General features: G+C 46.9%; 2 protein-coding genes across 3 annotated transcripts; both read right to left on the bottom strand.

The window, feature by feature from the left end:
- Nucleotides 1-25,595: 25,595 nt before the first annotated feature.
- On the bottom strand, nt 25,596-36,514 carry LOC102453290 (beta-1,3-galactosyltransferase 5-like). 2 transcript variants are annotated; one of them, XR_012898124.1, is made up of 3 exons: nt 36,170-36,514; nt 33,210-34,232; nt 25,596-31,388 (listed from the first exon to the last, which is right to left on the bottom strand). XR_012898124.1 is itself a non-coding variant. In XM_006111793.4 (2 exons), exon 2 carries the CDS (start codon nt 34,230-34,232, stop codon nt 33,276-33,278), a length of 957 nt encoding a protein of 318 aa, XP_006111855.2. In that variant the 5' UTR covers nt 36,170-36,514; the 3' UTR covers nt 32,140-33,275. The 2 variants fall into 2 exon arrangements, 1 of the variants encoding a protein (XP_006111855.2); XM_006111793.4 differs by lacking the exon at nt 25,596-31,388 and having other exon boundaries at nt 32,140-34,232.
- Nucleotides 36,515-45,941: 9,427 nt separating this feature from the next.
- On the bottom strand, nt 45,942-48,204 carry LOC102453545 (beta-1,3-galactosyltransferase 5-like). The gene has a single exon (XM_075920247.1). It carries the CDS (start codon nt 48,176-48,178, stop codon nt 47,258-47,260), a length of 921 nt encoding a protein of 306 aa, XP_075776362.1. The 5' UTR covers nt 48,179-48,204; the 3' UTR covers nt 45,942-47,257.
- Between the last annotated feature and the right edge of the window lie 14,627 nt (nt 48,205-62,831).

Below are 62,831 nucleotides of genomic sequence, written 5' to 3'. Positions count from 1 at the left end.
ATTGAAGTCTGCTTATATTAAGAAAGAGTTTCATCCAAAGTCCCCTATTTCCTCTTCAAATGTTATGACTACAGAATAACAAGATGGCTAGCAATAAGACCACTACCTGCTTATGAAATGGCACAGAAGCTCAGAAATTTCAAGTGTGGTATGTATTAGAATATTTTTCTTATTGTGTCATGTCTTTATTTCATGTTAATCACATATAGGATTTATATTCCCCTATACAGGAACATCTTGACTGTTTGCTGCTGCAAAATCATTTTCCCAAAGAGGAAAGCATGATGCTCCTATATGATCACTAATTATGTGTAAATTGTGCTCTGTGACATCGTTTTTTTTCCTCTTCTGATTTACAACATGTAACTATGGAAACTGTGGGTGGATGGTTCAGTAGCTCTAGAAATGAGTAGGGAGAAGAGTTTAATCATTTTATTAAGACCTCAGGACAGATCTCTTTTGCTTAGTCAGTAATTAGAAGCAATTTAAATTAGACGAAATCTTATTAAAACCAGTAAAATGACCTTTTTGAATTGCATTTCAAAATAGATACTCCTGAGAAACTTGGTAACAATGGCTCACACTTAAAGTAAAAGGCCCAATCAGCCTGCCTATTTATCAAGGTTTTTATACCACACCCACCACTGTAATTTAGTATCTGAATGCCTTGGATTCATCATATTAGGGCCACGCATTTCAGAACATGGAATGGGCCATATTTATCCCATAATACTCCAAGGGCCTTCGTACCACAATTTTAGAACACGTCAAGGATCCCATATCACGTAACACTCTGAGGGTAGTCAAAGAGCTGTTTGATGAAGCATGGCAACTCCTGAGTTGGGGTAAGGCTTGGGAAAGTGCATGTGATCCCACAGTGCTATAACAGCAATGGCAGAACAGCTCCATGCCTGTGGTATAACTTTATGAGGAGCACAGTCTATGGTGCACACTTGTTTTCTTTAGGTTGTGTGTAGTGGGTGAAATCCTAACTCTGGTGAAGTGAGTGGCCAAATTTTCACTACATTCAATAGAGCCAGGATTATACTTTAGAATTTAGCCCTGAGCAAACAAGACATAGCATTAACATAAGATGTTAATGTGACTGACAGACCGAAATCTATTGTTATTTTACAGCCTGAGTAAATTTTGTCAATGCCTAAATTCATAGAGTGAGATCTTACAAAAGGCAGAAAATCCAATTTTGTATGCAATGAACCCCTGAACAAGCATGTGGGACAGTTTTGTTTCTCTCATGCTGCTCCAAATAAAGAGAATTTTCTGAATTTAACCCTACAAGAATATCACATTGTAGTTTCTTCTGTTTACTCCATTTTGATTCTGTTACATTTGCAGGTATCATATTCCTTAAGCTGGAATAAAAGATTTTCAAAATAAAACAAAAAGTCAGAGTACTGTATAAAGAATGTGCACTTACCTGCAAGGAAGTCTTGCACAATAAGGGTATGTCTACACTACAGCACTAATTCGAACTAACTTATTTCGAATTAGTTAATTCGAACTAAGCTAATTCAAATTAGTGCATCTAGACCTAAAAACTAATTCGAATTAGCATTTTGCTAATTCGAACTAGCGCGTCCACATTAAGTGGACCCTGAAGCGGGGTTAAGGATGGCTGGAAGCAGTGCCGGCAGGGCATCAGGTTAGGACTTGGAGCGTGGAGATGCTGTCTCAGGCTAGCCAAGGGCTGTGCTTAAAGGGACCCGACCCCCATCCTGGACAGACAGTTCTCAGGGGTTCCCCGCTTGCAAAGCAGTCCTGACTTGGAGTGCCCTGAATGCCCACACTCAGCACATCACAGAACTCGACCATCAGCCCGGCCGCACTTGCCGCAGGCTGCCATCCGGGGGGGGAGGGGCGGGGTGGTTAATCGGGGGGCTGCAGGAGAGCTTCCACCCTAAGGAGTCCGCAGAGCCACCCCAGTCCTCCCCATCGGGGGCTCATGCCCCATTCCTCCCTCACCTCCTTCCACTTACCCCTCCCTAGCCCCTCTTCCTGATGTACAAAATAAAGGAAACGTGTGTTCAAAAATAGAATCTCTCTTTATTGAACAAAACTCGGGGAGCCTGGGAAAAGGAGATGGGAGAAGGGAAAAGAGAGGATGGGAGAGGGGAGGGCAACTACAATGATCAGGGGTTTGGAACAGGTCCCATATGAAGAGAGGATAAAGAGACTGGGACTTTTCAGCTTAGAAAAGAGGAGACTGAGGGGGGATATGATAGAGGTCTCTAAAAGCATGAGTGGTGTGGATAGGGTGCATAAAGACAAGTTCTTCATTAGTTCCCATAATAGAAGGACTAGAGGACACCAAATGAAATGAATGGGTAGCAGGCTTCAAACTAATAACAGAAAGTTCTTCTTCACAAAGCAAATAGTCGATCTGTGGAACTCCTTGCTGCAGGAGGCTGTGAAGGCTAGAACTAGAACAGAGTTTAAAGAGAAGTGAGATAAAGTCATGGAGGTTGGGTCCATGAGTGGTATTAGCCAGGGGGTAGAAATGGTGTCCCTGGCCTCTGTTTGTGGAAGGCTGGAGATGGATGGCATGAGACAAATGGCTTGGTTATTGTCTTCGATCCATCCCCTCCAGGGTACCTAGTGTGGGCCGCTGTCGGCAGACAGGCTACTGGGCTAGATGGACCTTTGGTCTGAGCCAGTACGGCCGTTCTTATGTTTTTATGTTCTAAGCTCAGGGCTCAGGGTCGGGGGTCTCACTGGACCACCCTGATTTTCATGCAAACCTGCTCCTGGGTGGCAGCTATCCTGCCCTAGACGGCCACTTTCCTGTGCCTAGTGTGGGAGGCCGCCTGGTCTAGTGCGGAGATCGTGGACATTGGAGGCTTCCCCCCAAACCTGGATGAGGTCTACGATCTCCGCACTAGACCAGGTGGCCTCCCGCCTCTTGCGGCCCCGGGCAGGCTCCTGGGAGCCGCCAGTCTGTTCCCGGGAAGAGGCGGAGGGCTCGGTGGCAACGGGTGGCTGCCTCATGCCGTGCCAGGTGCAGGGTCTGCTGGCTGGGTTCTGGCAGGCTTGCAGCTGGCACGGGCACCGTAGCCAGACCGTGCCCCTTTAAGGGCTCCAGGGCCGGGAGGGGTGCAGACAAGTTTCCCTGGTGGTGCCCAGAGTGGCCACCAGGGCAAGCTGGAGAGGGCTAGCCTCCCACTAGTTCGAATTAAGTGGCTACTTAATTCGAACTAGGCGTTAGTCCTCGTAGGATGAGGTTTACCTAGTTCGAATTAAGCACTCAGCTAGTTCGAATTAAGTTCGAACTAGCGGTTTGTATGTGTAGCGCCTATCAAAGTTAATTCGAATTAACTTTGTAGTGTAGACATACCCTAAGAGTCACAGTTGCATTCTGGAGCTCAGGAAGTGCCTCTATGTCAGCTAAACAAGTCAGCATCTCATTGGCCATTGGAGTCAAAGTTAAAGTGTTCACTTCATTGTGAAGATCATTAGAACCTTGACTGTGGTTAGTAACATACCTGGACTTATCTACAGAAGAGTTATTTATCATCCAGGTCATGTTTGGAGCTGGAACCCATCCTAAGGCTTAACAAACAATGTCAATTGTTTCATTCTTTCTTACTGTCAAGTTGTGGTCTTTAATGAACAAAGATCCATTAACTGTGGGGAAAAAAGTTGATTTCTTCCTTCAGAATATTAAATTGTAATAGTGTCTTATTTGTGGATGATAAATCATCTTTTTCTACCAAAAATCAATCATCTTTTGAAACTTCAAAACCGAACACCTGGCAACCCTATTCATTATACCTTAGAATGCCAATCTGTATGTGAAATTACTAATCCATCTTTCAAGATGAGAAATATAGCAGGCATGGGGCCATTAAATGAAAGTTGGTACAAATGCAAAGTGATCATTTTGGCCATGTGCCAAAGGATTTCTTTTCAGTACAATTCAATAAAAATCCTGTGACAACAATTAGAATGCATACACACCTTGCACAGGAAGAAAAGCATAGCGGTTGGAGTCAGTCGTTTGGATGCTGTATTCTATTTTTCCAGAATCATTCTCTTGGACATTGTGTATGAATCCAGCACTGGAGAAGGATGGCAGGAGACAAATCACTTGATCATTGTCTTTGGTCCACCCTCTCTGGGACATCTGGTGTTGGCCACTGTCGGCAGACAGGATACTGGGCTAGATGGATCTTTGGTCTGACCCAGTACGGCCGTTCTTATGTTCTTATGATCAGCTTTGAAGTAAAATCATCACCACTGGTATAATTTTGCTGAGTGAAGAGATCTACTGTTGTAACAGCTCCTCCAGCTTTAGTTGCTGAGGCTGTGTCTAGACTGCATCCCTCTGCCGACAGTGGGATGCAAATCAAGCACTTTGGAAGTGCAAATGAGCTGTCAAACAGTCTGACCCATAGTTTTTCCTGTGATCTTATGACAGCACTAATCTGCTTGGGAATGTCTACACTAGGAAATTATTTCAAAATAATAATTCACCACGCATTTGTTTTGAAATAAGCTTATTCCCCAAGGGTATGTCTACACTACAGCATAAGGTCGAATTAAGAAACACAACTTCAGCTGTGTTCATTTCCTGGCTGAAATCAAAGTATCTTGACTCAACCTTTGACACTGTCCACACTTCAGGAAGTTGACAGGAGAACACTCTCCCTTCAACTTCCCTTACTCTTTGGGGAAGCATGACTACTGGTATCAGGGCCAGCCCAAGCCATTTGTGCGCCCCGGGCCCCAGAAGCATAGCGCCATCCCCGGGAATGCGACGCATTCACGGCCCCACCCCTGGGCGCCCAGCGCCTGTGCGGCCCCACCTAGGGCATGCGGCACATGTGTGGTACCGCGGCAGGCATGCGGAGCATGTGCGGTGCCACCCCTGCCCGGCCTGGCAGCCCCGAGCGGTGCTCCCTACAATGGGGCACCCCAGGAGGTAGCCCAATCAGTCCGTAGCTTCGGCTGGCTCTGACCAGTATCCTGGAGAAGCATCACTGCATCCAAGGAAGCTGTGTGATGACAGCTAGGGAGGAGAAGTTTCAGATCTACCTGATTTGGACCTGGACCTGCCCCACGGAGTGAGCGAGCAGGGACCATAGGAAGGAGTAGGAATGCCTGGAGGCCAGGTGGTGGGAGGGATGAGGTGTGTAGGGGGTCAAAGTAGAGGAGTCAGGACAACAGATGGCAGGGACTGTACGCGGTGGACTGGGGGTAAGCCCTGCCCCCGGGGGCTGGTGCCTTCTCGGCCTCACACTGGCCTGGTCGAGGAGGGGGGATGGGCACTGGCTCACAGGGGGGGATTAATTACCTGCGGAGTGGAGAGCCTAGGAGGGGGACCGGCCACATCCCACTGGGAGCTCACAACCCCTCTCTCAGTCTCTGTTTTGTGTGTTCCTGTCTCTCCTTCTCCAGGTCGCCCTGGCCATCAACTCTTTGCTGCTGTGCAGAGTCATCCGGCTCCAGGACCTGGAAGCCACTATGGGCAGCTTTGCTGTCCTAGGGTTCCCAGCACGGGAGCAATCGATGACACGCACATCCCCATCCTGGTCCCAGAACATCTAGCAGCCCAGTTTGTCAACAGAAAGGGCTACTTTTCTGTAGTCCTGCAGGCCCTGGTGGACCACTGGGGCCACTTCACAAACATTTATGTGTGTTGGTCGGGCAGGGATCACAATACCCAAGTATTTTGGAACTCCAGCCTGTGTGCCCAGCTGGAGGCAGGCACCTTTTCCCCCCAACAGGAGTTTCCGGTGGGTGACCAGACTATGCCAGTGTGAATAGTGGGGGACGTGGCATACCCACTCATGCCCTGGCTAATGCTCCCCTACGCCGGCCACCTGAATTGCACCACGGACATTTTCAGTGTCCGTCTGAACAGAGCCCGCCTGCAAGCGGAGTGAACCTTTGGGCGTCTGAAGGGACGGTTCCGCTACCTCCTCACCCTGGACGTCGGGGAGCAGAATATCTTCCAGGTGGGGGTGGCCTGCTGTGTGCTCCACAACTTGCTGGAGCGCAAGGGGGAGTCCTTCCTCCCAGGGTGGGTGGCAGAGGCCACCCATAAGGGCCGAGGCTTTGAGAAGCTCCAGGCTGCTATGACCCGCCAGGCCCATCAGGCCGGGGTGCGCATCCGGGGGGCCCTGAGGGAGAAGTTCTCACAGGAACCACTGTAAATCTACCCAGGGCCTCCACAACAGGATCTTCGCCCTTCCTTCCCCCTCTTACCTCCTCCCCTTACCCCTACTCTGATCTATGAATAAACACACTGCTTGGTTTTCAAAAAAAAGATGCTTTTTTTATTTAACTGAAAGGACGGTGGGCCAGGGGAAGGGAGCTGTCTGAACTGGGGGGTAGGGGCGATCAGTGAACTGGGAGGGGATATTAGGGCTGGGAGGAGTGATCAGGACTGGGAGGAATCATGGGGCAGCTTGCTGAGCACCTTCAGGTGCAGAGACATCGTCGGGGTTGGGTGGCTCTGGGGGCCCCAATGGGGTGGCTGGATCAGGGGCAGGAGGAAGGGCCATAGGAGGGGGCATAGGCATGACTGGGGGTGGAGGCATGGCCATGGGGAAGGGAGGGAACAGAGGCATGGCATGGAGAGGGAGGCGAGGCATGGCAGGGTGGGCAGACGGGTGGAACGTGGGTATAGGAGGGGGGGCAGGCGGATGGAAGGCGGAAGCAGCGGCAACAGGCGGCTGATTCCCCCAGGTGGGACAGGATGCCACACATGGTGATGCTGTGCACCATGAGATTGCTCCAGGCCTGCTGTGATCAGGGTCAGCACTCTAGGTCAGCATTCAGCCGGAGCGACAGGGTGGCGTGGATGTCATGCATCACCCTTTTGTACTGGCACATCAGCTCCTCTCCAGGCCTGGCTTGTCTGTGGCTTCCCCAGACTCTGGCAGGTGGCTGTGGTGCTGTGGCTGGGCCCTCTGTCCCGGCTGGTCTATCTGTGGAGAAGACAGAAGAGGGAGGGGCAGTCAGTCCTCCCTGCATGCGCGTTTCCTGAGGCTGTGCCCTCTTCAGTGAGTGGTGACCGCACCAATCCATGGCCTGCAGGAAGGGGATGTCCCATGTGCAAGTCCATGTGTAGCCTGCATAGCACGCCCTGTCTCACTGGGGCTCTGAGGGTATGTCTACACTACCACCCCAGTTCGCACTAGGGAGGTTAATGTAGTCATACGGAGTTGCTAATGAAGCCCGGGATTTGAATTTCCCGGGCTTCATTAGCATATTGCCGGGCGCCGCCATTTTTAAATGTCCGCTAGTGCGGACTCTGTGCCCGCGGCTACACACGGCACGGACTAGATAGTTCGGACTAGGAGTGCTTTTCCGAACTATCGTTACACCTCGTTCCACTCCTAGTCCGAACTATCTAGTTCGTGCCGCATGTAGCCCTGAGATGGCCAGAGGCCCGGGGTGCCCCCTTTTCTTCTCTCCCCACAAAAAACACACCCAGGCACGCAAGGTAAGTGTATAGCCATTGTGGGATTCTCTCATGGGCGACTGAGGAGCTGTGAGCAGACTGCCCCTCCCTGGGGGTTGCACACAAAACTGCGGCTCGCTCTGCTGTGTGTGTCAGCAGCTGCTTCCTCTCACATGCAGCCATGCCCATGGGCTGTGTGCTCCAGCCATGTGTGGGGTCATGCCTCCGCCCTTGTGGCTAGCCTGCTTGCAGCTGGCTGCGCCCCCTCCCCCCTGGGGGCAGGACTCGTGTGGCCATGCATGAGGCTGGCAGCAGGCTCCCGGGCATGTTGAGGGACAGGCTGCTGCAGCTGTGTGCTGCATCCTACAGCTGCACGTGGTTGCTCATGCCTAGACTGCAGCAGCATGTTCTGGCCTTGCAGCCCGCATGACACTGTGCCCCCTGGCTCCTGTGCAGCCACATCCCCCACCCTGTGTGTGCGTGTGATGACGCAGTCAGTGTTCCCCCAATCCTGCACCCCCGTAGCAGCAAGAACAGAATCCGCCAGCAGTAGAATAGCGAGCTTGTATTGCTCCTCCAGGATACAGCACAGCATAGACGTGGTGTGTTTACAGGTTTCGGGGCCAGGGTGTTTCAGACCCCTTGGCTTAGGGTTCCATCACCCCTAACCCTCAGCCCCAGCAACCTCAGTCTGCCTCCCTCATGGTTCCAGCCCCATACTGACCCTTCCCCCAGCACACACTTCCTTTGTCCCATCTCTTCCCTTAACCAGTAGAACCAGTTTGGCCACTGTCCTGAGGCCCCTCTTTCTGGGCCGTGCTTACAGACAATCACCAGTGAGGGTCCTCAACAGCCCACTGCCCAAGCATAGCAACTAACAAAGTACTGACACTGCACCACATCTCTCCTCCCCCACTCTGGGTATGTCTACACTACCCTCCTATTTCGAAGTAGGAGGGTAATGTAGGCATACCGCACTTGCAAATGAAGCCCGGGATTTGAATTTCCTGAGCTTCATTTGCATAAGCCGGGCGCCACCATTTTTAAATTCCGGCTAGTTCGAACCCCGTGCCGCGCGGCTACACGCGGCACCGAGTAGCTAGTTCGGATTAGGCTTCCTAATCCGAACTAGCTACTCCGTGCCGCGTGTAGCCGTGCGGCACGGGGTTCGAACTAGCTGGGATTTAAAAATGGTGGCACCCGGCTTATGCAAATGAAGCCCGGGAAATTCAAATCCCAGGCTTCATTTGCAAGTGCGGTATGCCTACATTACCCTCCTACTTCGAAATAGGAGGGTAGTGTAGACATACCCTCTGAGAGCAAACTGAGCGGGTCACTCCACCTGTGGCCAGGGGAAGTTCGGGCCCCCTCTACGGGACAGCACGTCAGCGATGATGTTTGCATTCCCCTTGACATGGATCACTTCCATGTCATAGAACTGCAGAAGCAGGCTCCACCTCAGCAGCTTGGTGTTGGTCCCCTTCATCTTGTGCAGCCAGGTCAGGGAGCAGTGGTCAATGTACACTGTGAAATGACAGCCAAACAGGTATGACTGCAGCTTTTGAAGGGCCCACACCATTGCCAGGCATTCCTTCTCTATGGCCACATAGCTCCACTCCCGAGGCAGCAGCTTCCTGCTCAGGTACATGATGGAGTGTCACTCCCCCTTCTTGTCCACCTGCATGAGCACGGCCCCCCAGCCCAATGTCTGAGGCATCGGTAAACATGAGAAAGCGCTTGTCAAAGTCTGCGTCTACTAACACTGGGACCTTGACCAGGGCCTCCTTCAATGCTCAGAGAGCCCCCGGCACTGCTCTATCCAGACCACCCTGTCTGGCCTGCCCTTCCGGCACAGCTCCGTGATCAGGGCAGCGATGGAACTGAAGTTGGGCACAAACCTCCGGTAGTAGCCTGCCAACCCAATGAAGGCCTGAACCTGCTTCTTGGACTGAGGTACCGGCCAATCTCGGATGGCCTCCACCTTGGCCGGCTCTGGCTTCAAGCAGCCTCTCCCCACCTTATGGCCCAGGTAGGACACCTCAGCCATTCTGACCTTGCACTTCCCAGCTTTTACAGTCAGGCCAGCCTCCCGCAGCTGGTCCAGCACCTGGCTGACCTGAGACATGTGTTCCTCCCAAGACTGGCTGAAGTCACAAATATCACCAATGTACTTTAGGGCAAAACTCTCCATCCTCTGCAGCAGCTGGTCCACTAGGTGCTGGAAGGTGGCCAGTGCCCCCTTGAGGCTGAAGGGCAGGATCAGGAACTCATAGAGCCCCACTGGGGTGATAAACATTGATTTCAGCCTGGCCTATGAGTCTAGAGGCACCTGCCAGTAGCCCTTGGTGAGGTCCAGGGTGGTGAGGTAGCGAGGTCCCCGCAGTTTGTCCAGGACCTCGTCAGGCCTAGGCATGAGGTAGGTGTCAGACCATGACGGCGCTGAGCTTCCAGTAATCCACATAGAACCGGATCAACCCATCCTTCTTGGGGACCAGCACCCCAGGAGAGGCCCAAGGGCAGGAGGACAGTTGGATCACCCCCAGTGCCAACATGTCCCGGACCTCTCTCTCCAGGTCCTGGGCCATTTTCCCCATGACTCTGACGGGGGAGCAGCACACTGGGGGGTGGGAGCCCGTCTCCACCCAGTGGATAGCCAGGTTCGTGAGACTAGGCTTGTCGGAGAACAGCTGCTGGTGGGAGCACAGCACCTCTCGGATCTTGTCCTGCTGGGCCAGGGTCAGCTGGTCCAAGGGGGAAATTGACTCCAGCGAAGAGTCTGTTCCTGTCCCAGGGAACAGAGCCACCAGGGGATCCTCCCCCTGCTCCTCCCAGGGCTTGAACACGGCCAGCACTAAGTTCTCCCTGCCCCAATATGGTTTCATCATGTTAACATGATACACCTGCTGGCCACTCATCCAGCCCGTTAGCTCCACCACTGTCAGCCGACGGTCAGGGCAGTGAGTCCCTTATGACCGGCTGAAATTCTTTTAAATTGTGCTTGGTTCTGTTACAGCAACTGAAGGAGTCAGGTTAAAGCTTAAACAGTTACTATTTTATTGTTACAGGGTAAACTTAGTTGTTAAATGCTACTACTGTGTTACAGATAACACAGACACTACAAAGGACAGGACAGAAATTACACTAATAAGTCACTTACAGGTACCATGAAACCTTTTTGGTTCTCTGAGCTCTTATTAAATGCATGCAAAATAGACACATAGCAGGTATATATTCTCACCCCTGCGTTCCACACTTGGCATGGCCAGCGTCTTTCTCTCAATCCCTCGGGAAGAAGTAGGGCGAGGTTGGGCGTCCCACAGACCTCGGGAGACAATCAATACCTGCCAGCAGGTATAGATGATTGGAGCTCAAATGGGGTGGGCTGCTGAACCTCTTTTATACCCCTTGGGTCATGTAGGCTTCTTCCTGGTCTCAAGTGGCCAATTAGGAAAAATGGCTTTGAATGCCAAGTTTCCCACGAAGGGTGCAAAGCATAATTTACACCTGGGAAAATGCAGACAATGGGCACCTCTGGTATGTGATGGGCGAAGATTCCTCTCTGGGACAGTGCAGGCGTGTCAATTACTGGTACTAGCCATCAGGGTGACGGGAGGCCCCGGGTCATCAGCTAGCCCATTTACTGTCTGGTTTCTGTTTATGGTAGAGTCAGGGACAGGCAGCACACCTGTGTTCCCAGGGCATCAAAGGCTGACTGCCTTTCTCTTGCTCTCTGGGGGGGAGGAAACAAGATGGGGTTTGTGGAAAACCAAGATGGGGTTTGTGTCTGGCTACATTCCACCCCCTTGACATGCCTCACTATGTCCCAGAACGCAAGATGGAGGTGATGCCAGCACCCTTTGCCCTCCTTGGAGGAAGCTAAAATCGCCCTATCAGCAGGGTCTGATCAGATGATTTGGATCAAGGGATTGATTAGGATCACTTCCCAACGCCATATACCAGATTTGTGCAGAGGAGGTAGCAGTGTACACAAAATGCCTAACAATACATAGACGCATGCAGCAAGCAATTACAACAAGTAAAATGGTTAATATAGTATTTACAATAGAAAGTCCTAGGTGTTGGGCTAGACAATCTAGCCATGAGGCTTTACATTTTTAGTTACAGCATGTCTTATCCCATACCGTTTGTTGCCACTTCCCTTGCCTTCCCCCTTGACCTCCCCCCAGAGTTATTTAGAGGATTGCGGTAGTCGCTGTCATTGAACCATACCGGTCCCCATCGGAAGATGTCACTTTGTTTCACCAGTCATTTGGGCTGAGAGGGACAAACTCGATTCCCAGTCCAGTAGAGGAGTCAAGTAAGGTGTTCTGGTACAGCAGTAGCAGTTGGGATGAGGAAGAAGACCATGGCGAGTTGGAGTACCATGTCTCATTTCAATAGTCTATAACTAACAACAATGGTTGCAAGCACAACAGCAAGCGGTATATATATACAAAAAGTTCATGGTGGTTTCCCGGATCCACACCAGCATTGGGAGGGATCCATCCCACTGGAGCGCTGTTCAGGGCTATTGCCTCAGTTTCCTGTAATAAAACATAAGGTTTGCTGGTCTTGGATACAATCCAAGCCTCAGTAATGGTTATTGGTGTTAGCCCAGCATCTGCAGTTGTCCAGACTCCTTTTCCCTTATAGGAGTGCAGTACATGGGTTTGTGTCCCCAAATTGGGGTGTTGGGACAAGGGCTATTAAGTGGTTTAGTCCCATGATCGTAGACAACCCTGTTGTCCATCGGGTTGGGTAAGCAAAACCAATTCTTGAAACAATTTTTACTTCAGTTAAAACATACTCCCACCCTTGCTTACTGGTGGGCGGTGGACCAATATACTCTACTTGCCAGGTTGCCCATAGTATTTTTCTATCTTTTAGCCTGGCAAATAATTGCCTTTCTGTTATATGTTTTCTGAGTTCAGCACATAGGGTGCAAGCTTGTACCAGAGCTCTGGCTTGTTTGTGGGTGATAGGCCACCCCCTGGCATGTGCCTGCTGCACCAGCTCTCTGTGTGTCCCAAGGTTTCATGTAGCCAAATGTACAGGCGTTCCCAATCCACCTGGGCAGCAAAAATTTGTACTGCTGCATCTGCTAGGTTATTTAGCTGTGCAGTCAGGGTGTTATTCTTGTGGTGAGCTGCCACATGACCTATGCTTAAGGCATTTTGGGTTGCATACTGGTATATCCATTTCCAATATTCCAATCTCCAAACAGGCTTTCCTATTTCCCAGTTATTATTCTTCCAATTAGTTATCCACTGGGTGGCTCCAGCCCATACAGCATAGGAGTTAGTGTAGATGGTACTGGCCCCTGCCTCACAAGCTAATTGATTGCTGCCAGCTCTGCAAGCTGAGCTGTTCCTTCTATGTTTGTGGACAGGGGTGCAGTGGATGTGTCTGCTGAAACAGCAACAGCCTTCCCTGTCCACTTTCCTTTGAAATAGCCAGGCAGCCTGTATTCACATATAATGTTGAATTTAAAAGCAAGCCAAAAGTGTTATCAACTCAGCCTTGAAAGAGACAGTTAAGTTTTAAAGCTTGAGTTTTTAAACTAATAAGTTGGTTTCTAGAAAGTTAAATGTCCTTAAGAGTTGAATGCCCAACAGAAGCACTAACCAATTTGTGCCTTGTTTGTTTGCAATTTTAAGCAAGAGGACATTATCCAAAACAAAATAAAACTAGTTAATTTGAAATCCACAAAATAGAGTTACAATATATAGAGCTCATTCTTATTCAGTTAACCAATTAAGTTTTAGTAGAATCCTTAATTTTCCTTTGCAGATTTAACAAAGGTGTCCATAGACAAAATGTTTACATTTGATTGTTTCTTTGCCTACATGATTTGCACAGTGCTTAAGGAAGAGGCTGCAAAGAAACAAGGTGTCATTTTAACTTTCCAATGTCTGCCTTATTCCTTCAACTATGCCTATAGGGCTCCAAACTTTTTGCCTTCCCCTTCTTATGATCCATCCTAATTCCTGCTAAATGACTTTTTACAATGACACATGTTTGTCTACTATTAATTTGGTAAGGAGGGTGAGCTTGTTTACTAAGCCTCATACCTCCTGGTCCTTTTCTTAAACATATTCCTGAGGGAAGGAAAACAAAACAAAAAAAAATAAATCTGAGAGTTGCTTTAACTCTCAGCACCCATCCTTAAGGGAGTCTAGCTTTGTCTGGATACTGAGGGACATGCATTTCTACCTCTCTACGTCTGCAGCAAAGGTATCAGCCAATTTGTCTTCTAGGTCTGAAATTGTATGGATAGCAACTAACACTTGATCAGACCAAGGGCTATGCCCGAACCTTTGCAAGATTTTGTTCAAAAGGGGTAACATCTTTTACAAATGCCAATTGTCTCAGTCTTCTCTCTGCCTTCTTAAAAGACTGCTTACATTTAAACCTTTCCTAGTATACCCAACCTCCTATTGGGACTAAAATAGCAATACCAATACCTCCTTTTTCTTTCTTTCTGGAGGGCTACAATTTGAACTTTCTGATCTCTATTACCTGCAAAGCTTCTTTGTGCTGCCAGCTAGGGCATTTACATCACAAAGGAAATCACAACCTGGTGTGGCTCCTGGAGCTTTCACAGCATTTTAGTCTGTTTGCAGTTTTTATTCATTCTATAGTTTACAGGAAAATGTGCAATCTTTGTTTACAACACTACTTAGCCACATTAAACTTTGCATATAGTGTAACTCTTTCTTTATGCTTACAGTTTTCCTGTACCTTCATTAAACAACTTGGACTAAAATGGTCTTACCAAACCAATTTGTTTTAAACCTACAAACAAGATTACTGGACCTTGAAAACTTCATATTATTTACACTATATATATATATCTACACACAGATACACATACATTCTCTCTGAACCTTTCTTACACTATTTCTACATAGCTATACAACAATTACATTCCCTTTTTATTCATTGGGGTAGTTCAGTTCCAATAGAACCCCCTCCCTTTAGAGTTTTTTTAGCAGTCTCTCTAATCAAATGTTCAGATTTGAGTCAAATTTGCCTGGATTATTTACAGACATTCCTTTGGAAAAAGGGCCCATTTTTCCTTCAGAATGACTGTAAAGAAACTACAGTTTTCTATCTACACCATTTTAGCATTTGCACAACTGCTCAATTCTCTCCATTCTCTGCAGAGTTTAAATTCTCTGTGTTTCTCTTTTCTTAAAACACTTTCTTATCTCTAAAATAAAAAAAAACCTGGCCTTGTTTTAGATATTACTCTTGTAAGTATGCTTTAAGGATTTAGATTTCCAGTACTTACTGCCTTTTTCTCAGTTCTACCACAAGGCTTTCAATCTTATCTGTTACCTGCCTGCTTGTCTGGGCCTGATCCTGTTTTCCATTTCTGCCTGCTTGTCTGGGCCTGATCCTGTTTTCCTTGCTAAATGGAAAGTGGCTCCTTTCCACAGACTCAGGCTTTGTCCCATTCTTTAGCTTGCAGGCAGTTCTATACTTACAGAACTGTACCCACAACTCCTCAGGATTTCCCCAATCCTTTTCTAACATTTCTCTATCCCATTTTGGGTTGCCCCAACCTTCCTGGGCAAACCCTTTCTCTATACCACTAAAATCCATGTCTATCATGACAGGCTTCATGTTGCTGTATGTGAACCAGTAGCACAATCCTGCCGACTACGCCAATTCTGTCAGCCGACGGTCAGGGCAGTGAGTCCCTTATGACGGGCTGAAATTCTTTTAATTTGTGCTTGGTTCTGTTACAGCAACTGAAGGAGTCAGGTTAAAGCTTAAACAGTTACTATTTTATTGTTACAGGGTAAACTTAGTTGTTAAATGCTACTACTGTGTTACAGATAACACAGACACTACAAAGGACAGGACAGAAATTACACTAATAAGTCACTTACAGGTACCATGAAACCCTTTGGTTCTCTGAGCTCTTATTAAATGCATGCAAAATAGACACATAGCAGGTATATATTCTCACCCCTGCGTTCCAGACTTGGCGTGGCCAGCGTCTTTCTCTCAATCCCTCGGGAAGAAGTAGGGCGAGGTTGGGCGTCCCACAGACCTCGGGAGACAATCAATACCTGCCAGCAGGTATAGATGATTGGAGCTCAAATGGGGTGGGCTGCTGAACCTCTTTTATACCCCTTGGGTCATGTAGGCTTCTTCCTGGTCTCAAGTGGCCAATTAGGAAAAATGGCTTTGAATGCCAAGTTTCCCATGAAGGGTGCAAAGCATAATTTACACCTGGGAAAATGCAGACAATGGGCACCTCTGGTATGTGATGGGCGAAGATTCCTCTCTGGGACAGTGCAGGCGTGTCAATTACTGGTACTTGCCATCAGGGCGACGGGAGGCCCCGGGTCATCAGCTAGCCCATTTACTGTCTGGTTTCTGTTTATGGTAGAGTCAGGGACAGGCAGCACACCTGTGTTCCCAGGGCATCAAAGGCTGACTGCCTTTCTCTTGCTCTCTGGGGGGGAGGAAACAAGATGGGGTTTGTGGAAAACCAAGATGGGGTTTGTGTCTGGCTACAACCACATAGTTCACCTCATTCAGCTGCTTAACAGCCTTGAAGGGGCCATCCCAGTCTTCTTGCAGCTTGTTCTTCTGCATGGGGATTAGGACCATCACCTGGTCCCCGGTAGTGTAGGCGCAGGCCCATGCATTGCGGTCATACCAGACCTTCTGCTTCCTTTGGGCTTTGCTCAGGTTCTCTCTGGCCAGGCACATGAGCTCAGAGAGTCTTTCCCGGAAAGCTAGGACATATTCCACCACCAACTTCCCCTCCCACTCATTTCTCAGTAAATTCAGGGGTCCGTTCACCCGCCTCCCGTATAGCGGCTCAAACGGAGAGAACCCCGTGGACTCTTGGGGCACCTCCCTGTATGCGAACAGCAGGTGGGGTAGGTACTCATCCCAGTTCTGTGGGTGCTGGTACATAAAGGTCCTTAGCATCTGCTTCAGAGTCCCATTGAATCTCTCTATCAACCTGTTGGTCTGGGGGTGATACGCCAAGGCCCAGGTGTGCTGGACCCCTCACTTCTCCCACAAGCACCAGAGCAGGGCTGACATGAAGTTGGAACCCTGGTCTGTGAGGACCACCTGGGGGAACCCCACCCTGCTGAAAATGGCTAGCAGCACATCTGCCACTGTGTCTGCCTCAATAGAGGGCAGAGTCACAGTGGGTAACGGGTGGCAAAATCCACTCCCACTAGGTTGTATTTCTTCCCCATCCGGGTTGCTCTGCTGATGGGTCCCACATATTCATCACCACCTTCTGGAAAGGCTCCTCTATAATATGCAGGGGCCTCAAAGCAGCTTTTCCTCTATGCTAGGCTTTCCCCATCCTCTGGCAGGAGTTGTAGGACCAGCAGTACCACTGCACGGCTGCAAATATCCCTGGCCAGTAGAAATTTTGGAGCAGCCTCAACTGGATGCGCCAGATCCCCTGGTGTCCCGAGAAGGGGATGTCATGGGCCAGGTACAGCAGCTTGCGCCGATACTTTTCGGGAACCACCAGCTGTCGCTGGAGCCCCTATACCCCCATCTTCCCTAGGGGGAGCCATTCCCAGTACAGGAATCCCTGCTCCCACAGGAACTTCTGCTGACAATCTCCACCTAGGGGCTGAGCTGTTCCCAGATCAATCTCCAGCTGCCACAGCTGGGCCAGGCTGGACCCCGCCCAGGACGAACCGGGGCTGGCAGGGCTTGGCCTGGTGGACGCCACATCCCTCTGGCGGGCTCCAGCCCTCCATCCAGTCTGAGAGGCTGAAACACTCCCTGGGGGTGTGTGGCTGCTCCCTGCTGGGGCAGGATCCAGGCCCCTGGATGGGTTACTCTCTTGCAGCTGGGCAATCAAGTAGGCCTTGGTTGATTTCCCCACGGGCAGGCCCCTCTCTCTGCACAGCTCCACCCAGGTCTGCCTTCAGGAGTTGGGTGTAGGCCATCTCCCCGCAGGTCCCCATGGTATAGACTCACCAGTCTAGTGCTGCAGCAGCCATGATTCCCATGAACCACTTTGCTCTGTCTCCAGCACACCTGGCTCTAAGCCCCTTCCTTGTACTGCACCTTCTCACTCACTGCTGGACGCTCCATCCATGGGGTGCAGTGCATCCCACCCCTGACACCACTGTGATGACGCAGTCAGTGTTCCCCCGATCCTGCACCCCCGTAGCAGCAAGAACAGAATCTGCCAGCAGTAGAATAGCGAGGTTTTATTGCTCCTCCAGGATACAGCACAGCATAGACTGTTTACAGGATTCAGGGCCAGGGTGTTTCAGACCCCTTGGCTTAGGGTTCCATCACCCCTAACCCTCAGCCCCAGCAGCCTCAGTCTCTCTCCCTCATGGTTCCAGCCCCAGACTGACCCTTCCCCCAGCACACACTTCCTTTGTCCCATCTTTTCCCTTTACCAGTAGAATCGGTTTGGCCACTGTCCTGAGGCCCCTCTTTCTGGGCCGTGCTTACAGACAACTGCCAGTGGGGATCCTCAACAGCCCGCCGCCCAAGCATAGCAACCAGCAAGGTACTGACACTGCACCACAGTGTGTTTGAACCAACTCACCTGAAGATCCCTCCCAAGCCTCCGAGGAGTCCTGGGAGATGTCAAGGCTGGCAGGGACTGGTTCCAGGGACAGGGTGATGGTCTCACTGTTCTGGTCCTCGTCCTCTGTCAGGGGCTGGACCTGCCCCTCCGTCTGCTCCAGCCCAGACTCCACCACGATGGAGGAGGAAGAGGGTTCCCTCCCCTCCCAGGATGTGGTGGAGCTCTTTGTAGTAGGGGCAGGTGTGTGGTCCTGCCCCTGAGTGCCCCCTTCGTTCAGTCACTCTCACATGTCCCTGATGGAGCTCCTTTACCTTTGCACAGACCTGTTCCATAGCCTGGACAGGGTGACCTCGCTCCATCAGGGACATGGCCATGCGGGAGTAGATCTCGGTATTGAGCCTTTTAGCCCTGGGTTGCTGGAGCGACTCCTCCTCGTCCCACAATTTCAGGAGGGTCACAATTTCTGTGCTCGACCAGGCTGATGCGCTGCACTTACTGCCCCTGGGAAGGGCCTGGGAGCCCTGTGGCTGCTCCCTGTCAGGTCCAGAGGGGTCTCAGGCACCTGCTTCCTCTACCATCTGTGCTGACAGAGAACCGTGCGGCAAGGCACTGGCTGTGGGCAAGCTTCCTGCCAAATGGGCTGTGCAGGGTGCCTACACCTTTAAGAGGGCCCAGCAGACAAGAACAAGAGAGTTGTGATTGGCTGCTAAGGAGCGTCTAAGCGGCCACTTGTGTTTTTCCTTGGAGGCCAGTTTTTGCGCAAAAACCCCTGCGGAGCATCCACACTTGCCTTTTTGTGCAAGAGCTGTAGCACAAAAAGGAGTTATTCCTCGTGAGGAGAGGAATAACTCTACCACAAAAAGCCCTCTCTTCTACTGAATTTCTTCCACAAAAGCACACTTGAGGTGTGGATGCTCCACTGGGTTTTGTGCAAAAATGGCCGGTTTTGTGCAATAACATTGTAATGTAGACGTAGCCTTACTGTGGATGCTGTACAAATTAACAGCACAGCAGTAGCACTATGGATTCCCTATAACAATGGTGTTTTATTTTTTCTTTCTTTGAAAAGCAATACTACACAAGGAAAAAAAGCTGTTGAGGCTATTTTATTTCTCTTGAACAAATCCAGTACCTTGCTATGTTACAGTAAGAGCCTGTATTTAAAGGTGACAAGGAGTCCAGTGGCACCTTATAGATTAACAGCTGTATTGGAGCATAAGCTTTCGAGGGCAAAGACCCACTTCATCAGATGCATGTGGTGGAAATTTCCAGAGGCAGGTATAAATATGCAGACCAGAATGAGGCTAGAGATAACCAGGTTAATTCAGTCAGGGATGGTGAGGCCCACTTCTAGCCAATGTGGAGGTCTGAACACCAAGGATACATATAGACTACATGGCTCTGTTGACGGAGCCATATAGATTTGTTTGTTTGGCAAAGGGAAATGAAGCCGCGATTTAAATAATCGCGGCTTCATTTAAATTTAAATGGGTGCCCCGCTCTGCCGATAAGCTGTTTGTTGGCAGATCGGTACAGTCTGGACACTCCCCTGTCGACATGAAAGCCCTTTATCAACCTCCCTGGTAAACCTTATCCTACAAGGCATAACGGGGAGGTCGATAAAGGGGTTTCAGGTCGGTGCAGGAGCATCCAGACTAGCGCGCTGAGCCGACAAACAGCTGATCAGCTGTTTGTCGGCTCAGAGCGGCAGCCATTTCAATTTAAATGAAGCCGCGATTATTTAAATCGCTGCTTCATTTTCCTTTGCCGATCAGCCTAATCTACATGGCTCCATCGATGGAGCCATGTAGTTTAGACACACCCCAAGAGAGGAGAAACTGCTTTTGTAGTTGGCCAGCCATTCACAGTCTTTGTTTAATCCTAAACTGATTATGTCAAATTTGCTGATGAACTGTGACTCAGCAGTTTCTCTTTGAAGTCTGGTCTTGAAGTTTTTTTGCTGCAGGATGGCTACCTTTAAATCTGCTACTGTTTGTCCAGGAAGATTGAAGTGTTTTCCTACAGGTTTTTGTATATTGCCATTCCTAATATCTGATTTGTGTCCATTTATTCTTTTACATAGGGACTGTCCAGTTTAGCCGCTGTATGTAGCAGAGGGGCATTGCTGGCACATGATGGCATATATTATATTGATAGATGTGCAGGTGAATGAATTAGTGATGGTGTGGCTGATCTGGTTAGGTCCTATGAAGGTGTCGTTGTTGTAGATATGAGGGCAGAGTTGGCACCGAGGTTTGTTACATGGATTGGTTCCTGAGTTAGAGTTACTGTGGTACGGTGTATAGTTGCTGGTGAGAATTTGCTTCAAGTTGGCAGGTTGTAGGATTGAACTCTCAGATTATTCTTCTGTGAGCACTAGCATTTATTGTGATGATCTCAGTAAATCCAGGATTTGTTGAGATTTATTGTGTTTACACCGAAGTAAAGTAGAGCAGAAATTGGCCTTCTTCATACAGATAGACAATTTCTGTTTTAAAATTTGTATAAAAAATAGTTTCTGCAAAATCAAAATTTTCAATGGGGAAAAAAATTAATTTTCCTGATTTCTTTTTAAACTTTACATTTGGAAAACGTAAACAAAATCTATGCAGTAGGTTAGAGTGACCTTAATCCAAGTATTTCTCATGGACTTTAAGACCAGAAGGGGCTATCAGGGATGCTTAGGAGCTCTTTAAAATTAAGCCATAGCAAAAGCACAGACAGCTATGTTTAAGAGGAAGTAGTCTAACTGCAGACTACATGGACTGACTTTTTGGCTGTTAAGAAGGAGTGTATTAGGAAATGTGTATGAAATATGATAATTTAGGATAAGGAGTAACATTTGTAAGAGTAAAGATCCTCATCTAATTTGCTAGCCCTTAAGTAACACCAAATTTGGTCTAAGAGAAAAATATTTTTTGCATCTACTTAAAAGAGCCTCAGCTAATTCGCTTAAGAGAAAAAATTTTTTTGCATCTTAAATTAACCACAGAACTCAATAGACACTGAGAGATCAGGCCATAAATACCCTGCAGTAATGACAGTGGGTACCTCATCATCTACAACTCATTCTGGAAAGTGAACTCACGTGCTGCTCTCTGACAACAAGAGGCAGGAGGTCCATACCAAGGCAGGCATCGTAACAGCATTTGTCATCCTCTACCTGGCCAGTAGAGAGATGCTGCTACACCTGATAGGGTGAGTCAAAAAATCTAACAAACAGAGTCTAAAAATCAAGAAAAACAAAATAATCTTGATAAGCTATAAGATCAAGGATCCTCATAGTTGCAGTTCCTTTAAAAATTAATCTAGAAGAAAATTAAAAACTAGATAACGAGTTAACTGACATCACTAAGTATCCTTATAATCACGCTAGCAGAAACAATTTGCTTTCCTTTATTTTCTTTTCAATTCTTAGCTCTTATCTTTTAACTTTGTTATTCATTAAGTGGCAACATCAATAAAGTTATGCTCATTGATTAAGACACAAATTAGTATTTGGTCTAAATTTATTGATGACTTCCCAGGTGAGCAAGGGGGCAGACCAGAGTTCTGCACAGTCCTAGCAAACCCAAGGAAAGGGGGCGGTTTGCTTAATCGCGACCACTCATGGCATGGCATAGTCGGCAGAATATGAAAGACAAGATCTGAAATAACATACAAAATATTGATGACCCATAACTTTGAGTGTTGCCACTCTTTCTATCTGTATCTTACATTGTGTTCTCTTTCTATTATTCATTGTTTTTATCATAGGAGTAAGGAAAGGAAGTGAGGAATAGAGAGTCTATGACCTTGCAGAATATTCTAGCTATTTATCAAATCACCCTATTCGATCAAAATTATCCTGGTAATATTTAAACAACCAGAAGAGGGAATTATAGTAGTTAACTCCAACCCAGATTTTCAAGTTCTCTTTTTCTAAAAAAAACAATTAATTAAGATAATGGGAGAGGAGTTTAAGAACTTACGTATTTCCAAAGTTGAAGAAAAAATAGTTAGAGAACTATTAATACAAGATCAAAGCAAAAGAGGCAAAAAGCATAAGATTGATGCTGTCTTTTGTGGTCAGTGGCTTTTAAAATGTAGACAACTTCAGAAAGACCACTGCGATAATAACCTTCGGCAGCTGTCAGAAAAGTCGTGGCAGATAAAAGAATTAAAAGGAAACCTACAGGCTCAGCCTGAGAAAGCCCCTATCTCTACCAGTCTTGTGGTAAGTCCAGAACCAACCGCTCCTCCACCTTCTTATTTAGAGGAAATGGAGATCGAAGCACTACCCCTTAAAAAGGAAAAAACATCAACGGTTAGACCAAAAGGTCAAGCAACAGTCGAAAGAACCACAACGATTAAGAGTATAGATTATAGTGATCAAGAATTAGAAGACATTAGAGATCACATGTTAAGAATAGTGATAGAAATGTAGCCGTGTTAGTCTGGGGTAGCTGAAGCAAAATGCAGGACAATGTAGCACTTTAAAGACTAACAAGATGGTTTATTAGATGATGAGCTTTCGTGGGCCAGATCCACTTCCTCAGATCAAATAGTGGAAGAAAATAGTCACAACCATTTATACCAAAGAAGACCAGGAGAATCAGGGTTAGATTGGTGTGATAGGGTTCGTAAAAATCCATTTTTGCATGCTGTAAAACTCTATGAAACAGAGGCAAATCTTATTTTCCATGAACAAAAACCAAACACACAGATACATTGGCTCAGGCAAGTTGATAATCAAATGGCAGAACCATGGCGATATGTTCACGCCATCTCCATGTCTGATACCAAGTTAAAATGGGATTTTGAGGGAAAATCTGATAATAAAAAACAAATATTAGCAAAGATGTTTTATGCCCTAATGGGGTATCTCCCAGTTCAACAGGGAGGAAGAGCAGGATAGCATATGGCCACAGAGGAAGGAGTTTACCAAACTAACCTTACATGTCCCGTGTCTGATAAAATAGAACAAATATGTATTAGTGAATGCATGAAGCAGCCTTGGTTGACAGATAAAATCATAGCAGCCAGAGGCTCAACAATAGGAGAACTGCTGGAATGGTTGGAAAACATGTAGTGGTTAAGCTTATCTGACAGAGTAGATGAACCAGTGAAACCACTTCCTATTTCAAAAAATCAGCCATAGGGTTCATATAGAGTGCCATAGACAAACCATCAAAACCCTTCAAACCCAATAAGCCAGAAAGATCAGTGGTAGGAAGAGCAGCTTTTGCATTTCTATGTGCTTTGGGAACTGAAGACATGTTGAAATAGCAGGATGGCCAAGAAGAACCACTGCTTACCTATGCCATGTCAAAAGGATTCAAACCCAGAAGCCTGCAAATAGGACCAAAAAAAGAATGATGGGCAGGACCCATTCTACAGGGGTCTCACTCAGGCCTCGAAACTCTGGAAATAATTAACATTCCCAATGATCCTTTTGAAAATAGACCATTTGTTCAAACCCATGAAGTTTTTAGTAGACACTGGCTCTCAGGCAACCATAGTTCAATTAAGCCAACAAGAATGGGAACTCAGAAAAGGTCCACTACGAATTTGTTCAGGCATTGGAGAAAAATGCTGGTTAAAAGAGGGAATGGCAGAATTAGAAAACATGATTGTACAAGTCCTTTATGGTCAAAACCTGACGCTTCCTCACATATTAGGAATGGACAATATCCATCTGTTTAAAAACCAACTGCCACAAATTTTGTTAGCAAAAATTGAGCACTCTTGGAGAGCACCAATTGTGCCAAATCCCAAACAAAAAAGGTAAAACAATATCCATTAACTCAAAGTCAAGTTCAAGGAATTGTCGTCATTATAGGTCAGCTAGAAAAAGATAAAAAGATTGTAGTGTGGGATAAGGATTTCCCTCTTTTAAATCTGTCACCTGTCTGGGCAGTAGATAAAAAGGATAGGATAGTATGTATGGTTATAGACAATCAACATGCTAATGAAAATGTAATAGATCCTCCTAGTTTGACCGCAGACAAGAACAGTATAGTTACTGAGGTTAGAAAACAAAAACCAGTCATATAGTCTGCTGGACATAAAGGATATGTTTTTTTCAGTTCCACTATCAGATATGAAAGGAGTATATTATTTTAGCTGGCAAGGAAAAATCTATCAGTGGCAAGTCTGTCCACAAGGAGCAAAGACCTCGCCGTTTTTTGCCCAAACAGCCATCAATGAATCTATTAGCAAATGTCCACCACCAAAAAGGGTAATTTGTAAGGTTTATGTGGATGACATAATAATAACAGGATCATGGGAACCGGTCTCTTTATACACCCAGCAACTTATCACCCATTTAGAAAAGGAAGGGTGGAAAATCAATAAAGAAAAGTGCCACATTACACAGCAAATTCTTCAATTTTTAGGCATGTCATTAGGACCCGATGGTTGCCTTATAGAACAAATACCAGATATAAATAAACTTCCCCAAATTATTAATCTTAAAACTTTTCAACAAGCAGCAGGCCAACTTTTAGTTCTTGCAGACACGGACCCAGGACGGCATTTAATCTGGTCTCCTACATATGCCTTAAGTCGAAAGAAAAAATCAAAATGGACCCAAATTGAGCAGATCAAACATCAATATGTAGACTATTTAAAAACTAAGACAATAGCTCAGTTAGCAATGCCTAGTGACAAAGCAGATGTTATGGTAGAAGCCAGTCAAAACAGATGGCGGATATATGATTATAACCACGATACCCAAAAACTGTGCTAGTGCATGGAGGGAATTTACCACAAGGAGGCTTTACCAAGCAGAATGTGTATGCTCGTGATACATGGATCTGTGCGCATACTCTACCTCTCCTTTTAGGGATTTCTTCTGTCACCATTTTTTCTAACCTATCGCACGCTGTGTTGCATGGAAGGCTTCATCCATGGCTTTTTTCAGGCGCTACCATAGATTATTTAAGATTGTTGCAGGAAAGCAGAATTAGGTTTGAGCCAGCACAAATAAAGTGGGTAAATCGAAACAAGATAAGTTTAATTCAAAAGTCACCACCACCCATAATAAGGACAAGATTTGGATTTGGACAGATGTAAATAAAACAGGAGCAGGATATAACTGTGCAAAATGCCAGCATTTGAAAGTTCAAAAGGTTAACCAAACACATCAGCAAAACGAGTTTGTTGCAGTTGAATTAGCATTAAAGCATTGTGGGAGAAAAATCAAATAACTGCAATTGTGTCTAAGGGGGGACTGTGAAGGAAATCAAAACTCTCTAAAAGAAAACTGTTAAGGGTTAAAAGTTTTCCAGGCCCCTCTCTCTGTAACAGAGAGACATCACCTTAACTCTAATCAATACCATTACAATGCCTCCTATCTCAACTTCAGGAGACTCCTAGTCTGTCACAATTTGTCATGTAAACTCTTACCTTGTCACAATGTGTCTTGTAGACTCCTCACTCAGGTTATCATGTGCCTTTGTACTGTAAAACTGACTTCGAGCACACCTGGTGTGAACATACATCTCAGAGTACTTCTGCTGAGACTTTGATATGTTAAAGAAAAACAATCAACAACTAAACTGTCTGAACATACTGTATAAAGGGTCCCTGAAACTGTCTCTCTAGGCTGCTGCTGCTGAGTTCTCTCTTGTAGCTGACAGCATGCATGCATTCATAATAAAGGTTTCCTTCTAGACCTCTCTCCTGCCTCACTGCTTTGACCTCCAGCCTCAGACCCTTCTGGGGACTCTGTACCCCAGGGGAGCAAGATTTCCCCGACAGCATGTAGCGCTGAATCATTCAGATGAACCATATTGTGGCTTAGGATTAGATAACAATGCTACATTTTGTATGCCAAAAGTAAAGATACCACATATACCCAGATCATAAATGATGTGCGATGTCCAAAAGTAGTAATTTTTAAAGTAGCTTCTCATGTAGTCTCTACTCCATTTGAACATCAGAGAATTGATCAAGCACTCACAATTAAAGAAGACGCGTCAACTGCTCATCGGGAGTTTTTGCAATGTATCCTCTTAGAACACCAAGCTGCGGGCCACCCCAAAGGTACTCATTTTCAAAGACTATTAGAGGAAAAGGGAATAAACATATCACTAGCACAGATTCAACAAAGAACTAGAGATTGTGACCAATGTATAATAAATACACCTCAAAAAAGACCTTGGGTGGAAGGTGCTTTTGATCAAGAAAAATTCGGAACAAATCAGGTATGGCAAATGGATTATATGGGCCCCTTACTGGGTGCAAAATGGTTTAGATATGGTTTAGTATTAGTAGATCTAGCTACCCGTAGAACTCATTGTTGATTATTAACTAACCAGCGTGCAGAAACAGTTCAGGTCTGTTTAGAAAAACAGTTAGTCCTATGGGGACCACTGGCTTATATTTCATGTGACAATGGTCCACCTTTTTCTAGTAAAAAGATCAAGAGTTTTGCAAATCCAGATCATCTATGGTCTGCCATACCACCCCCAATCTCAAGCGGTGGTTGAGTGAAAAATTGGATCACTTAAATGTAAATTAGCCAGCCCTGATTTCAAAGGATGGGAGAAAAGATTGACACCCGTCCTCATTTCTGAAAACTTATCAAAATGGGACAAAATCACTGGTCCCAGGGAAACATTGAAAATGATCGTAGGGGTACCGCGATTCAAACCTGGCAATAAAATTTGGCTGTCTTTGCCCCAAAAAAGAAAGCCCCAAAAAGGCATAATCAGCTCTAGCGGACAACACCCTAGCACTTATAAATTGATCATTGAACAAACCAAAATTGAAATTTTGGCCCATGAACATTGGCTCTCAAAACGTAACCAATAAGCTACCCTCCATAAACCAAGGGGTGAGAAGCATTTTTTTGGTCAGGTGTTTTTTAATGGCATTTATTGACGCCCACCTGGATAAAGCCATGGTCATTCCGCTGAATCAAACTGGTGTGTTAAATGTTACTTGTGCAAATGGAGAAACCTATTGTGCCATCACCCCAATAAATTGCATCAATAACTCATCAAAACCTTTACACTGCCAGCAGTGGAGCATTGCAGCCCTGCTGCATAATCCCCTGCAATGCAATTTAGCTATATTTACCTGGAGGGGTGTATGGGGTTGCACGGTAGTATCGATTTTTACCGGCTCCCAGCACTCACCTGTGGCTCCACGCAGTTGCTTTGCATGCAGCAACGGCCACACTCCGAGCAACTGCTGTGACAGGCCAGCTAAACCAGGTGAGGGTAACCGATGGGATTGAAACCCTTGGTGAGTTAGGGACTTGCTCACCCCAGCATGCAAAGACTGCTTCAACAGATCAGGCGGAGGAAATCCTTATGATTCAACAGATGAGAAGGCATTGCAGCAGCACACTGTGGAGCAGTGGTCTCCAACCTTTTTACACCCAAGATCACTTTTTAAGTCTCAGAACAGGCGAAGATCTAACGCCCTGCCCCTTCATTGAAGCCCCACCCCTTCCTTGAAGCCCCGCCCTCTCTATTCTCTTGTCCATCACTTGCTATCCCCAGACCTTATACACTCTGATAAACAGTTTATTTTTAAATTATGCAATATATAAAATTAAAATCACGTGTTCATAGTTATGAAATAAATGGTCTGTTTTTAATTCATGCTATTTAAATGTCAAATGAAGCATTTACAATTATACATTTTGTTCTCTGCTATTTTATAAATCTAAAATCAAGTATTGATAATTATATATTTTTTCTTCCAATAACAAAGTCTCAGTGTGACACCTGTGACTGAACAGTATCTGCCAGTGTCTTGAAGTCTGGGTTGTAGTCTGAGATTGCTAGTCGTATACAGTCCATCAGATGGGCATCTGTGATCCTGCACTCAGCTTGGAAGCTTGCTCCAGCACAGCTGGAGCTAGACACAGCCTCCCTGGGCTGAGCGCAGGGCAGCTGGGCTGGAGGGAAGAGAAGTGGCTGCCCAGCCAGCTGGCCATGGCGCTCAGCCAGTGTGCACCAAGCTCCACGTGGGCAGGCGCAGAGGAGAAGTCGCCGATCAGCTGGAGCACAAGGCAGCCTCTTTCAGCTGAAAGCCACATTAAGCTGGCTGGGGTGTTTCAGCCCTCCTGACCTCCCAGCTCCCTCTATTCCTCGCAGCTACTCACCTGTGCTGTTGCTCGGTGAGTAGCTGCTCCTCAAATGAGCAAATCTAATCTAAATGTACTGTGCAGGCATGCAGTTCAGAGAGGGCTTAAGAGCTACTCCTAGAGCCCCTGAGATCTACCAGTAGATCGCAATCTACTGGTTGGTGACCACGGCTGTGGAGTGTGTGGGGTATGTCAGAGCATTTAAAGTGACATGGCCATCCAATGCAGCCTAGATAGTCTCCAGAAGTAACGATTTTTTCGTGCCACTGGATTCCGACTTCTGAGGCCGAGAGAGTGGGATCGTCTCTGTGCAAAGGCTTTCCCACTATAATAATATTTTTCACGCACAGGTTATGTTGTACAAAATTACACACCAAAGGACTAAGGACTTAGTTTGGATTAACTTTAAACTGCCGCGTGTAGCCGTGGGCAGTTCGTTTGAACTAAGGGGGATTTAAAAATGGCGGCCGGATGGGACCATGCAAATAAAGCCCGGGATATTTAAATTCCAGGCTTCATTTGCAACTCCGATTGCCTGATTTGCCTACCTAGCTCGAATTAACAAGCTAGTGTAGACATAACCTGAGTCTCCCTGGTATTCCTCATTCCACGAGGAGTAACGGTAGTTCGAATTAGGATCTCTAATTTGAACTACCGACTCCATGCTGTGTGTAGCCGTGGGCATGGAGTTCGGACTAAGGGGGATTTAAAAATGGCGGGGCCCGGGAACATGCAAATGAAGCCTGGGATATTTAAATCCCGGGCTTCATTTGCAACTCCGGTTGCCCTAATTACCCTACCTAGCTCGAACTAATGAGCTAGTGTAGACATACCCCCTGAGTCATAATGTGGTTTCCGCCCTAATAGCAGCATTGTCGATATGATCTTCATAATGAGACAGGAGCAAGAGAAGTGCCTTGAACATAATATGAACCTCTTTTCTGTCTTCATTGATCTGATGAAGGCATTCGACATAGTTAACAGAGACGCATTGTGGATCATCCTCAGGAAGCTGGGTTGCCCAACAAAGTTCATCTCACTCATAAAGCTGTTTCATGATGACATGACAGGAGAGGTTCTCTCGATGGTGTGCTATCTGAGAAATTGTCTATAACCAGACACTTAGATTGCAACTCTCTGTAAAAACTGCAGCTACGTCTAGACTGGCATGATTTTCCGCAAATGCTTTTAACCAAACTGATGATGATACCAAACTGGGTGGGGTTGCAACTTCTTTGGAGGATAGGGACATAATTCAAAATAACCTTAGCAAGTTAGAGAAATGGTCAGAGGTAAACAGGATGAGGTTTAATAAAGAGAAATGCAGAGAAGGGTACAGAGAAGGGTAATAAAGGGTACAGAGAAGAGCGACAAGAATGATTAAAGGTTTAGAGAACATGACCTATGAAGCCAGGCTTCACGAACTGGGCTTGTTTAGTTTGGAAAAAAGAAGATTAAGGGGGGACATGATAGCGGTTTTCAAATATCTAAAAGGGTGTCACAAGGAGGAAGGAGAAAATTTGTTCCTCTTGGTTACTGAGGACAGGACAAGGAGTAATGGGATTAAAGTGCAGCAGGGGAGGTTTAGATTGGACATTAGGAAAAAGTTCCTAACTGTCAGGGTGGTCAAATATTGGAATAAATTGCCAAGGGAGGTGGTGGAATCTCCCTCTCTGGAGATATTTAAGAACAGGTTAGATAGACATCTGTCAGGGATGGTGTAGACGGAGCTTGGTCCTGCCTTGAGGGCGGGGGGCTGGACTCGATGACCTCTCGAGGTCCCTTCCAGTCCTATGATTCTATGATTCTATGATTCTAACAGAAAAGTTTTCCATTAAAAGCATTTGTGGAAAAGAGCGTCTAGATTGGCACGGACGCTTTTCCGCAAAAACACTTTTTGCGGAAAAGCGTCCATGCCAATCTAGACACGCTTTTGTGCAAAAAAGCCCCGATAGCCATTTTCGCGATCAGGGCTTTTTTGTGCAAAACAAATCTGAGCTGTCTACACTGGCCCTTTTGCGCAAAAGGACTTTTGCCCGCAAGAAGCACTGATTTCTTACATGAGATCGTCAGTGTTCTTGCGGAAATTCAAACAGCCAGTGTAGACAACTGGCAAGTGTTTCCGCAAAAGCAGTAGCTTTTGAGAAAAAACTTGCCAATCTAGACACAGCCTGCAAGAGTTGTCCTACCCTTGCTATAGTGTGTCAGGGAATGGTCTTGAACTGTAAACTTTAAATTAGGGAAACAGGGAAAAGGACAGCGAGAATCAAATGATATAGAAGCATTGCCAGCCCATCAGCTGACATTACCAAAAGTGCTAGTACCAAGTCAGAGCAGCTTTGTTGGCTTCTGTTCTGGAAGAAAGGCCAAAGTTTAAAAATAAGTGCAAATTGGAAAAGGGGGAAAGATATTTTCACATTTTAAGTAAAAATGCAGATTAAAGTCTTGCTAAAACAAATATTCATATGTTCTGCACAGGTCCAAGACTTTACTTCTGTAACCCTTCTGCCGGGTAGGCCTGGCAGTAACCAGGGCTGGGTTCAATATCTTGGGGTGCATCTCACACAGAACCGGCTTGAGCCCCCACCCAGTAATCTGGGAAATTCACACACCCCTGGGAGCCTCTGAGAGGCAATGCTTCCCCACTTGCAAGCACTGAGTCTGAGTGTAGGAAAGAAACATTTAATGAAACTGAGAGAGAAGTCATACGGCATTAACTTGGGGGGAACACTGCAAACAGAGTTCTTAGCCCAAACATGAGCTAAGCTCCCCCCCCCCCGCCAAGAATCACCTGAAGTTCAAAGAGTCCGACGCCCCAAAAGTCTCTGTTCCTGATCCGTGGAATCCAGAGTCCCAAAGTTCACCCGCAGGATTTCACCTCCCAACCTGGATAGAAATGGGGGTGAGGGGATATATAGGGGACACCTTACGACACTTCACCACATTCCACCAGCTGTCTCGTCCCACGCCACCAGACGCTCCGCTGGTCGCCTGCTGCCACTCTTCGCCTGCTGCCGCCGTTAGTCACCGCTCCTCGTCTGTCACTGCTCCATACCACACTTCTGGTCGCCGCTCCTCGCCACGCCGCTGGTTGCCGTTCCTCACCTGCCGCCGCTCCTACTGTCCATGTTATGCCACCAGCCAGTGATTCCCACCAGCCACTCTGCTGGTTGCCGCCACTCCACTGGCTGCAATGGGTCTGGTTCTCAGCCAAACCAATGATTTCAGCTCTCAGTAATTTCAACTCTTTAGCCACCAGCTGGACTGGCAAAGGAATCCAGCTTCTACTGGACTATCAAAAGAAAAGACTCCTCAGGGAGTCTGCTTTAGGACTGTCATTAAAACAAAGGGAGAAAGGGGCAGGTTAGGCCAGTCTTATAGCTCACACGTGGCAGGTGTGACGCAGGCTGACTCAAGCCTTTTAACTCTTCCCCCCAGCTCAGTTCACTCAACTCTGGAAGGGGGGAGGCTTGTTCCTCCAAGACCTCTTACCATGATGGTGGTATCTCTCCTGCAAGCACTGGTGGCATGTTTTACAGTTCCCACATTTAGGGGTAGCATGATTAGTGACCCCCACAACAGTCCCAAATTATATACAATTCTCCACATTCCATTCCAACACTGACCTTCCATCAGCCCTGGCTGAATGGGATTTACAGAGCCACACCTCGGATTCTCTCCTGAGCTGTATTTACATATCAACAGTTAACAGTTAATTGACTTGCAGAGCTAAAAAATTGTAGTGGGCACACCCACCCCTCCTTTTAGCTGGCTGATAGCAAGGAGCAGTTCAGCCCCTGCTTACACTTCAGTTGGGCTGTGTTTAGACTGCATCCCTTTTCCGAAAAAGACGTATTGTAATTGCAAATGAAGCGGGGATTTAAATCCCCCCCACTTCATTAGCATAAAAATGGCTGCCGCTTTTTTCCAGCTCGGAGCTTTGCCGGAAAAAAGCGCCAGTCTAGACGTGGATCTTTCAGAAAATAAAGCCTTTTCCGAAAGATCCCTTATCCCTCATTTTAAGAGGGATAAGGGATCTTTCGGAAAAGACTTTATTTTCTGAAAGATCCGCGTCTAGACTGGTGCTTTTTTCTGGCAAAGCTCCGAGCTAGAACTGCAAATGGAAAAAAGCACCAGTCTAGACGCAGATCTTTCAGAACATAAAGCCTTTTCCGAAAGATCCTGTAGAAGCTATTTTATGTTTAGCTAGAAGCCATCTTGTATATCAGAAACCATTTCAGCTTTTCTCTCAAGCACGTAGACCAGAGTGAACTTTCTGTCACCCAGAGAAGAGGCCTACAGAATGGGCTATTGGTATGTGTTAATTGGGCTGGTTGGGACAGGAGATGTACTCCCTCATACCTGTCCGCCATCTTGTTGATAAGGCTTTGTTTTTCCAAATTTAATTGAGGATTTCTGTAATTGGATGCACTGACGTCAGACTGTGGCTAAGGGTATAAAGATACTAGGATTGGGCCCGACTTTGCTGGGACCACGTTTGGCTCACTTTGCTTTACTGATCAATAAAGCAATCAGTTGTTAGCCGCCTATACAGAGAGGAGTGTGTTTTTGCTTCGACAATCCCTTATCCCTCTTAAAATGAGGGATAAGGGATCTTTTGGAAAAGGCTTTTTTTCCCGAAAGATCCGCGTCTAGACTGGCGCTTTATTCTGGCAACGCTCTGAGCCGGAAAAAAGCGGCAGCCATTTTTATGCTAATGAAGCAGGGGGGATTTAAATCCCCGCTTCATTTGCAATTGTGATACGTCTAATTTGCATCCCTTTTACAGAAAAGGGATGCCGTCTAGACACAGCCTAGGAATTTTGCTTTGACTGAAGGCTAGCGTTACCACCTTTGATATGCAAAGAAACCAATGCCCACTCACAAAGCAACTCTGATATCCCGCCTCCCTCCCCAACAGCCATTTACAATAGATAAAGAGATAACCATAAATAAAATTAATAATATTGTTTCCCTAAAGTGTGGAAGTGGGAACATAGGAACATTTTTAGCTGGACACAGAAACTTCACATTATATATCCTAATTTATTATGATAAAAATGCAGATTTTTAGCTTTATGTTAAAAAAGGCAAATTATATTAATAACTGCCAAATCCATTTTTAAAAATGGCCCAGCCAATCAAATACTCACCATGTGGTAATCCTACTAAAAGCTGGTCCTGCAATTTTTTGGTGTCAATTTGTTAGCTTGGTTATCTCACACATCTGGGCATTCTTCATCTTTTGATTGCTCCAATTCTTCCCAGTAAATCAACAGCTCATAAGGTTTCACCTGATGGGATGTCACAATTTTCTTGAAGCGACAAATAGAGAACCTAACCCTATCTGCGAAGAAAGTCTGCTCTGAATGAAGTTCCTCTGGACTGATTTTTAGTTTAGAGAGACACAGTCCTATGAAAACATCCTCCAGTTTAATAAAAGAGACACTTTCTGAAATATTATAAATCTGACTAACAACATCAGTGGAGAGAACGTAACCAGACCCTGAGCAAAACGGAGGATATGTGCTTGCTGGATATTCAGCTTCGCTCACATACCATTTGCTGCATCTGTTTCGTATTGGGCGCTCATTCATCATTAAAAAGCCTGTGAAGAATCTGGTGCTTCTGTTTTTTCTTAAAAGAAGTTCACTTAGGTAAAAGATATTGACAAACATATCTGAGTCCGTTTTCATCACAAACCGGGATTGGGAACAAAATTTATGAACCCATTCAATTCCCATCATTGTCTTTAAAGTCAGATTGTAGTATGAATCCATAAAATCCTTCTGTATAATGTCTCTGTATTTCTGACTTTCAAAAGTAATGTCAACTAGATCACTTTCTTTTGTGATTATTCCCAGAAGGAAATATGTCACAATGCGTTTTCCAGCAACTAGTCTGTGTTTCCCCCACGTTTGACGAATAGCCATCCTAGCTTCAAGCTGGCCAGGTGCTGAGGTCACAAGGAGTACCAGAAAAGGCGGAGTCCTACGGCAGTCTATATCTGGCAAAAGTAAAAATTTTCCAGGACATGTTGCAGAAGTCAGTTCCGTGACCTTGTCCCTCGTTTGACAGAATATAGAGATGTCAATCAAATTCAGCTTGAAAAAAACCAAACTAACCAAGGCCAATACCATAATTAAAAAATAAAATTTGAGTCTCTTGAAAGCCATCTGAAAGAAACAAAAGCAAATGATATATTGGGAAATAATCTTGCTTCTTTGAATATCAAACTCGGTGCTACAGCTTGGGCTTTAGAAGCGTTTAGCCTCTCCCACCCCAACAAGACCCACACCGGAAGACCTACTGATGTCAATGGAATCCATTTAGATACCCCAGGTCTCATCATAGGCTCTTTGCCTCTGACATAAAATAGGAATATAACAATCAGACCTACACTGCCAGGAACTCCCCCACCAGCTAGTGCTCCTGAAATGCATCCCTAAAAACATCTCTACAACATGGATTGTGGGAAGCAGGGAGATGATTCCTATAGCCGTATTGGGAAAGGATAATAGTAATAGTTGTATACCTTATTTCTCCCTTCATTTTTTGTCAGGCGGCCATGCCCTGAGTATGCTGTATAAATCAGTGGGCACCAACCAGTAGATCGGAAACTACTAGTAGATCTTGGAGCCTCTGACAGGTGACCCTGACTGGTTTGGCCCCCCCACTTCTGTACCCCATCTCCACACAGAGAGAAGGGACTCATGGTGTGAACAGCCGAGGCTCCCCCACTTCCCTCAGAGCATGTTGGGCTGTTCCAGATCAGCAACAGTGAGAGGAGGCAACACTGGCACTGAGCACCTGCACGTGCAGGAGGTGGGTTGGGGCTCAGGCCCCTTCGGGGCTTTGCACTACAGTTCTCTTTAAGCTGTGCAGTCTCAGCTGCTCAATGGATCCCAGGCAGAGATATCAGTTGATTGGTAGGGACGGGCCTCCATAAACAACAGCTAAACCAGAGGTGGCCAACCCATTAAACGAAGAGAGCTAAAACAGCAGTGGAAAAAAATCAAACAGCTGCACCAGAATATTTTTTTGAGCAATATTTGTTGAGCAAAAAAAAAAAAGGAAAAGCTTCCCACCAGCCCCCCAGAGTTGTTGAGCAAAAAAAAAAGGATGCAGACCCTTTAAAAGACAAGGCCACATCAGGCGCCTTTTGGCCACTGCCATCTTGGTGACACCATTTTGAATCATTGCACTGGGCGGCTCCCCTGCCCTGGTGAGAACAGAGGGCTGGAGGCCAGGGACCATTTCTAGAGGTGCAGGAGCAGCTTCATGAGCCACACATTAATGCCAGACGGAGGTAAAGACGCTGACTGGACCTACCCGATTTACAATACCACTCTCCCCAGCAGACACAAACCTAGGGTCCTCCCCTTTCTGGGCCTCAGCTGTCCCCAGAAATAAATATGAACCCACAGCACTGTCCTCAGCCATTCCAGGCTGATAAGCACCTCCTGAAGACAAAGAACTGGGAAGAAACCCTCCCCCACAAGCATACTGCTTCTGCTGCAACATGCCGGCACACATTTGACTGCTGAGGCAGTTTCTTTCACTGACACACTGCCCCTCCCAAAAACCAAGCTGCCAGTTTCAACACGCAGAGTTTGCTCCCACTGAGCACCCTCACACAAATTACTGTTAGCATGTTCAAGTTCAGTTTTACAAACTTCACCAGCCAACAACTCATCACTCTCCAAAACTTTATCTTTTCCTTCAGCTAAAATTTCACTCTGGCCACCCACTCCAGAGACACACTTCCCTGATCACTGAGCTCTCCCTGCCCTGTTTCTGATTCCAGCCTCACCTCTGAGATTTCAGGTAGACATGCAGAAACTTTACTTACAGACACACAGCTCCCCTGCATAGATACATAGCTACCTCCCCCAGGAAAACACTGAGAACAACTTTTCCATTGGTCCTAGACAGACTAGCCACAAACGACTGCTCAGAATCACACTCATCCCTTTCACAAACCACCCTGTTAGGTACAGGCAACACAGAAGAGTAGCATCCATACATGCTTTGGGGCTGGGTTGAAATATCAGCATTATTACATTATGCCTTGCCATAATCAAACCCCATATTCACACGGTGATACACTGACCTTATGGGAGGATATAGTCTCTGGTGTTCTTCCACTCTCTGGGTCTGGAGTTCCTTGGGATGTTGAACAATGATTGGAACATTCATGGAAACAGGGTGCTTAGTTGAATTTGGAGTGTTCGGCTTAGCTTTCAATATTTCAAATGTTATCTTTGCTTTAGCTATCCTTGCCTGTGCTTTCGTTTCTGCTTCCTTCATTAGTCATAAGAACTCCACCTCGTCCTTAGTTAGAGATCTGCTTGCAGGAACACGCTCCTGTCCTATCTCCTTTGGATATGAATCTTCTCTGGAGCTGGATATCTTGCCTTGATATGAGGCTCTTTCTACCTCAGGGTGTTCCTTAGGAAGGGTGGGTTGCTCTAGGGCTACTTTGTCTGACCACAATAACATGTACTGGGCTCCTTTCCTGCCCTATTCTAGCCTAACTATCCAGGTGTCCCGAAACAATAGTCCAACTACAAGCATAACTGGAATTGCTAGATGATAAGAGCCACCAATTAATATACTCATAGAAACTTTCCCCATGGGCTAAAACTTAGTTGCAAAAGAGAGGAAAAACCATTTTTAACAGCACAGACATCAGATCCAAATTCCCAAACCAGAAAACAATAAAACCTGATGGATTTATCTAGACTTTACCTTACTTACACACTGTGAAGAGTCTTTTTCTTGCAGAGAGACATGTCTTCTGTCTCCCTCAGTATTTAGAGAGCAAAACTAGCTCAGAGGCAAAGGAGAGAAAATTTAAAAAGCCTTTTCTCGAAGTTTGAAATCCCTACGGGTATGTCTACACTACAAAGTTAGTTCAAACTAACGGACGTTAGTTCGAACTAACTTTCATAGGTGCTACACTAGCACTCCGTTAGTTCGAATTTAATTCGAACTAACGGAGCGCTTAGTTCGAACTAGGTAATCCTCATTCCACGAGGATTAAGCCTAGTTCGAATTTACTAGTTCGAATTAAGGGCTGTGTAGCCCCTTAATTCGAACTAGTGGGAGGCTAGCCCTCCCCAGGTTTCCCTGGTGGCCACTCTGGCCAACACCAGGGAAACTAGTCTGCCCTCCTCCCGGCCCCAGAGCCCTTAAAGGGGCACGGGCTGGCTACGGTGCCCGTGCAAGGTGCAAGCCTGCCAGCACCCAGCCAGCAGACCCTGCACCTGGCACGGCTCGAGCCACCCATCCGATGCCCCCCAACCCTTCCCATCTTCCCGGGACCAGGCTGGCGGCTCCCGGGAGCTTTTCCGGGACCACAAGAGGCGGGCACCCGCCTGGGCTACTGCGGACATCATGGACCTCGTCCACGATCTCCGCACTAGGCACAGGAACGTGGCCGGCTAGGGCAGGAGAGCTGCCAGCCTGGCCACCCAGGAGCAGGTGTGCATGAAAATCAAGTGGGTCCACTGAGACCCCCGACCCTGAGCCCTGAGCTTACAATGGCCGTACTGGGTCAGACCAAAGGTCCATCTAACCCAGTAGCCTGTCTGCCGATAGCGGCCAACCCTAGGGACCCTGGAGGGGATGGACCGAAGACAGTGACCAAGCCATTTGTCTCGTGCCATCCCTCTCCAGCCTTCCACAAACCTTGGGCAGGGACACCACTCCTATCCCCTGGCTAATACCACTCCATGGACCCAGCCTCCATGACGTGATCTCACTTCCCTTTAAACTCTGTTCTAGTTCTAGCCTTCACAGCCTCCTGCAGCAAAGAGTTCCATAGGTTGACTCTTTGCTTTGTGAAGAACAACTTTCTGTTACTCGTTTGAAGCCTGTTACCCATTCCTTTCCTTTGGTGTCCTTTAGTCCTTCTTTATGGGAACTAATGAAGAACTTTTCTGTATGCACCCTCTCCACCCCACTCCTGCTTTTAGAGACCTCTATCCTGTCCCCCCTCCGTCTCCTCTTTTCTAAGCTGAAAAGTCCCAGTCTCTTTAGCCTCTCTTCATATGGGACCTGTTCCCAACCCCTGATCATTTTAGTTGCCCTCCACTCTCCCAGCCTCTCTCTTCCCCTCTCCCACCTCCTTTTCCCAGTCTCCCCCAGTTTTGTTCAATAAAGACTGATTCCATTTTGGAAGACACGTTATCTTTATATTGTACATCAAGGAGAGGGGCTAGGGAAGGGTAAGTGGAAGGAGGTGAGGGAGGAATAGGGCACGAGCCCCCGATGGGGAGGACTGGGCTGGCTCTGCAGGCTTCTGGGGGTGGAAGCTCTCCTGCAGCCCCCCCAATTGCCTCCTCTCCCCAGATGGCAGCCTGCGGCAAGTGCAGCCGGGCTGATGGCCGAGTGCTGTGATGTGCCCAGTGTGGGTAGTCTGGGCAATCCAAGCCAGGACTGCTTTGCAAGCGGGGCATCCTGAGAACTGTCTGTCCAGGTTGGGGGTTGGGTCGCTTTAAGCACAGCCCTCGGCTAGCCTGAGACAGCATCTCCATGCTCTAAATCCTCCTCTGATGCCCTGCCTGCACTGCTTCCGGCCATCCTTAAGCCCGCTTCAGGGTCCACTTAATGTGGACATGCTAGTTCGAATTAGCAAAACGCTAATTCGAACTAGTTTTTTAGTCTGGATCCGTTAGTTCGAATTAGCTTAGTTCGAATTAACGTTGTAGTGTAGATATACCCCTAGATATTGAACCTGGCCCTGGTTGCTGCCAGGCCTACCTGGCAGAAGGGTTACACAAGTTAAAAAAGGATCAGACTCATACAAACAGTGGTTCTCAAAAAGGCTTAGTGGTTAAAGAGGAATGAAAGCAAGATTAGAGAGATTCAACCTGTGGAACTTCACATTGCAAGCCGTCCTAAGATTGCAATGATGCTGTTGATAGCAGGTTGTGCTATTCAGTATTAGCAGTAGCAGAATCTGGTCCTAAATAAGTACCATATATACTCGGACATAAGTCTGTTCATGTATAAGCCAACCCTCCAAACTTATAGAGAAAAAATGGTAAAAAGTAACTAACCTGTTTATAAGCCAACTCCAGAGTACTGCAGACTACAAGGGTCATCTAGTTTAACCTCCTGATAGTGGAATGCAGTAGAAAATGGAGAATTTCCAGTAAAAACAGGATAGATCTACTTTCCTGACATGATATAGCAGAGGAAGTTCTAAATAAACAATAGAAAAGAGAACATTTGCTATAAATCTCTAGGGGTATGTCTACACTACAAAGTTAATTCGAACTAACAGACATTAGTTCCAATTAACTTTGATAGGCGCTACACATACAAACCGCTAGTTCGAACTTAATTTGAACTAGCGGAGCGCTTAATTCGAACTAGGTAAACCTCATTCTACGAGGACTAACGCCTAGTTCGAATTAAGTAGTTCGAATTAAGGGCTGTGTAGCCACTTAATTCGAATTAGTGGGAGGCTAGCCCTCCCCAGCTTTCCCTGGTGGCCACTCTGGGCACCACCAGGGAAACTCTTCTGCCCCCCTCCCGGCCCCGGAGCCCTTAAAGGGGCACGATCTGGCTACTGTGCCCGTGCCAGGTACAAGCCTGTGAGCACCCAGCCAGCAGACCCTGCACCTGGCACGGCTTGAGCCAGCCACCTGCTGCCACCCAGCCCTCTGCCTCTTCCCAGGACCAGGCTGGCGGCTCCAGAAGCCTGCCTGGGGCCGCAAGTGGCGTGCGCCCACCTGGTCTAGTGCGGACATTGTGGACCTCATCGAGGTTTGGGGGGAAGCCTCCAACGTCCATGACCTCCGCACTAGGCACAGGAAAGTGGCCGTCTAGGGCAGGAAAACTGCCAGCCTGGCCACCCAGGAGAAGGTTTGCATGAAAATCAAGGTGGTCCAGTGAGACCCCAACCCTTAGCCCTGAGCTTAGAACATAAAAACATAAGAACGGCCGTATTGGGTCAGACCAAAGGTCCATCTAGCCCGGTAGCCTGTCTGCCAACAGCGGCCAACACTAGGTACCCTGGAGGGGATGGACCGAAGACAATGACCACGCCATTTGTCTCATGCCATCCGTCTACAGCCTTCCACAAACAGAGGCCAGGGACACCATTTCTACCCCCTGGCTAATACCACTCCATGGACCCAACCTCCATGAATTTATCTAACTTCTCTTTAAACTCTGTTCTAGTTCTAGCCTTCACAGCCTCCTGCAGCAAGGAGTTCCACAGGTTGACTATTTGCTTTGTGAAGAAGAACTTTCTGTTATTAGTTTGAAGCCTGCTACCCATTAATTTCATTTGGTGTCCTCTAGTCCTTCTATTATGGGAACTAATGAAGAACTTTTCTTTATTCACCCTCTCCACACCACTCATGCTTTTATAGACCTCTATCACATCCACCCTTAATCTCCTCTTTTCTAAGCTGAAAAGTCCCAGTCTCTTTAGCCTCTCTTCAAATGGGACCTGTTCCAAGAGCTCTTTTGCAAAAAGTCTTCTTCCTCATAGAAAGAGGTTTACCCCTGTAGGAAAAAACCTTCTGTTCTTTCGACTTTCTCTTGAAAGAATGTAATTGCAGTGTGTGTAAGTGTATTTTTTATGGAAAAATGGCCATTTTTCTGGAAAAAAATTCTGCAGTGTAGACATACTCTGAGACATTTACCAATTCCTTGCCCCTGGATTTGTTGACTTGAGAATGGGCGGTTACCTCCACCTTCATGTTGCCTGACTTGGTTACACTTATTGCAAGTCTCACTCCTTGATTTATCTAATACTTAAAAACTGAAAGTATCCCATGTTGGAACAACTAACATGGTATTATTTTGTTTTCTTATTTTTCATTGCCATAGCTCTGTTTTCTTTAGTTGGAATCAAATTCCAATATTCTCACTCATGATGAATAATACCATTGGAGTAAAGAAGACAATTAGTGGAGAAAGAGGCTTTACCACATGAGTAAAATAATTTAATAGGAAGGGAACTCCTCACACTGTAAAGTTGCCCATGTGCACAGGTATTTACCAGATCAGAACCTAAAGCCAGGTCTACACTTATGGGAGAAAGTAGAATTAAGATACACAATTCAGCTACATGAATGGTATAGTTAGAGTCGACGTACCTTAGCTTGACTTACCGTGGCAGTCTCACAGAGAGAGATTGATGTGAGAAACTCTCCCACTCACTTCCCTTACTCCTTCCAACCCTCTAGACTCTCAGAATTGAGACAGGTGCAATCAGCAGTCATTTTAGCAGGTCCCACTAGACTTGCTAAATCAAACCTTGGGAGACTGATTGTGAGTGGGTTGCAGAGAAAGGTTGCCATGTGAAGAGGACATTTTCATTACTGGACATAGGAGCCTGAAAGGAAAAGGACATTGTCCAACCTACTTGGGGTTTGGTTATGAACTCTGTGGTGTTTTCTCAAATTAATGCCATGTTTCTTCCCTCCCTTTTAATAACATTTCTTTTCTACACTCTGTGCTTGTGAGTGGGGAAGCATTGCCTCCCAGAGATGCCCAGAAATTCTGTGAATTTCCCAGGTGTGTTGGATGGATGAAGAGAAATCCCTAGGTATTGAACCTAGCCCTGGCTGCTGCTGGCTCTAGCTGGCAGGAGGGTTACACTCACATGAACACCAGGGCTAAAGGATAGGGTAGGGCAAGAGTCTCAAACTCAATTCACTTTAGGGCTAGTACCAGTCCTCAAATATTAGCAGTAGGCCAGCAGGCACCATTCCCTGGCAGGACTTTGCAGAGGTCGCAATGCATTTCCCCTCCCCCTGCCCATGTCTCCTGGCCCTGCCTGCTGGCCCACACTCTCTTCCCCCCTTCACCCAGTGTCTCCCTGTCTCACCTGCCGCCCCCAGGCAATGAAAAACCCACCAGTGACCCCCCCCCCCCCCCCACCACCACCACCACCACTACCACTACCACTGGCAGTGCAGTGGAGCCAGAGTGGCTTCCAGCTGCTAGCTCCACACTGCTGCCAGCCTGTCCCTGTGGCTCAGGGGAGGTGTATGCAGAGCCTTGCTATCCCTAGGTATAAGCTGGGAAACTATTCACTCGTTTTGTGAAACTGACTTGATATCAGTGATGCCAGTTCTCCTGATTTGATCACAAGCTGTCTGATAATTGGGGGTTTTTTTTCCTTCTGGAAAGCCCCAGCCATGTTATCAGAATTAAGCCAGATCTGGGATCATCACTACCTGATGCATCATGCACTGCAATTGACTGTGGTCACTCTGATTCAGTAGATTACACTGGTTTGTTGGTGTGTGGTATTAGAAGAGAATCCCAGCCTCTCCCTCTTTTTTTTTTTAAGGAAGACTTTAGGTCTCATTGTTTGTGGAGAAAAGTTAGAGAATGTGCCCTGAATTCAGTCAAAGACCTCAAACTCTAGATACCAAATAAAAAGATCTCCAAGTGTATTTTTATCTGTGATTTCATGCAGCCATTTTCTTTTGGGGGACAGAGGGACTAATTCATGAGTTTTGAACTCTTGGGGTTGGCAATACACTACATGCAGGTTGATAGTGTCTCCTCCTGTGTCCAGGAGCCCAGACAGGGTGTGTCTACACTGTATCGTAACTCAAATGAAGTTACCTGATGTTATCTGTCTGTGGAGAAGTGTGGCATAATTAGAACTATTTTCCCGCAATTTTCTAGCCCCAGCTGGAATTTCCTTTTGTCCATATGCACAACCAGCATCCGCTCCCACCCCTCACTCATGACTACAGTGCTTGCCAAGATGTGCTCTTTGCCTAGAGTCAGTGGGAGAATGAGTGGAACTGTTGGAAAATGAGTTTGTAAGTGAAATGTTACAATGTAAGATTTGATCTTAGACCCCTTTTAGTGCATTATGAACAGCTGAGACCTTCATGGCTCTGTCATGGACTGTGTCCGAGAGCTTGCAACAGATAAGGAAGCACTCTAAAAGAAACAAGGATTTTGTGAAGTGATAAATCAATTAGCAAGTGAATGCAGCCATCAGGAACAACCCTTGAAAAGGGAGCTGAGGAACCACCAGGACAACCAGGCTTTTGCTAAGCAGATCACTGAATACATCATCAGAATGATGGAGGAACAGATGGAGATCCTCAAGTGTTTAGTCAAGTGGCACACCTGTTAATACATCCCAGAATCATGTTTGCAACACAATCACACTGCTGACTCATATTCAGCTTGTGGTCCACTATAACCCCTAGATCCCTCTCTGCCGTACTCCTTCCCAGACTGTTGCTTCCCATTCTGTATGTGTGAAACTGATTGTTCCTTCCTAAGTGGAGCACTTTGCATTTGACTTTATTAAACTTCATCCTATTTATCTCAGACCATTTCTCCATTTTGTCCAGGTCGTTTTGAATTATGACCCTATCCTCCAGATTAGTCGCTACCCTTCCCAGCTTGGTATCATCTGCAAACTTTATAAGTGTACTTTCTATGCCAATATCTAAATCGTTGATGAAGATATTGAACAGAGCCGGTCCCAAAAACAGACCCCTGCGAAACCCCACTTGTTATTGTGAACTATTACTAACTACTCTCTGAGGGTACGTCTACACTACAACGTTAATTCGAACTAACGCGTCTAGACCTAGTCCCTGAACCAGGCTTAAGGATGGCCGGAAGCAGTGCCGGCAGGGCATCAGAGGAGGACTTAGAGCGTGGAGATGCTGTCTCAGGCTAGCCGAGGGCTGTGCTTAAAGGGTCCCGAATCCCACCCCGGACAGACAGTTCTCAGGATGCCCCGCTTGCAAAGCAGTCCTGGCTTGGATTGCCCAGAGTACTCACACTGGGCACATCACACCACTCGGCCATCAGCCCAGCTGCACTTGCCACAGGCTGCCATCTGGGGAGAGGGGGCAATTGGGGGGCTGCAGGAGAGCTTTCACCCCCAGAAGCCCGCAGAGCCAGCCCAGCCCTCTCCATCGGGGGCGCGTACCCCATTCCTCCCTCACCTCCTTCCACTTACCCTTCCCTAGCCCCTCTTCTTGATGTACAAAATAAAGGACAATTGTGTTCAAAAATGGAATCAGTCTTTATTGAACAAAACTGGGGGAGACTGGGAAAAGGAGGTGGGAGAGGGGAAGAGAGAGGCTGGGAGAGGGGAGGGCAACTAAAATGATCAGGGGTTAGGAACAGGTCCCATATGAAGAGAGGCTAAAGAGACTGGGACTTTTCAGCTTAGAAAAGAGGAGACGGAGGGGGGACAGGATAGAGGTCTCTAAAAGCAGGAGTGGGGTAGAGAGGGTGCATACAGAAAAGTTCTTCATTAGTTCCCATAAAGAAGGACTAAAGGACACCAAAGGAAAGGAATGGGTAGCAGGCTTCAAACTAGTAACAGAAAGTTGTTCTTCACAAAGCAAAGAGTCAACCTGTGGAACTCCTTGCTGCAGGAGGCCGTGAAGGCTAGAACTATAAAAGAGTTTAAAGATAAAGTTAGATACATTCATGGAGGCTGGGTCCATGGAGTGCTATTAGCCAGGGGGTAGGAGTGGTGTCCCTGCCCAAGGTTTGTGGAAGGCTGGAGAGGGATGGCACGAGACAAATGGCTTGGTCATTGTCTTCGGTCCATCCCCTCCAGGGTCCCTAGGGTTGACCGCTGTTGGCAGACAGGCTACTGGGTTAGATGGACCTTTGGTCTGACCCAGTACGGCCATTGTAAGCTCAGGGCTCAGGGTCGGGGGTCTCAGTGGACCCCCTTGATTTTCATGCACACCTGCTCCTGGGTGGCCAGGCTGGCAGCTCTCCTGCCCTAGACGGCAACTTTCCTGTGCCTAGTGCGTAGGTCATGGACGAGGTCCACGATGTCCGCACTAGCCCAGGCGGGTGCCCGCCTCTTGCGGTCCTGGGCAAGCTCCCGGGAGCCACCAGCCTGGTCCCGGGAAGAGGGGGAGGGCTGGGGGGCATCGGGTGGGTGGCTCAATCCGTGCCAGGTGCAGGGTCTGCTTGCTGGGAGCTGGCAGGCTTGCACCTGGCACGGGCACCGTAGCCAGCCCGTGCCCCTTTAAGGGGTCCGGGGCCGGGAGGAGGGCAGACGAGTTTCTCTGGTGTTGGCCAGAGTGGCCACCAGGGAAACCTGGGGAGGGCTAGCCTCCCACTAGTTCGAATTAAGGGGCTACACAGCCCTTAATTCGAAATAGTAAGTTCTAACTAGGTTTAATCCTCGTGGAATGAGGTTTACCTAGTTCGAACTAAGCGCTCCGCTAGTTCGAATTAAGTTTGAACTAACGGAGCGCTAGTGTAGCGCCTATGAAAGTTAGTTCGAACTAACGTCCGTTAGTTCGAACTAACTTTGTAGTGTAGACATACCCTGAGTAGTTTCAGGGATCCATCAAGCAGAGCCCATATTAGACTCATTGAGGGCAAGGGCAAAAAAGCCTAAACTCCACTGCGTAAGTCTGAAGCCCAAGACCCTGAGCTCTGCCATCCAGGCCTGAAGTTGCAACCTAAGCAACTTACCTTTCTGGGCTCTGCGGCAAGGGACCCTATGTAATATTGCTGTATGCTACCTCCTAATGCCAACAGTGGCTTTTATATGTAGAAAACCAGTTGCTGTGGTTCAGATGGGCCATGGCATTTTTCTAGCATGCTGGGGAAGACTCAAAGAAAATAACGGAGAACTCCCGCATTAGAAAGCCTCTAACCTGACATTTTAGACAAGGAAAGATATCAGTCTTGGTTTAAAAAAAAGACCCTTCTTTTTGAAAAATGAATGTCAAGGTATGAGTTGTGCTCTCAAGTAAAAGATAACTACACACACACAAAAGCTATAACAACAATCATTTATTAAAATATGACCATGCATGAAGTTTTGTTAATTTGATAGTATACATTCTATGCAAATAAGGTACAGAGTCGTACTTTTTATATCATCATTAAAAAATGATTGATGCGGAAATTCCAGGGGAGAATAAACTCTTATACTTGAAACAATTACATTTGATTAAATCAAATACACTATATACAAATAGCCCTTTTATTCATTCAGCTTTCACATATCAGGCCTGAGTATGATTGAAACAATTGAGGCTAGGGATCTCAAGAGAGACTAGTGGAGTCACGGCCCAAATCCCATTATCTAGAATGGAGATGCTTCGCTCTCTTCCGTCCCTTTGAATATCTCAGCATAAAGAGAAATGTGATGTTTGAGTTTAGAATTTTACAGTATTTAATCATTCCTCTGAATTAAAAAATAATCCTGTATTGAGGGGAGAGGGTCACATATTAAAGTACATTATTTATTTACCAATTCAAATACTCTGTTAGCACTGTTGATTTCTTCCTTCCATTAGGCTCTTGATTAAACCCTGTATGCACAATTTTAAATGGGAAATGTATCATAAAAAATAATGCAGCAATCTTAAGGACTCGATCCGTGCCAGGTATATGTACATTAATATATGTACTTAACAACTCTACTCCTGCAATGTGCTCTGAATAGGTGGAGCTGTGTGCTTGTGTAAAAGCCCCACGGTCTTCAGCATGGTTTCATGTAGATGCATATCTCTGCTCACACAGAGCTCACTGCAAGAGTTGTCCTACCCTTGTTGAGTGAGTCAGGGAATGGCCTTTGAACTGTAAACTTTTAATATTAGAGAAACAGAGAAAAGGACAACAAGAATCAAATGATACAGAAGCATTCCCAGCCCAACAGCTGACATTACCAAAAGTGCTGGTACCAAGTCAGAGCAGCTTTGTTGGCTTGTGTTCTACAAGAAAGGCCAAGGTTTGAAAATAAACAAGTGAAAATTGGAAAAGGGGGCAAGATATTTTCATATTTTAAGTAAAAATGCAGATTAAAGTCTTGCTAAAACAAATATTCGTCAGTTCTGCACAGGTCCCCTGGCTTTACTTCACTTGGAGTTTTGCTTTGACTGAAGGCTAGGGTTTCCACCTTTGATATGCAAAGAAACCAATGCCCACACACAAAGCAATTCTGATATCCCGCCTCCCTCCCCAACAGCCATTTATGTAACTCATAAAGATAAAACTAATAATATTGTTTCCTTAAGGTGTGGAAGTGGGAACATAGGAATAATGCAAATCTTTAGCTCTCTGTAAAAAAAAGGCAAATTACATTATTAACTGGCAAATACATTTTTAAAAATGGCCCATCCAGTCAAATTCTTGCCATGTGGTAATCCTATTAAAAGCTGGTCCTGCAACTTTTTGGTGTCCATTTTTTAGCTTGGTTATCTCACACATCTGGGCATTTTTCATCTTTTGATTTCTCCAATTCTTCCCAGTAAATCAACAGCTCATAAGGTTTCACCTGATGGGATGTCACAATTTTCCGGAAGAGACAGATAGAGAATCCAACCTTATGTAAGAAAAACGTCCGTTCTGAATGAAGTTCCTCTGGCTTGATTTTTAGTTTAGCGAGACACAGTCCTATGAAAACATCCTCCAGTTTAATAAAAGGGACACTTTCTGAAATATTATAAATCTGACTAACAACATCAGTGGAGAGAACATAACCAGTCCCTGAACAAAACGGAGGATATGTGCTTGCTGGATATTCAGCTTCGCTCACATACCATTTGCTGCCTCTGCGTCGTATTGGACGTGCATTCATCATTAAAAAGCCTGTGAAGAATCTGGTGCTTCTGTTTTTTTTTAAAAGAAGTTCACTCAGGTAAAAGATATTGACAAACATATCTGTGTCCGTTTTCATCACAAACCTGGATTGAGAACAAAATATGTGAACCCATTCAATTCCCATCATTGTCTTTAAAGTCAGATTGTAGTATGAATCCATAAAATCCTTCTGTATAATGTCTCTGTATTTCTGACTTTCAAAAGTAATGTCAACTAGATCACTTTCTTTTGTGGTTATTCCCAGAAGGAAATATGTCACAATGCGGTTTCCAGCAACTAGTCTGTGTTTTCCCCACGTTTGACGAATAGTCATCCTAGCTTTTAGCTGGCCAGGTGCTGAGGTCACAAGGAGTACCAGGAAAGGAGGAGTCCTACTGCAGTCGATATCTGGCAAATGCAAAAAGTTTCTGGTATCTGTTGCAGAAGTCAGGTCCATGACCTCTTCCCTCCTTTGAGAATATATACAGATGTCAATGAATTTCAGCAAGAAAAAAGCCAAACCAAGACAGGCCAAGACCATGATAAAAAAAAAATATCTGAATCCCTTGAAAGCCATCTGGAAGAAACAAAAGTAAATGATACATTGGGAAATAATCTTGCTTCTTTCTATACCAAGTTCTGTGCTACTGCTTGGGGCTTTAGAAGAGTTTAACCTCCCCCATCCCAACAAGACCCACACTGGAAAACCTACTGATGTCAATGGAATCCATGTAGACACCCCAGGTCCCATCATAGGCTCTTTGCCTCCGACATGACGTAAGAGTATAATAATCAGACATACACTGCCAGGAACTTCCCCACCAGGTAGTGCTCCTGGAATGCATCCCTAAAAACAGTTCTGCAATGTGGATTGTGGGAAGCAGGGAGGTGTTTCCTATAGACGTGTTGGGAAAGGATAATAGTAATAGTTTTATACCTTATTTCTCCCTTCATTTTTTGTCAGGTGGCCGTGCCCTGAGTATGCTGTATAAATCAGTGGGCACCAACCAGTAGATCAGAAACTACTGGTAGATTTTGTTGCCTCTGACAGGTGATCCTGACTGGTTTGGCATGGACGCTATCAAGCGCTGGCACTTCAATTGCCCCTGCACCACTGTCATGCTGCTCCTGCCCTCTGCCTTGGAACTGACCCCCTTGGGAGTCTCCAGCTTGCTGTGCAGGGTGTGAGAGGGAGAAGAGGGGGTGGCGCTGATGTCAGGCTGTCCCTCCTTCCCCCCACTTTTGTATCTCACCTCCACACAGAGAGAAGGGGCTCGTGGTGTGAGCAGCCGGGGCTCCCCCACTTCCCTGGCAGCATGTTGGGCTGTGGCAGGCCAGCAACGGTGAAAGGAGGCAACATTGGGACTGAGCACCTGCAGGGTTTTGCACTGAAGTTCTCTCTAAGCTGCACAGTGGATCCTGAGGAGGCAGAGAGATCAGCTGATTAAGGGATAGCCCTCTGTAAACAGCAGCTAAATGCTGCCTGCCCAATGGAAGGCCATCAGCAGATAAGCAGGGAGTGAGAGGAGGCTGGGAGGAAGGAGTAATTAAGTGGCTTGAGGGAAAGTCCCATTTGCAGAGCAGAGAGAGGCAGAGACCCAGCAGGCTGGTCATTGCCCCTGCGCTGGGCAGAGGGATGTAAAGAGGCTGACTGCGTGAGGTGGGTGGGGTAAAGGGAGGGATTGAGTGCTGGCATCGTGCAGTGAGGTGGAGTCAGGGGACAGTTTGTCTGGGGTGTCTGTCTCACTGCAATCCACTGTTTGGAGGAGAAGGGGGAAGCCTGATGTGTGTGTGTTGATACTAGGTGGACATTTGCATGATTACATTTCAAACAAAGTTTGCATATAGGTGTTAATCTTTTCTTTCTTATCTTCAGCCATTGTTTGTCTAGACTACAGGTTTTTTTTTTAAAGTGGCCTTTTTTCGAAAAAACTTCCCCCATGGCTAGACTGCCACCACATTCTTTCAAAATTAAATCGAAAGAACGCGGTGGTTTTTTCGACTGTGGAAAGAGCACTTTCGAGAAAAGGCGTTCTTGAATGCAAACAGGGCTTTTTCAAAAGAGAGCATCCAGACTGATCTCTGGGGGTATGTCTACACTACAGCGTTATTTTGAAATAGCTAATTTGAAATAGCTTATTTTGGAATAACACTTCTAGACACAAAATGCATTTCAAAATAGCGTTTTGCTATTTTGAAATACCGCTTCCACACTGAGTGGATGCTGAATTGCATTTAAGGCCAGCCAGAATCAGGTCCAGCAGGAATCAGATCAGAAGTTGCTTTGTGTTGGGCTGCTCCCTGAGGCTATCTGAGGCCTGGACTTAAAGGGACCCCTCTGAACTGCCAGTTCTCAGCTTTCCCTGCTTGATTGCCTCAATGAGGGACAGCAAAGCACTTTTTCTCTGCTTAAACTGGTTGCCCTCACTTGTGACACCACAGCACTCTGCAACATGGAGCCAGAGCTGCCTGGGCACTCTGGTGCTTCTCGTGAAGGTGTTGCTGTAAGCCTGGCTGCACTTTCTGCAGGCTGCCAGCCGGGAGGGCCATTGGGGAGCTGTCGGTATCCAGGAGGCCCTGCGGGATAGTGTCCACCCTGAGGAGCACTAAGAGCCTCTCTGCTCTTCCCCACTGGGGGTTTGTGCCTCATTCCTCCCTCACGTCCTTCCACTTACCCCTCCCTAACCCCCCTTCCTGATGTCAAATAAAATTCATGAACACAAACTCTCTTTATTTAACAAAACTGGGGTGGGGAGGATGAAACTCTGGTGAGACTGAGGAAAGGAGGCAGTAGAGGGGAGAAAAGAGAGTGGGAGAGGGGAGGGGAAAACCTAGGAGGAGGAACCTGGAAGGGGGAAGTAAAACGAAGAAGGGGGAGGGGAAGTTCAGGAGTGGGGGTCTCACCGGACCAACTTGATTTTCATGCAAACCTGCTCCTGGGTTCACATGTGGCCTTTGGTGGCCAGGCTGGCAGCTATCCTTCCATAGACGGCTGAGTTCCTCTATCTAGTGTGGAGATCATGAACTTTGGAGGCATCCCCCCCGAAACCTGAATAAGGTCCATGATCTCCACCCTGGATCAGGAAGGCACCCACCTTCTCGGAGCCCTGGCAGGCTCCTGTTGGCTGGCAGACTGGTCCTGGGGAGTGGTGGAGGGCTGGCTGCCAGTGGCTTCCTGGCTCATGTTTTAGGGCCACTGTGTCACGGGCAGAGACTGTTTGGCTCTAGGCCAGAAGATTTGGAGCTGGCACAGGCACTGTGGCCAGAGTCTACCCCTTTAAGGGCACCGGGGAGGGAGAGGAGCGTTCTTGGCTGAGGCTGGAGTGGCCACCAGGGAAACCCTGAGAAGGCTGGAGGCCCCCTATTTCAATAAGTGTCTACACAGCACTTATTTCAAAATAGCTATTTCGAATTTTGTGTTATTCCTCGTGGAATGAGGTTTACCAAATTCGAAATAAGCACTTGGCTCTTTCAAATTAATTTCGAAATAGCGGTTTCGCTGCGTAGATGCTAGCAAAGTTATTTTGAAATAGCATTGCAGTGTAGATCTACCCTGTGTGGAAACCATTTCATATTTAGCTAGAAGCCATTCTGTATAACAAAAGCCATTTCAGTTTCTTGTGTCTGCACGTATACTAGAAGGAGTGAACTAGCCTTCACTGAGGTGGGGAGAGGCCAGAAGAATGCGCTGTTGGAATGTGTTAATGAATTATTTTAAGCAGACGCCCTTACTCCCTAAAACCTGTTTCTTTCTTTGCTGATAATAATTCCTCTTTGAAGTTCACTTTGATTTCTTGCCCTGACATCAGACTTGTTTGATTAAAGGTATAAAATTCTAGGATTGATTGTGTTGAACAGCCTTACTGGACCCGGCTCTGTTGGGGTCACGTTTGGCTCACTTTGTGCTTTATTGATCAATAAAGCTGTCTGTTAGCAGCCAAAACAGAGGTAAGCCTTTGCTTCAGCACCTGGGATCCTAACATGATACTAACTACACCTACCCCAGGGTATGTCTACACTACCCCGCTAGTTCGAACTAGCGGGGTAATGTATGCATACCGAACGTGCAAATGAAGCCCGGGATTTGAATTTCCTGGGCTTTATTTGCATAAGCCGGCCGGCGCCATTTTTAAATGCCGGCCTGTTCGAACCCCATGCCGCGCGGCTACACGTGGCACGGGCTAGATAGTTCGGAATGGCTTGCTAGTTCGAACTATCTAGCCCGTGCCACGTGGCTACACGCGGCACGGGGTTCGAACAAGCCGGCATTTAAAAATGGCGCCGGCCGGCTTATGCAAATAAAGCCCAGGAAATTCAAATCCCGGGCTTCATTTGCACGTTCGGTATGCATACATTACCCCGCTAGTTAGAACTAGCGGGGTACTGTAGACATACCCCCAGTTACAGCACTACTCTCCCCAGCAGACACAGACCTAGGGTCCTCTCCTTTCTGGGCTTCAGCTGTCCCCAGAACTAAATCTGGACCCACAGCACTGTCCTCAGCCATTTCAGGCTGATAAGCACCTCCTGCAGACAAAGACCTGGGAAGAAACCCTTCCCCCACGATCATACTGCTACTGCTGCCAAAAGAGGACACGCCTGGCTGCTGAGGCAGTTTCTTTCACTGACACACTGCCCCTCCCAAAAACCAAGCTGCCAGTTTACACCCACAGAGTTTGCTCCCACTGAGCACCCTCACACAAATTATGGTTAGCGTGTGCAAGTTCAATTTCACAAACTTCACCAGCCAACAACTCATCACTTGCCAGAACTTTATCTTTTTCCTCAGCTAAAACTTCTCTCTGGCCACCCACTCCAGAGACACACTTCCCTGATCACTGGGCTCTCCCTGCCCTGTTTCTGATTCCAGCCTCACCTCTGAGACTTCATGCAAACATGCAGAAACTTTACTCACCGCTGCATAGATACATAGCTACCTCCCTCAGGAAAACATTGAAAACAACTTTAACCTTGGTCCCAGTAGGACTGACTAGCCACAGACAACTGCTCAGAATCACACTCATCCCTTTCACAAACCTCCCTATTAGCTACAGGCAACACAGAAGAGTTGCATCCATACATGGTTTGGGGCTGGGTTGAAATATCAGCCCAGTTACACAGATCTCCTTGCCATAATCAAACCCCATAACCACACGGTGATACACTGACCTCATGAGAGGATATAGTCTCTGTTCTTCCACTCTCTGGGTCTGGAGTTCCTTGGGATGTTGAACAATGATTGGAACATTCATGGGAGCAGGGTGCTTAGTTGCAGTTGGAGTGTCTGGCTGCTTAGCTTTCAATATTTCAAATGTGACCTTTGCTTTAGCTATCCTTGCCTGTGCTTCCGCTTCTGCTTGACTTATCTTGTCCTCTATTTTCTTTGTCTCTTCCTCCAATCACAGCATTTGTCATAAGAACTCCTCCTCTTCCTTAGTTAGAGGTCTGCTGGCAGGAACACACTCCTGTCTCCCCTCCTTGGGGCGTGAATCTTCTCTGAAGCTGGACATCTTGCCTTGATATGAGGCTGTTTCTACCTCAGGGTGTTGCTTAGGAAGGGTTGGTTGCTCTCAGGCTACTTTGCCTGACCACAAAACCATGTACTGGGCTCTTTCCCTGCCCTATTCTAGCCTAGCTATCCAGTTGTCCCGAAAGTTACAACAAAAACAAACTGGTTGTGTTGGAGTATCTGGCTGTAGGTTAATCTTCTTTGTGTCTTTCCCCAAGACTCCAAGGGTGTGTCTAGACTACAGTCCTTGTATATGAGTTTACTAGACAAACGAAAATGCTTCGTTTACATCAAATGGCCGCCGCGCTGTGCCGATCAGCTGTTTGGGGGCACAGCAGGGCAGTCTGGACGCGTCGCAGATGACAACGTAAGTCTTTGTTGACCTCTCCGGTAAACCTCATTTCACAAGGCTTCCTTTGTCAACCACGGTGCGTCCAGACTGCCCCGCTGTGCCATCAAACAGCTGATCGGCACAGCGCAGAGGCCATTTTGATGTAAATGAAGCGGCGATTATTTAAATTGTCGCTTCATTTTCCTATGGCTACTAAACTCATCTACATGGCTCCATTGACAGAGTCATGTAGTCTAGACACACCCCAACAGAACAAAAAAAGAAAAGAGAAAAAAACTCCAAAGCTTGCAACTACTCAAAGAAAAACCTGTATCCTTTTAAAGTCCTGGGTTCTCAAAATGATCCCACCACTCTGCCACCATGTCAATGCTTTTCCCCACTCTGGCACAATGAATGCAGAAGTGGCGGGCCCACAAGATTAACCCAAACCTGATCGCTACAGGCTTTGGTACAAAAACTCCCCCAAAATACTAATACCTGGATTTTGGGGAATCCGCTGCCACCATCAAGTGCTTTTGAACCCATAAGCAGGGTGGACACTCGAAACCAACCCCAGGGCACCCCAAATTCTTCAAAAAGCTTGAAAATAAAAGTGGAAAATACAAGCTGTTGTTTGTGATTGCTGTCCCCTCATCAGTGGTATGCAGATCCCACAGACAGATTTTCCAGAACACAGAAATGAACCAATACCAAGCTAATTAAAAAAAAGAAAGAACTTTTATTACTATCAGATCCAAATTCCCAAACCAGAAAACAATAAAACCTGATAGATTTATCTAGACTTTACCCTACTTGCATACTATGAAGAGTCTTTTTCTTGGGGTATATCTAGACTACATGGCTCCGTCGAGGGGGCCATGTAAACTAGTTTACCCGGCATAGGCAAAGAAGCGGGAATTTAAATAATCCCCGCTTCATTAAAATAAATATGGCCGCCGCGCTGTGTCGACGATCAGCTGATCTGGCACAGATGCGGATCGGTCGGCTGAGGTATCCTTTGCCGACCGATCCTGTAAGCCTTTTTTCATGAGGCATAAGAGATCGGTCGGCAAAGGCATCCCCAGCCAACCGATCCGCATCTAGACTACTGTGCAATGCTGGATCAGCTGATAGTCGGCACAGCGCAGCGGCCATATTTATTTTAATGAAGCGGGGATTATTTAAATCCCCGCTTCTTTATCTATGTCGGATAAACTGGTTTACATAGTTCCGTTCACGGAGCCATGTAGTCTAGACATAACCTTGGAGAGAGATGTGTCTTCTGTCTCCCTCAGTATCTATAGAGCAAAACTGGCTCAGAGACAAAGGAGGGAAAACTTAAAAATCCTTTGTCCCAGTTTGAAATCCCTACCTGCATTACTATTTCCTGAGCAGATACTTGGCTAGGTACAGAAGACGTAGTTAACCCCTTAGTCCCCAGGCTGCTGCCCATTCCTCATGGCCAGGACACTGATATAAAATTTTCTTTTGAATAAGAAGCATTAAAAATGGCAACAAAGAGGAAATACCTGTTGGCTGAACACAAGATTATATGTGTTTTAGTTAAATGTAGAAATTTTAGTAGTTAAATTCCTGGACTATACTGAAGCCAAAACAAAAAAATTGTCAATATAATGGTCTTCTATTGATATGCGTTTTAGTAGTTAAATTCCTGGACTGCCATTGCTCATTAAAAGTGCTGTCAGATGGGTGGAAATCAGGTAAATATTGCATGTTATTAATATCAGCAGAGCTATCTTAAATGGAGTCTGTGTGTTGTGTAGTCTTCTCTTAATCATACTAATGTCCGTCAGTGTGAAGAAGTTATTTGCATATATTTGCATGTATATGCAACCACACTTAAGTTGCTGCCCTCGGTGTGTGCTATGAATATCATTGTGGTCCCCGGGGCTTCTAATGTTGAGTAGCCCTGCTATAGCAGTTAGCCCCAGCTCTGGGTCTCTGCAGAGCCACCAACAGGCCCCCCAAGATATGGGGATGAGAAAAAAAATATACAACAGAGGCCACTTTCTCCCCACTTGCTCTTGATAGGGAAATTAGCTTGGCCTTTTAAAACTCAAAGTGTTGATCTTCTCCCCATGTAAGGAATTAAAAATACATATGATATGCATAGAAAGGCACGTTCACATACTTCCAAAAAAAGTGACAAGGGCAGTCATCCCAGGAGACACTGTGTATGAAGACAAGCCCTAGTCTCTCTGCCAACACCAAAGGTCTCATTTCAGAGGATGGTGATGTGCTTTCAGCAAGGCCATATGTTGCCTAGACAGTGGGCACCTTCCTGCAAGGGCATGGACATCCCAGGGGAACATCGCTACAGCCATGTCCTGGGGACAAGCAGGCATGGAAAGGTGACGGCCAGGCCAGGAGCCCGCGGGTGGGAGACAGGGCGACTTGGCCGCCTTCTGTGTCCTGCACATGCCAAGTCCAGCAGTGCAACATCCTGCAGAGAAAGAACATCTATCCCTGCCCGCTGGAGGGATGGGGTGTTGGGGGATGTGAGTGTGAGCGTCAGAGGCCACTTGCCAGAAAGAGTGCTACTGGGGTTCCCTCCTCTTCCTCGCCCTGGCAGGCTTCCTTGCACAAGATCTGTCTCCTCCGTATCACTACGCTTGACCAGGAGTGAATGCTGCCCGAGTGTTGGCATGAGCCCGTGCCATGTGCAGCACTGCTGTGTGTTTCCATGACTCCTTAGTGGTGGCTTCACATGGGAAGGTGTCCTACCACAGAGTCCGGAGTGAGGCAGGCCTGTCCTGGAACCTTGTGAGAGCATCATGAGAGCCTCATGGAGCCGAGTGCTCTGAACTGGTGCTCCATGTGCACAGACTGTTGTGCGACCCACATGCCAAGAAGGCCGAGCAAGGAGAGCGCAGCCCTCTCGCAGCCTGCCACCTGCTCCCACATGTGTACAGGGAAAGCTAGGGTACGTCTACACTACAGCGCTAGTTCAAACTTACTTAGTTCGAATTAGTTAATTCGAACTAAGCTAGTTCGAACTAACGCATCTAGAACTAAAAACTAGTTCGAACTAGCGTTTTGCTAGTTCGAACTAGCGCGTCCACACTGATTGGATGCAGGTGGGCATTTAAGGGCAGCTGAAACCGGTTCTGGCAGGGCATCAGGTCAGTAGTTGCTTTGTGTGGCTGCTGTCTGAGGCTATCTGAGGCTCGTGCTTAAAGGGACCCCCCTGGACAGCCGGTTCTCAGCTTTTCCTGCTTGCTTGCCAACCTCGCCGAGGGACAGCAAAGCGTCGGTCTCTGTGCCCGTCTGTGTCGGTGCTTCCCTTTGGGGGGGCCGCCGCAGGTGGCAACATGGAGCCACGGCTCGCCCTGCACCTTCTGGTGCACGTTCTGGACTTGCTGCTGCAAGCCTGCCAGCAATGGCTCGAGGCTGCCTGGCACCACCTGTGGAACGTCAGCCCCCTGCCTCTCTGCCTGGCCGCCCTGGGGGCCGTGGAGGAGCTGTGGCGGCGCCCTGGCACTGGCGTGCCCCGCCGCATCTGGCGTCTGGACACCAGCAGCGACTGGTGGGACCGCATCGTCCTGGAGCGCTGGGACGACCGACAGTGGACCCAGAACTTTAGGATGAGGAGGGACACCTTCCTGGAGCTCTGCGAGTGGCTCGCCCCTGCCCTGCAAAGAAAGGACACTCGCATGAGACCCGCCATCCCCCTCCAGAAGCGGGTGGCCATCACCCTATGGAAGCTCTCCACGCCGGACAGCTACCGATCCGTTAGTTCGAACTAACTTTCTAGTGTAGACATACCCCTATAGAACTCACCTGAACTGCCTTCTCCAGGATCATCCAAGGCCTAGGAGACATCCTGGGGGATGGGGACTGGCTCCAGGCTGAGGAGCAGCTCCTGGCTGGCGGGCATGGTGTCCTGGTTGGCCTGCTCCTCCGCCTCCTCCTCCTCCTCCTCCGCCTCCGCCTCCACCTCCTTCTCTACAACCTCAGCCTCGGGAGGTTGACTGGGGGCATGTCATAGACAGACTCAGTGACACTGCTGGGGTGACTGTCCCCACTCCCGGGATGGCATCCAGCTGCTCGTAATAGCAGTAGGTATGAGGAGCTGCCTCAGAGCATTCACTTTGCTCCCTGGCCTTGGAAGCCTGACGGAGTCCTTTTATTTTCACACGGACCTGGTAGAGAGTCCACGTGTCCTTTTTCGGCCAGGCTGGTGATCATATGGCTGCAGACATCAGTATATCTCCTCCTGGTGTGGCAGTCCTGGAGGCTGGTCTCCTCACCCCAAACCTTGATGAGGTCCAGGATCTACACACCAGTCCAGGCCAGTGCCCTCTTTTGTCCCTGGCCAGGGCAGCCGAGAGTGCTGCAGGAGTGCTGGCAGCATAGTGGGCTCAGAGGGATTGCTGGGGTTGCCAATGGCTCCTGGGATGGGTGTTGTACGGCACAGGGCTGTGAAAGGTCCACATGTGCCACAAGCCCTTTTCCATCAGTCTGCTGCTTTAAGCTGTGCAGGAAAAGAGGAGCAGTGGAGATGGCAGGTGTATGGCTAGTGTGGTCACAAATGCAACTGTGAGAGGCCGCTGGAGGCCAATTTTTTCAAAATAACAGCAGCTGAGCATCAACACACACTATTTATTTCAAAATAACCGTTATTCTTCATGGAAAGTAGGAGATATTATTAAAAAAATGACCAGCCCGTTATTTAGAAATAATGGGCTTGGTTGTGTGGTCACTCTGCTGTTATTTTGAAATAACTCCTTAGTGTAAACCAGGGCTCACTGAGGGTATGTCTACACTACCCTCCTAATTCGAGCTATGCCTCCCTGTTCTCATCACCAGCTGGACCGGCTGGCGGTAAGAGTCGTCTTTTGCTTAAAAATTTTTTGTTAAGAGGCTTGAGGGAGATTTAAAACGAAAACACTGGGTATAACCAAATAGGGGTTGGATTTTGTTGTTGTTGTGTTGCTGACTGTTTGGTGGCGAGTCCAAGTGCATGGTTTTGAGTGAGTGAAGTCCGGAGTGGGACCGCAGCCGCACCAGTGCTGTCAGTGTCACTGCACAGCTGCTGAAAGCAAGGGTGGTTTCCCCCGGCACATAAGGAGTGTGAGTGAAGCTGACAGTTTGTGTGGACTCCCACACTATCCTTGGAGAGGGTAGTGTTGCTGGACGCCTGTGCTATCCTTCGAGAGGGTAGTACTGTTGGGCTCCTGCGCTGTCCTTGGATTGGACAGTGCTAACATGGATAAGATTGTTCCCTCAAGTCTGTCTCCGACTGAGGGGAAAGGTTTCTCACAGCCTCTAAAGAAACAGCTTGATTCCCCATATGTGCCATCTGCATCCCCACCCCTCTTTGGACCCTTGTCAGCTGAACATTCTTTCCTGTTATCTCCCTGTTCTCCTGTAAACCTTATGGGACGTGACTTGTTGTATAAATTGGGTGCAAACCTTCTCTGTAGAGAGGAAGGGATATTTGTTGACCTTTCCCCGTATCAGGCTCCAAATTTGATGGCATTACTACTCTCAGAGGAATCTGATGAGACCTCAGGACATACACCCCTCCTGGACCGCTCAGATGTCCCAGAGACATTGTGGGCAGCCCATGTGAATGAAGTGGGGTTGCTAGCCTCCGCAACACCAGTGCAAATAACATACAGACACAACAAGCCTTTCCCAAGGGTACCCCTGTGTCTATTGTCTAGGGAGGCACAAGAGGGCATTAAGCCTGTAATCTCTCCCTCCTTAAACAAGGGATACTTGTTTATACAACTTCACCATGTAATACACCTATACTACCTGTGAAAAAGCAAATCTATAGATTTGTAGAAGACCTAAGAGCCATTAATAAGTTTGTAATCCCTAGATTTCCAGTAGTACCTAACCCTGTTACTATTCTTTCCTCTATTCCACCCACTTCTAATAGGTTTTCTGTAATAGATTTATGTTCTGCCTTATTTTCTATTCCAGTGCATAAGAATTTCCAATTTCTCTTTGCCTTTTCCTTTCAAGGTAATCAATTAACCTGGACATGTTTTCCCCAAAGTTATTGTGAAAGCCCTACTCTGTTTTCTCAGGGTTTTTTTTTTTTTTTTTTAAGCTGACCTTAATTCTATCTCTCTTCCCTGCAGTTCTGTATTGGTTCAGTATGTTGATGATGTGCTAATTGCTAGTAAAACTGAGGAAGGATGTAAAACTGATACTTTGTATGTGTTAAAGTGTCTTGCTAAAAAGGGTCACAAGGCTTCCAAAGCCAAATTGCAGTTTGTAAAACAAAAAGGGCAATACTTGGAACATTTACTTTCAGAAAATGGCCACCAGTTAACACCTGAGTGAATCTCACATGTTCTTTCCATTCCTCACCCTTTCACCAGTCAGGTACACAAATTTCTGGGTACTGCAGGATATTGCAAACAATTCCTAACTTTTCTGGACTCACCAGACCCCTTACTATTCTACTCTTAGACTCAGCTCCTGACCCAGTGACCTGGTCCCCAGAATGTGAATCTGCTTTCCTTTCCCTTAAAACTCTTCTCTCATAGCCTCCTGCTCTAGGCTTACCTAATTATAGCAAGACCTTTACTCTGTTTTGTCATGAACAGGATGGAATTGCAGCTGGAGCTTTCTGTCAACCCTTTGGACCCACACCTCATCCAGTAGCTTATTTTTCTGCAACACTGGACTCAGTAGCCCGTGGGTTCCCACCTTGCCTGAGGGCAGTTGCAGCTACTGCTAAATTACTTAAAAAAGGCCCAACCTGTCACATTAGGCCACAGCATTATCTTACAGGTCCCTCATGCTGTCTCTGCTCTCTAACAGTGACACCGCACCCAGCACCTGTCTGTTCAGAGACAAACCCTGTATGAGAATGTTATCCTCTCTTCCCCAAATGTGGTGATTCAAAGATGTAATGTACTTAACCCAGCTACTCTTTCTCCTTTACCCTCTAATGGTAAAGCACATACCCATAACTGTGAAGAATTGCTTGAGCACTGTGTAAAACCTCCCCAAGATTTGTCTGATCAACCGCTAGAAAATGCAGTTATTGTATTGTACACTGATCGCTCATGTAAAAGAAATTCAGTTGGTAAAGTAGAGGCTGGATATGCAGTGGTCTCAGATAATGATGTTTTAGAGGCCTTTTCTCTTCCAGGAATCAAAATCAGCTCAGGCTGCTGAGCTCATCGCTTTAATTCATGCTTGCCTTTTAGCTTCCAGACAGTCTGCTGCCATTTATACTGATTCAAAGTATGCTTTCTCTGTCATGCCACAGGACAAATTTGGAAACAACGAGGTTTCCTTACCTCTTCTGGCTCTGCTATCTCTTATGGTCCCCTTATCTCCCAACTCCTTGATGCTATTCAGCTACCCACATCCGTCTCTATTACCCATTGCCCGGCCCACACAGGTGCCACTGATCCTGTTTCTCTGTTTCTCTGGGAATACTGATGCAGCGACCAGACATGCAGCAGCAAATAGACCTCCGGCTCCCTTTCAGATTCTGGTCTCTCTTTCTCTCCCTGTTTCTTTGCAGGACATGATAGAACTACAGCAAGCTGCTCAACCTACAGAGAAAAACCTTTGGGAGAAAGCACTGGGACTGGGGATAGGAGAGCGGAAGGCTGAAGGAGAAGCCAGGATGCTCGGGGGTGAGGAAATAGCCCGGGGCAGGCGGACGGAGAACCACTTGCGGGCTGACACGTTTAGGTGGTTAGCCCCGTCAGCCAGGTGGGTGGCTTCCAGAAGGAGCACCTCCAACCTTAGGGCCCTGGGCTGGGGCCTGGAGAGAGGGCAGGCCCAGACCCCCTCACCCCGCGAGCGGGGGATTGTAAAGAAGAAAAAAGAGTTTCCAGCCGCGCTGACTGAGGGAACGCGGTCAGGAGATCCGGGACAAGGACTAAGAAGAAGGGGGCCCCTGGACTAAGGGACGCACCCCTTCACAGCGCCCCATTAAGAATTATTTCCCACCCCTGTATGAGTACAATAAGCCCTGGACAAAACAGTATTGCATTAGGCACTAGCACTAATGAATAGTAATAGATATGTAGCCATTTTAGTCTGGTCTAGCTGAAACAAAAAACAGGACTATGTAGCACTTTAAAGACTAACAAGGTGGTTTATTAGGTGATGAGCTTTCGTGGGCCAGACCCACTTCCTCAGATCAAATAGTGGAAGAAAATTGGCATGACCATATATATCCTTATATTGGTATATATGGTCGTGCCAATTTTCTTCCACAATTTGAAATGAGGAAGTGGGTCTGGCCCACGAAAGCTCATCACCTAATAAACCATCTTGTTAGTCTTTAAAGTGCTACATAGTCCTGTTTTTGGTTTCAGCTAGTACTAAAGACTGATTGGAAAATCAATTTTTTTCATTCTGTGTTACTCAGAAAGTAGATGGGAATAAGAAGAAACAACATTTACTATAAAGTGTATGGTTTGTTTGAAATTGTTTAACAGTGCCCATTGACCCAGTTAGTCCTGATCCTCAGATCTGCTCAATTCAAACCTCAATACTTTTGTCATCAGTTATACACAGATATTAACATACTCACTGTAAGCTCTTCAGGGCAGTGGTCATGCTTTATATGCTTTTACAGATACAGTCCTGTTTCAATTTCACAATAAATTACATCAAATTTTATGGCAATCTCTATTTTAGCAAAACACTTTTCAGAAATGTAGGGGATGCCAGTTCAACAAGGTGTAATTGCCTCTTAAGTTAAGCAAGTATCTAAAAAGTGATTGAGAGTAATTGGCAAAATCTTCTTGTATTTATTGGAGGGGATGGGGGGAAAGCCCGGGCCCCGCCGGCTGGTACCTTCTTGGCCTCACACTGGCCTGGTCGGGGAGGCAGGACGGGCACTGGCTTACAGGGGGGATTAATTATCTGCGGGGTAAGGGCCTTTGGAGGGAGATGGCCACATCCCACTGGCAGCACACAACCCCTCTCTCAGGGTATGTCTACACTGCATCCCTAGTTCGAACTAGGGATGCAAATGGAGACAATCGAACTAGTTAATGAAGCGGGGATTTAAATATCCCGCGCTCCATTAACATGATATCGCCGGCGCGCTAGTTCGAATCACAGCTGTGAGGAGTGACAAAAAATGAGGAGTAACATTAGTTCAGACTAAGGGCTTTAGTCCGAACTAACGTGTCCCGGCGCGCACTTCCTGGTTCGAATCAGCTGTGATTCGAACTAGCGCGCTGGCGAGATCATGTTAATGGAGCGCGGGATATTTAAATACCCACTTCATTAACTAGTTCGATTGTCTCCATTTGCATCCCTAGTTCGAACTAGGGATGCAGTGTGGACATACCCTCAGTCTCTGTTTTGTGTGCTCTCTCTCTTTCTGCAGGTCAT

This window comes from Pelodiscus sinensis, chromosome 1, assembly GCF_049634645.1.
Source record: "Pelodiscus sinensis isolate JC-2024 chromosome 1, ASM4963464v1, whole genome shotgun sequence".
Classification (NCBI taxonomy): domain Eukaryota; kingdom Metazoa; phylum Chordata; order Testudines; family Trionychidae; genus Pelodiscus; species Pelodiscus sinensis.
Note: the sequence above shows the minus strand (reverse complement) of the source record. Positions and strands in the feature narration are given on the sequence as shown.

Bases quoted from the DNA above. Each gene is read 5' to 3' on its own strand.
- LOC102453290 (XM_006111793.4), bottom strand. From the start codon at position 34,232: ATGGCTTTCAAGAGACTCAAATTTTATTTTTTAATTATGGTATTGGCC.
- LOC102453545 (XM_075920247.1), bottom strand. From the start codon at position 48,178: ATGGTCTTGGCCTGTCTTGGTTTGGCTTTTTTCTTGCTGAAATTCATT.